The sequence below is a fragment of the Saccostrea cucullata genome, unplaced genomic scaffold (assembly GCF_032062105.1).
Source record: "Saccostrea cucullata isolate Sc308-1 unplaced genomic scaffold, CSIRO_AGI_Scuc_v1 ctg4661, whole genome shotgun sequence".
Classification (NCBI taxonomy): Eukaryota; Metazoa; Mollusca; class Bivalvia; order Ostreida; family Ostreidae; genus Saccostrea; species Saccostrea cuccullata.
The window spans coordinates 367-72,455 of record NW_026936597.1 but is presented as its reverse complement, the minus strand read 5'-3'; the positions used below and the strand labels follow the sequence as shown (position 1 = coordinate 72,455).

The window sequence follows — 72,089 nt, the reverse complement described above, 5'->3', positions numbered from 1 at the left end:
TGTTATTTCAGGCAGAGTGAAGACATTCTCCTTTTTTGGTCAACTCTTTTGTGTGAAAAAAGTGTAAGGTTCCCTTTTGTGTTCAGAACAATTCCAATGCTGAAGCAGCCTGTATGTCATTCCTATAAACGAAAACTCATAAATCGCCACTAAGTTGGTCATTTTTTCACACCTGAATCACCTGTCCTTAAAAACTCAACATCGTACAAGTCAATTATAAATAATTAAATTTTTATTGATTTATTTAAAGGTATGCATACGTTGTCATCTTTTTTGATAAATCCATGTACCTATAAATCTTTCTATGATATTTTTACCATATGTACAACTTGAAAAATTAGATGAAAGGCCTATATATTGTAAAAGCCTGTTTACAATGATCAGCAAGTTAGCAAAACACTTCTGGGCCGTCGTAACGAAGGAGTGGTTGCTTGAAATCGCATCCCTTTTCAAAAAAGAGGGAAACTGAACATGCAAACGTATCATTTTTTAATCAAAAAAGTGGCGTTAAAATTTTTAAGTCACATAAATCTTTAAATAAATGCTAGAATCTTGCTGGGCATTATTTATATAGCTTGATGTGGAAAGAGACTTCAGAAATGTATGATCATGCAGTAGATTCCTCGTTTAATAATTTCTTAACGGTCGAAAATGAGATTTTTACACGATATAAAAATCAGCATTGTCAATTTGATAATAATGATAAAAAACTTCAAGCTTTAATGGAAAAGATATACTTGAATTATGATTAACAAGATTTATTGAAGTTTTTAAATTTTTATTATATAATTCTTTTATACCCCGGTTTGAAAAGCGGGAGGTTATATAGTAATCGTTATGTCCGTCCGTCCGTCTGTTCTGTTACGCTTTGGGGTACAATCTCTTATCCTCAACTCCTTTATACCCCTGAATGAAATTTGATGAAACTTTCACTGAATCTGATTACATATTGCCATTGTGCATCTCCTATTTTACCTTTTGATCTGACACATATTTGGGTTTCCCATATCAAAATATGGACACTCCCATTATATCCATATGGGAGGCATGGGTATCATTTAGTGAGCTCATTACTCACAGTAGCTCTAGTTTAATGCATTAAAATTAACGACCTGTCTTTCCATTTGGAAAAACAGGGACATTTTGTTGTAAATGAGAAATAAGACAGAAATGAGAGGTTTTTTTTTATTTCCAAGGGATATATTTGATTTATTTTATTTTCAGTCGTTCTGGTTTTGAACCATGTGATTTAGATTAAAAAAAACGTTCCTGATACACATGTGCATGTTACCAAGATCGCACATTTTATCAGCGACTGCGACAGTTATTTGTTTCGAAACATATCATCTTGTGGGAATTTCTTTGTATTGGAATAACACGCTTTCTACGACCCCTAATAATCCGGGGACAGGATTACTAACAATGATCCTACTGAGGATCTAGGAACTTGACATATAGAACTACACGTTATTCACAAATCTTTCTCGTGAACGTATGACCTGAATTTCAATACTATATAGATTATCATACCCCCCTCCCCCCCCCAAAAAAAAATAAATAAAAACTATCTACGTTATTGCCTCATAGTAAGCATTTCCAAAGTATCATATCACTTTTTTTTTATTCTGGTGTCTTTTACTTTTTTCCCACAAATATCTAGTTCATTGTCCGTTTTTGGAACTACCATTGCATCTTTAATATCCACAATAACATTTCTCCTACTGTGTCTCAATTGAAAACTAAGTGTATTGCTATTTAGTCTGGGTAACGTTCAGGTGTACTTTTAGAGAGATCTTAATTTTGAAAAAAAATCGCATAAATTAAAAGGCTTTGCATATATTTGGCATCACTGCTACATTTAACATAGTGTCATAAACGCTACATACTCAGTATCATAATGTACATGGCCACCGTTGTGAAGATGATTAATATCTGAAAAAGACACTTTTAGTTTCCCTGTAAGAGTCTATACTTCATAATATTTATAAGTCTCATGAATATACATTTATGCTACAGACAGAGAAAACTATACTGAAAAAAAATCATCAAACCGCGTAACTGCATGGACAACAAAGACATTATGAGTGAATAATATGGAATAGAATATATTTTCTACATAATTTCTATGTTCATATAACAAGGTTTTATCTGTCTTTCTATTGCTCTGTCACTAGAGTCAAAAGTTGTTTCTGATAATGTAATACTGTCATGAGACCAGTAATATAATACAAGTAGAGCTTTTCTAAAAAGCTAACCGTCTTTAGCAACAACCTTAAACATTAAACTGATCTACACCTATCAGGCCGTATAATTCTTTTCAATTTTGTATTTCTACATTAGCTTTTTACTGGCATTAGTCCTACCACGGTTGTCGTTCGGTCATCTCCGTAAACTTTGAGCTTTCGGCAAACCTCGGCTGATTCCATTCCCTTCTTCAAACAAGAAAGGGGAAAAGAATAATAACAAATTGTAAAGCCTGCAAGCTATAAAAATCAAATTTTATTTATAATGAAATTAAAGAGACATATTCATTTATTGCTATAAAAAGTACCATGTTATTAAGAATTAATTACTGCTGATTTTGCTGTTCGTTTTGTCATTTTTTTTAAGATTGGAAATCTTGCAAAATTGTTAAGTCGTACGAAAATTAGATTATCAGAAAGTTATCTCCCTTGCCTTGAACAGCATTTCAACCAATGAAATAATTGAAAATTTTCTCATCATGCAATTTCTACCAATCACAAAAGAGAGGAAGTGCATAGTCCGAAGACTGTAAAACACTTCAACTATACAATACCGTCTTCCAAGGAAGACGGTAATAATGGCCAAGAGGTTACAATATTTATTGACCCACAAACCTGGTTACAATTAACAAACAAAAGCCGGAGAGGAGTCTGGCACAATGTGTGTCTTGTAAAGGATCTAGGTTTAGCATCTGAAGATTTTAAAATGAAAGCGTTGATGCTTTACAGTGTTGTCTTTGTGTTTTCAATATAAATATTATTTTTTCTCATTCATTCCAAGCACTCTGACGATGATCAAATTTGATCACGTCAAGTATATAACAGCATAAAGACTTGTATAACTATTTATAAATTCTGAACTGCATCATGTGCATATCGTCTTGATGTTTCTAAAAATAAAAAAAAATTGTTAGCCATGGCTAATGCAGTGTACGACTTGATGTTTTTAAAAAAGGAAAATAAACTAGAACTCTTGTTTATAATTCTGATGTTCTGTAATACAGTTATTGGTAAGACGTAACAGTGCCTTGAATAAGGATCTACTTTATATTAAAACATATTAGAGATATTTTTCAAAAATCAATACAAAACATGATAAAACAAATGTAGCCTTTTAATTTATTAAATTCCGTAAATTACTTCACCAATATAACGGTAAAGCAATTACATTAATTACACAGGCCAAACCAATTTTGATCTATAGTCTCTAAGTGTTAAAATAAACAAGAGAAATACTTATGGATTTAAATTTGTTTCCATATCTCCGTAAAAGATAATTTAACAAATGAAGCCCTTTAATTCGGCAATTCCATAGATATATCGACTTCAAAGAAAAGCATATCAACCTCGAAATGAAATGAATTCATTTTTTCCCTAAAATTTTGCACTTTCATTTTAGTTTCTTTTCAAATCTGATGGACTAGCATATTCTCTGTTACAATAATGATTCCGCAGATTTGACCATTGGTTTGAAAAATATGTTTAAAAAAATTTGTTTCATTTTGCAATATTTTTTAGTGAAAATTTCTGTTTATTTGATTTTTCCTTACATATTTTATTAGAATTCATACAATGCATTTATTAACAGGAAAATTTAAATGTAAAGTATATTATATGCAAATAAATCATTTTTTTCAGTTTCTAAAAAAAAAAAAATAATAATAATTACAAAATAATTAATCGTTTTTCATTTTTAGAGTTCTGTGTTTGCTCTGCTCCTGTTCTGTATTATTTTATGGACTTTTGATCTTGAATATTGTACGTGATCTTGAAATGTTTCATGCTATCGAAGTAATTTCATGTTATTTAAAGTGGTTTATTAAACATTAAAACCATTTAGAATGATGAGAAAAGCTGTTTTAAATATAATGACACTATTTTAAATAGATCAATAGAGAAAATATATTGGATATTTGAATAAAGTAAAATAAAAGCAGCCATTCCTAAATTGTTTCATCAAATAATGAAAAGAAACAAATCAGTATCTAATAACGAAACGAAACTCCCTTATAAATAATTAATAATTTGCTCATTAAAAGAAGTACTAATATAGTGGTAAATAATGATGATATTAATTTAAATAACATTGAGAAAATATTAAACAAGAAAACAGTTCCAAATTAAAATGTCAAGAAAAATGGGGAAAAATGTATCAAAATAAAATACAGTGGAACTTAATTTGGGACTGTATTTCAAAAGTGGAAGTAAAAAATATAAAATTCAAAAAATCCAATGGAAATGCGTGCATAATGTATTGTATACTGAAGATAAATTTTGTAAAATTTATCTATTTAATGGTTTATGCAACTTATCTAAAAACAATGATATAGAAAATCAACAACAACTCTTTTTCCACTGCACAAAAATGAAAGCAACACCCAGGTTATTAGAAGACATAATTGAAAATGTGCTACAACTAAATGACATTTCACAAACTGACCAACAGACAATGACATTAGGATACTGAAGGAACCGCAAATCCAAAGATATTTTGTGAACACTTAAATATGTAACTATTTATAAATGGGTCATATGAAACAAGAAATAAAATGAAATATGAGAATTTAAAATATCTGACTCCAGTATTAAAACTATATAAAAAAAATGAAACGAAATCTAAATTACTAATACAATCACATGATTTGACAAATTTCAAGGAGCATATAATTGATATGTTTCAAAATCCTTTGTGATCTTAAAGTTATTCTAGTTATAGTGTAATTGTCAATATCTGCCGCTGTGAAAAACTATATATTCACATTTTTTATCCACTATGAGACACACTCAGTCTGGTTATTGTGTAAACTCACTCTAGTTTGCTATGTTATTTTTCAAGTAACTGGAAACTTTATGTTTAAAATATTTTTAAGATGAATGTTGAAGTAAAAAGATTATCGAATGAACATGTAATTCTAGATACAAACTATGTATGTGAGAAAAATATTCATGTACAGTGATTTTTTTCATTCTGTTCTGTTTTTACTTTCATCTTTTATTCTCAAAATACTCCAAATATTGATCTTTTAGGTTGAAAGCTCTAAAACATAAGAAGACCTGTATTGGAGGGTGACCTGGCCCTCGATATTATTTGCAGTGGGATTGATGGGTACTTTTCTTTCTTTTTTACATAATTCCCACTGCAAAAAGAGTTATGCTTCTTTTTGTGTAAAACTAATACTTTGAAAGTATAAGAATTGCGCAAAATTGTTTTTTCAATGATATATTTATGTATATGGATAAAAATGAAATGTCTCAACAATGATATATAATATGTATTTTCCCCCTTCTTTTTCTATAATATATATACTGTGATTAAATTTTGAAAAAATAATACTGATTCAGGGAGCTCCTGACACCCCAAGTGAGGTATCAGCTGAGGCCTTCTGCAGAAGTTTTACCTCGATAATTTGTTGTACGTTATTGAATAAATATTGAGAAAAAAGTATAGTCGAAAATATTGTGTTTTACTTCTTTGAATTCGTTTGGTTCTAGTAATATTTTTTGATAAAATTTTGATGTTTTCATTTTTTCCAATATATGTAGTTGATCGAGATTGGTTGTTTGTTACGCATGCATGGACGAGTGTTCAAATACAGGGTAAATTTTGAATGCTTTCGTTGAATTAAAGATGAGTTACTATAAATCACATATATTAGTGGGATCACATTTTCAAGATTTGAGGAAACAATTTTTGTGGTGATTTGATTTTGTGGTTGGAAAATGTTTAAAAGTAATGCATATCCATTTCGTGGGTCTCTCCATACATCAAAAACAACAAAAATTAAATTCCATTAAAAATCGAGAGTTTTTAAGTTTCAACAAGCGCTATTTGATCATTAATGTCATTTTATATAAAGTTTGCCTGCACCTGACTAAATGTCAATGAACATTCCTCGTATGTATATTTTCCCTTTGTATACAAAAACAACCAATAGATTATAAAACAAAGAAGCAAACAAGATATTCTTGTACCAGATATTCGTAAAATAATAGTTTTTTTCTCTGTTTTGTTTTCTGTAGATTTAAAATTCGTCTCAATGTGGCTACCACATTTGTTCAATTCTGTAGGATATGAAAATTCTGAAGCAAGTACCGGTAGATTAATATGTACCACATGATATGTAAAATCGTTATACTGAAAATTAATGTTTAATCATCTCACTAAATTCACCTTTATCAAACAAAAAAATTCGCTATTACTTTTTGTGTACATTATTATTAACGTCCTATTTCTTTCATTAACCATAGAAAAAAAACTTATTTCTTTTTGTTGTACGATGCAGTTGCTGTAAATACTCTACAAAATACAGAGTTCTATGATGAATAATTTTATATACATCTTTTTCCAAAAGCATACAATTCTGATTAGGAATAAATGAAATACCTGTTGTATTTGGGCATCCAGATATATGATAACCACCGCAATTTACTTGAGAACAATTGCAGGTTTGTCGAAGAAAATGAACAACTGTTTTCACACATACGTCCAAAATACCTACAATGTAGGAGGACATGTTTAAAATCAAGAAGGATGTACAGTGTACATGTATTAATCAGTACTATTTTAACGGTATAAATAATTGTTTTTTAAATCGATCATACATGTAATATGTCTAAAATGATTTTTTTTACCTTGTCATCTTTTGTTAAATTTGTGATACAAATAACAGCATTCGGTGATACATGCCTTTTGTACCATTCCCTAGGCTATTAAACTGAAACATAAAGTTTTAGATAAATGAAAAAAATGTAGGAGAATTTATTTTTGAGAATGTCAGGATTAAAAGAAAATTGAAAGCATCGTACCCTTTTAGGCAGACATTAGTCCCTGAAAAATAACATTATTTTCTTTTTTCTGAGATAAAAAATAATGATCAAAGTAAAAAATACTTGATTTCTATATAAAGCTACCGGATCATCGATGCATGTTTATTTTATTTTTATGAAAATCATTTGAAGGGTGGGAAAGAGGCAGACAAAATGGGGGTTGCTGTACGTGTGCTTTTGCAGAATCAATAGCATGAACGAGAGTCGAACCCGAGACAGAAAGATTAATTACTTTCTCGGCAACTCTGGAGCAGAGGCTCTTGCCACTGCGCCACACGGGCCATGTATTTATGTAACTAACTGCGGATATTTAGCTTTTAATTTTTTATTAAAGTTTCTATGCTTAATTCGCAAGAATCTACTTCTGCTGGTATTTCATCTGTTATTTCTATTCCAGTTATCAAAGTTACTTTTTGCCACAATCTTAGCTGATTTTAAATCAGGCAACAATAAAAGAAATAATTGAATGTTATTTCAAAACGTCTCAATTGATACTTTGAAAAGGTTAAAGTAATTCTCCAAACACACGGTTGAATACTAATCATATATGAATTACTGAATGATAGAAATTTACTCTTTTTGATAAACCGTGGTGAAATTATTAGTGGCACACCGGTAAAAAGATAATCATGAATTTGAAAGCTGTGAACATATAGAAACTCATTGGTATATTATACATTATCAAACTGAAAAATAGAATAAGGTATAATATTATAATTTACGTAGAAAATAAGAAAGTACTTCATAAGGTTTTGCTTGCCTGAAATGAACGCCAAATGCACCAAATGTTAACAAACAACTTCACAAATTAATTTAAAATTTGTGTTGTATTTCAGTCGCCCGCGTGGCGCAGTGGTAATAGCGTCTGCTCTAGAGTCGTGGTGTACAGAGTTGATCCTTAGGTCGCGGGCTCGAATCCCACAGTGGCACGAGGAGTCCGTTCTTTCGGATGAGACACTATAAACCGAGGTCCATCCAAGGCACAGTTAGTGCTGGCACGAAAAAAAAAACCTTAAATCTCAATGGCCCTGAGCCCACACATGTAGGCCCTATATTGCATCTAGTATAATTTCTTATTTTCTTAATATCAAACCTTTAATTATATTATATTAAATTTATGATGATAAAAATATCTGGTAAAGCTGGGTATTAAACCAAGTACTATTTATATCATAAGTGTCTCAATGATCAGCTTTATCTCCATTCACACGACACTATTTGCATACCTCAGTATATTTCACACATATGTAAATTTACAAATATGTGCAATTTTTGTCGTATCAACTGATTTGCTCACATGCAAATTCTGCATACTGTTAAACAATATACAATCAATCAATCTTAATATACAGTGTACCTTACTACCTTACTGGACATTCAAAGAACGGAGCAAGCTTAGATTAACATACAACCCTGCGAACTGCTATTTATACGAACAAATCACGTGACCCTAATTTCGAACACGCGACAACAACGGCCGCACATAAGTATAAATAAGTAAGCAATGAATGACAATGAAGCTAAATTTTCAACATGATATTGTATGTTGTAAACCCCAAAACGCTGGTCTCAGCATTCCATAATGAAATATGAACACCTTACTAATCATTTTTTCTTTACAGGGGCTTTAATTCCATGGACCCGAGAGACACGAGACCTTAAATTATACGGTCTCACCTGATGGCCTGGACTCCAAGGCCAAAATTTGGATTCAAACCTACGATGTAAGAATCCTTTCAATCACATGCATTTTAAAATTAGGAGTACCATTCATGCAGCTATAGTTCAGGGGTCTTTCTAAAAGGAAAATTAAATCAATTATGTGTTCAAAAACTGTAAATCAGACAAAATTGTTTTACTATATCCAATGCAGAATGTTATCATTATTTGCAATATTTTAAGATTGTTATGGAATATTAGATCTTATATTCTCGTATTTTTAGATTGTTTTGGATTATTGGATTATTGGATCTTGTATTCTCAATATTTAATATATACATGTATAGGGTTATATACATGTGCCAGCAAACATGATTGTTTTCTGAGAGAGATAATATCATCTTTCGATCTCATTTCCTGAAAGAAACAAATGAGGAAGAAAAGAAACCGGAAAGGAACCTAGCTTGGCAAGAGTTATTTATTTAATCTCTGTGTTGAAATTATGGGTATAATAATTAGAAGATCTGACTTGCTCATTAGCCAGGGTACTTTTATTTCTTATGATAAATTAAAAGATTATTTTAATGTAAAAATGCCCTTTACCATACATGAAGGTCTTAAGCATGCTATTTTATGTGCAATGCCAGAAGTAAAAAATCTGGATCCTTCTTTACTAACAAGAACAGTCCAGCTTGACTTTATAACAATTTTGTGTAAAGATAAAAAAAGGTTCTAGAAGAATATATGATTTGTTTATGTCCCAAGGACAACATAAACCTTTGTGTGAAAAGAAATGGACAAATGATTTATCACTACAAGATGACTTTAATTGGAATCAAGTTTATATTAATCTTAAAAATCTAACAAAAGATACAACACTGTTTTGGTTTCAATATAGAATTTTACATAGAATACTTGGTGTGAATAGATATTTGTTTTTTTCAAAAATTATTGATAATCAAAAGTGTGCACTGTGCTCACAGGAACCTGAGACATTAAAACACTTATTTTTTGAATGTGATTTTGTCAAGATAATTTGGTCATCCTTAGAAGATTTGATTTGTTTAAAATCTGGCAGAACATTGCAATTTAATATACAAAATGTAATCCTCTGTACTGCAGACATTGATGTGGGTTTGAATATTATTATTGTATTAGTAAAAAAATATATCTTTCAAACATCAAGAAAAAAGTGTACCATTTTATTTAATGATTTATTATTGTACTTGAATAATTATTTTGTTATAGAAAAAAAAGTATATGATGTTGAACAATTTGAAAAAAGATGGTCTAATTGGAAATGTCTTTTTCAAAGTAATGACTAAGCATTGGAGTTTTATACTATTGTTATATTGACTGATATTTATTTAATGACTAAGCATTGGAGTTTTATACTATTGTTATATTGACTGATATTTATTTCACCCCCCCCCCCACATGTAATATTGTAGGTGTGAGTCTCACGCTGTATGTAAGTGTGTGTATGTCTGTATGTGAGTGTGTCATTAACTATACATGTATTTAAATGTTTGCTTCTGAACATATATGTAATGTGTTGTTTCTGTAAATAAATAAAAAAAAAGAGTTGGCCAACATGTAAAGGAAGAGGGTCGAGGGTAGGGTGATTGCGTTCTTTTCCTAGACAATAGAAAAAAAAATAAATACAAAAAATTGAAATGTGATTTATGTTAAAGGAAACAGTTAGATATTTGAAGCAATTTTCAAATATATTCTGAATACATGTTAGCGAACACCTAAAGGTATTACGCACTATAACCATAGCATACATTTCGAAACATTTAAATATTCAGCAGTGGACTTTATCACAATTGAAGAATATCATTTAATACTAATAACTTTAATTACAAGTCCTATACTTTAGTAGATTTAAACTCCAAAGTGTAATACCACTATGTAAACGAGGAGAAAACCTTTAAGCTACAAACTTCCTCTTACACCGTAAAGCACATAAAAGCGAAACACCATCAGGAGTTTGAACTCTATTGAATTCATGACAGTTACTTTACTTCTTAGCACAAACTATCATTTCATATTTCATGGAATTGCTTAATGCAAATTACTAAATGGTTTTAAACAATAAATGAAAACAGAAAACTATAGTTCTGTAAATGGATATTGAAAAGAAATGATTTTCTTCATATTCTATTCGTGCTTTTTGAAAGGAGGTAAGTTAATTATATATGTAAGGTTCAAAACATATACGGTTAATGAAAATTGGTCAAAAAATTTACTTTTACACTATCTTCTCTTTGTCACAGTGTATGTAATGGCAGAGGAAGCATGCTGGAGAAAGGAAGATGTTCGTTTAGGCACATACGAGTTCATTCAGTGCCTTGGAAGAATGGAAATTATTCTGCTTCAAGAAGTGAAAGTGAATAAAGGGACAGAATATGACGTGGGCCATTATTTTCATTTGAGAAATTTTGTTTTAGAAACATCCCTATCTACATGCGATGGGAAACACATATGTAATGTCGCAATTGCCGACCTTTTCCAGTCCTTAGATCCTGGAAAATTGTGCATCATATTTTCCTGTGTCCCAGGTAACTTACATTTTATATTTGAATATTTACATTCAGTGTAATTTTCCTTATGAAATCCATTAGAAATCTACGACGTTCAAATTTCTATAACACACGCGAAACCTTGTCATCCCGCGTTAGAATACACAGTAGGAACTATATGCATTTTTAATACTCTAGGAACACCAAAATGTAAAATGTTTTATTTCAATTTAATGAAAAACTACAACCCTGAAAAATTAACGTTAACATTAACATAATGTGCGTTAAGAATTAATTTGTCACTTTTTTCATCGCAATGTTTGTTTGCGTTATTTAACTTTGCAACGTCATTTAACGTCATTTGACGTCACAAACGGCTCTTACATTTATTAACCACGGCAGTTTTGAAGGGCGCTAAATTCACATTTAAGATTAACGAAATAAGCAATTATGAAGAAGGAAAATTAGAGAATGTAAATATAAGCATTGAATTCATATTTTTGGATGTCTTCGGTCCTATAACACACCTGGCCGTGCCGAAAAATTATCATAACGCGCAGTATTCAATTTGTCGGCACGGCCAGGTGTGTTATAGGACCGAAGATATCCAAAAATATGAATTCAATGCTTAAATATAGAAAAGTAAAAGAAAAATCACTTTTAAGCCTAAGAAAGGGTTCCTTCAAAAGTTCCGTTCTTCTGTCTATTTTGATAACGTTTCGATTTTCAGTGTCGTACAACGAGTTCTTGGCAATAAGAGTTCAGTACGTTTTCGCATTGTAGATGAAATAAAACGTTATGTATTAGATAGATAAAAAAAACTTGAATATGATTTTCCAAAGATAACGCCAGAGAGACATTTGTGTGTCGATGAACGTTACCTTCATAGGTATTTATCTTTTTAAGTATATATACATCTATAAATTAAAGAGTATTTAATCAAGGTCACTCGTATTGTTTAATTATATTTTATTCATTGAATTGGATTGAACAGCAGGCATAAATGCTTATGATAGTTCTCTCCATAGGTCACTGGTATAAAAATGTTAAATTCCTGTCTGGTCTAGATTTTTTAAATGTAGAAATAAATAAACTGTTCCCGATTCACCAGATTTTTTTATGACAAAAGAATGTGTCACTTTTTTACCATCAAACTACCATAGCAGTTCAAGATCGCATTAAAAAATTAAGTGGATGACTAGAAAATGCATTTTGGGAGGATTATTTGTATGATAAGTGGACTCACTTATATTACTTTTAGTGAACTACATGTACTTTCAGAGCACGAGAGGAGCTACTTATCAATCACTGATACCCTGAAGAAAGACAGGGGCAACATGTTCCAAGCAGCGTCTTTCTCTGGATTTTTGCGGTGTAATATGTATTGTGGTATATCACAAATAACGATATTTTACTCAAAGGCTTCAGAAATATTGATCAGAGATAAAAAAGGATCAGATATTATTGAAATTAAAACCAGAGATAAAGGTAACAAGGGTAAGAAATTGAAAATGTAAAAATAAGCCTGTTTCAAATGATATAAATCCTCTACATTTATGATATATAATGATTGTTGTATAACCTCCCTCATGAGAATGTTTCACTCATACGGAGACGCCACCACTTGCCGGTGGAGAGCAGCAAAATTTTTGTCCTATGCTCTGCACTGAGGACCATTGAGCAGTGAGGGATCTTTTTCGTGCCAGCACCTACTGAGACACGGGACCTCGATTTATACGGTCTCGTCCGAAGGACCGGTCTCCACGTCCCAAAGTGGGATTCGAATCGGCAACGTAAAGATCAGCTCCTTACTTCGCAACTCTAGAGCAGACGCTCCAACCACTGCACCACGTAGGCAACTCTAAGGATCGAGAATTCGCACATTGTAAAATATCTAAAACGTCAATGGCAAAAAAAAAATCGTCTGAATTTATCAAAGTGATTTTGTCTGAAAAAGGCTTTTTCACTATGACTTATTTCTCTCTCATTGTAAAGGTTACAAGAAATATATAAAAAATATTATCTTTAGCTGGACCTACTTCAAAATATAATATTTTCAGATCTTGACTGACAATTTTATTCATTTGAAGTAACATGCTATTTTTAGTATGAGCCAAATACAATTTAAATTTAGCGTACACTGTATTTATGCCCCCCCCCCCCCATTTTCTCCCAGAATTGCAGTGTCTTCATGTCATCAAAGATGACAAATCAACTTTATTCAATTTTACGAGGGCTGTTCAGTAAATTATGTTCTTGGTGCGCGGAAAGAAGCAAAGCACACTTTTCAACGATTTAGTCATTTTCTGATTGTTTTTAGAAATCATTTTTGGGTATGGTCTTTAGTATACTGGAAAACGGCAGATACTTTGATTTCCTGGACTCGTTTCTTCCTCCTGAAAGGTATTTTTTGAAGTTTGGAAAATGAGACAAGCCAAACGATGACAGATCTGGCGAAAATTGTTAATGTTTTTTAAAAAAAATAACTTTCTGTTTATCCAAAAAACTCCTTTACTCTTCAGGGCGTGCGGGTTTGGACGCTGTCATGAAGAAATTAAATGTAGTGGATTCCTGATATCTTGTTCCTTCCTCTCATTCAGCTTTCGATTTTTTTGCAAAAAAAATTGTTTTTTAGACTCCTCCAGTATTTAAACTGCCTCCCCAAATACGAATTTGAACAAGAAGACCATTCATATTTCAGAATATTGCATAAAAATGATAATATTGCATAATAAGATTGTACTTGACAAAAACAGCAAAGGTCCGTGAAGAGCAAATACGAATGTGAACAACAAGACCACTTATATTTCAGAATATTGAAAAAAAATCTGTCTTTCTTTGCTCTTCACGGACCTTTGCTGATTTTTTATCAAGTACAATCTTATTATAAATTTTGTTTTGAGAGTTTTAAGCAATATATTTGTTTGAATTTCAAACAAACATAGATATCTACAATTACTGATAATTTAAAATAATTGTTCAGATATTCTAACACGCTGTTGTTTCCTCTCATTTTTCAAAACATGAGTCACCTTTGAGTACTAAGCTTTTTTACTGTCAATTGTCTGCTTATCATAATTATAAACTTAGCATGCTTACTCTATTTACTTAATACTAAGAGGAAGATCAGAGTAACAAAGAGAAAATGCACTTTATAACTAGTAGTGCACCCCACCCCAAAGTAAGAACTGACCCTGGAGCCACATATTTCAAAATCTTGTATCATAGATTTTATTTCATCATAAATGGTTGATTAATGCCAAAGAGCAGATTTCAAAGCATTAATTTATTTTCAGACTGTCCCCCCTCTGATACCCCTGATCCAGGGGGCATCGAATTAACTATTTTGCTAGATGCACCTTTCTTCCTCATAGATGTATATACTTTGATCATAAGCATTATACCCAGTAGCAAAGGACAATACTTCCAAAGAATTAATGTATTTTTTCACTACATAATCAAAATAGCCCCTCCCCTCCTCCATACACCGATTGGCAAAACCCCTGACACAGGGGCAATGAAATTCACAATTTGGTTGAGGCATTATAACGTTATACTAAATTACTAGTAGTTTATTTAATACCCAGGAGCAGAGAAGAAGATTTTCAAAGATATAATGCATTTTCATTATATAATCAATAGAGCCCTGCCCTAACACCAGAACCCCTGACCCTGGGGCCATGAAATTCACAACTGTGAAAGAGTCACTCGTACTCATCATAACTATTACTTACTTAGTGTATTTAATACCCAGAAGAGGAGAGGAAGATTTTCAAAGATATAATGCATTTTCATTATATAATCAAAAGAGCCTCGCCCTAACACTTGAAACCCTGACCCTGGGGCCATAAAATTCATAATTGTGAAAGAGTCACTGTTACTCATCATAAATAGGTACTTAATTACTTAGTTTATTTATTACCCAGGAGCAGAGAACAAGATTTTCAAAGAAATAATGCATTTTAACTACATAATCAATAGAGCCCTGCCCTAACACCAGAACCCCTGACCCTGTGGTCATAAAATTTACAATTTTAGAAGATTCTCGCTTACTCATTATAACTATGTACCTACTTAGTTTATTTAATACCAAGTAGCAGAGAAGAAGATTTTCAAAGAAACAATGCATTTTCACTATATAATCAATAGAGCCCTGCCCTAACACCAGAACCCCTGACCCTGGGGCTATAAAATTCATAATTTTGTTAGGGGCACTCTTACTCATCATAACTATGTACTTAGTTTATTTTTAAAATACCCAGGAGCAGAGAAGAAGATTTTAAAAGAAATAATGCATTGTTTTACTATATAATCAATAGAGCCCCGCCCTAGCACTAGAACCCCTGACCCTGGGGCCATGAATTTCACAATTTTGGTAGATGACTCAATGGTTATTACATTCATGCTAACAGTTTAACTGCTTGATGTCCAGAATTAAAGAAGAAGTTTTTTTTAAAGATTGCATTAATTTTATTGGTTTTGACTCCACCCCTTAGGCCCCAGGGGGACAGGGACCATAAAATTCACAATTTTTGTTTCCCTTCACCAATAGATGCTATATGCCAAATTTTGTTGAAATTGGTTGTGTGGTTGCAGAAAAGAAGCTGAAAATGTTCAAATGTTAACACACGACGCACTTCGAACGACGAACGACGCACGACAAAGGATGAAAACAGATAGCAATAGGTCACCTGAGTTTACTCAGGTGACCTAAAAACAAACATTGGTTGCCGTAAAATTAACAAATTTCACTGAATATTTCTTTGGGATTCTTAACCAGTTTTAAAGCAGCTTGAATGCAGCGTTTAATTTCACTCTAAGTTTACTGATTCTTTACCATTCATTTATAATGCACTGTCTCGAATAGCCCTCGTTTTCCAGCTTCTCACAATAAATATATGTGATAAAAAGTGGTCACATAAATTGTTATAAATTCATTAAAGATTCAATAATGCGAAAAAGTCATGCTTAATGTCATATGATATCTGTATTGTATGTCATACAGTTCAGGACATTTTTTATTGAACATCCCTCGTAAATCAATGATTTTGTTTATAGGATTGAACAAAGAATAAAATTTTCAATTCTTAAATAAGTTTTATAAATTTCCAGATTGGTTCCATCTCACAGGTGATTTACATATATGTGGTAAAAATTTGGACTCCTTTAAATGCACGAAGAATTTCAGCATCACTGGAGAAGTGGAAGTTAATCTGTACATGGAAAGCAATGATGACATAATTTTGATGATAAAAGGTCTGTCCCTCTCTTTTTTGTTCAAACTTTAACGCCTCCTCCCATTTATAAACGTCAATAAAATTTAAGCATAAGTATTACATATAAAGATACATACATTTGTGAATATATCAGTGTGTAATGTCCAGTTTGAGTATTGTAAATTTACTAAAACATAATCGTAAAATTATTTTGAGATACAGCGGTTGATATTTTCGACACAATACATAATTATGGTTCAAGAAGAAGCATTTACCTGGCAAAATGCCATTTTCACTGTAGTTGTCAAATTTGTGTTTTTATCTAAAATGAATCTTAAAATAAAAATATTTTTTAGATTGCCCCATTTGAAATTACGGTTCATTTTATTCAATATATATTCTCCATGATGCCCCTTCAGCTTCAGGAAGTTTTTTTGTTCATGAGCAATTGTATAAATGTCGATTGATTTATGGATCGTGTATTGTTTAACGTCCCTCTCGAGAATTTTTCAATCATATAGAGACGCCAACACTTGCTGGTGGAGAGCTACAATTGTCGTTCTATGCTCGGCACTCGATCAGGGCCAGTAAACGAGGGATCTTTTTTATGCTTGAACCGTCTGCGACACGGGACCTCGGTGAATACCATCTCATCCGAAGGACCGGTCTTCATGTCCCACAGTTGGATACGAACCCGCAAAAAAAAGGATTAACCCCTTGCTACGCGACTCTAGAGCAGACGCTCTAACCACTATATATGTCGATAAAAGTCTTGATAAAACAACTAAGGCAACATATTTATCACATATAAATTAATTTTTTAAAATTTATTTTCATTCACAGGTGTTACCTTGTTTCAATGTGGAATCCCAAACGCTATTGTGGAGCAAGTCCTGCAGTACACTTCTGGAAAAGGTAACAAAGGAATCCGTGTCTGCCATACATGCATATCTCCTAAGTGTCTCGGTACGCAAAAACGCGCTCTACGTTAGAACAATCTATAAAACGAGACAGGCTATTGAAAACCAAGTTCAGGAAACAAAAATATAAAAAGTCATAATTTCTCTCAGTGTCCTGTAAAGTTCTCACTTTGCAGTGTCTGTGGTAAATACAATGGAAATGCAGTAAATGCAATCTTTAATTAAGTTCAATGCTGACTTACATTCTTCATACTAAGTCTTATTGTTAATCCATTAAGAAATTCCGTCCGACGTACAAATTTAAGCCATTTTTTCCAAATGAATATTTCTTTAGAAAATGAGCTTTTATATAGTGGTCTCACTTACTGAGGAAACAGATCGCACCTATGGCGCTTTAGTGGTCCGTTTTTGCCCTCCTCCCGATTTGTACATGTATTGTTTAATTAAATGTTTCTTTATCTCCTTATTTCATGATTCAGAAATTGAAAAATGTCGATGGAAAGATCTAGGTTTTCCACTGATCAGCACGATCGTATCTACCATTGCCTCAGTAGTTATGACTATCGGCGGAATTGCATTTTGGATAATGGAGGAAAATTCACAGCAAGACAACAGGTATATGTGTATATAAAGAATAGCTGAAAATTATTGAATGATGAAAAATACATGTGCATGTTTTTAAAAATATGTTCAATACTGGAGTTTTTAATTCATTCCCGTGTATACTGTGATTCTTATTTCTCTTTCAGGGGAAATGCACGAAGGAAAGAGGTAAGATGTTTTCGTGATTTTTTTTAATAATAAAAATTCACGTGTTTTATAATTTCACAGAAACAAAAAATACACGTCATTTAAATAATTTTCTAGTCTTTTAAAAAATCACAGACAATAAAGTTGATTTTATTTTACAGTACTGATCAATGGTCTAATCCTAAGAGGAAACGAAATTATACCAACCTTCGTATGAACACGTTAACCCGTAACTATGAAATGCCAGAAACGTACATGGAAGTTGAGTTGTAGGTTACGTATACCACGTGTTATCTTTTTCTCTTATCTGTGCAGTTTTCAGTCAAAATACTAGCTTGTAATACATATGAAGATGGATATGAAAAATTTAAAATGCAATAAATTAGAAATAAAATACAATAATTAAAAATTCAAATTACAGATATTACTTGTGGAATATGTATTAGAATTTAATAAAAATTCATTTAAACACCTTAGTTACATGTATTTGTTTGTTTATTATTCCTTTTGGAGAAAATTTTACTGAAATCTTTGAAAGATATTTTAAAAGAATAAGAATATTAAAGCTGATCTGATGATAGTGGGACACAGATTGTAACCATGGGAATTCTATCAAATTGGTGTGTTTTCGTCACACTCGTTCTCCAATCAACTGAATGAGTCTCAAAGCATAGCCCTCTACTACGTGTTTACGATTCAATAGCGACGCATAGTTGTCGTTCTTTTCCTAGACAACGGAAAAAATAGATATGTAAAGTTAGCTACTAGTAACTGGCTACTAGTAGCTGGCTACGACAAGTGGGTAAAGTTGGCTACTAGCAGCTGGCTACGAGAAGTAAGTAAAGTTAGCTACTAGTAACTGGCTACTAGTAAATGACTTGAACCTTCTAGTACCTTTTGTTTAAAATTAGGCTATTTTGGAAGACAAATCTTGATATTCTTGAAGTAGCTGGATTTTTACACCGCTGATATCTACTGATATTGCTGATAAAAAAAATCTCTGAGCTTTTCTACATGATCTGGCACGGAACGTACCAAGATATCGATAGTAATAAACTCAGCTACTGGTACCTTTTGTTAAAATAGGCTATTTTGGAAGACCAATCTTGATATTCTTGAAGTAGCTGGATTTCAACACCGCTGATATCCACTGATATTGTTGATAATAACAATTTCTGAGGTTTTCCACATGATCTGACACTGAAGTTACTGAGATATATGTAGTAATGAACTCAGCTACTAGTACCTTTTGTTTAAATTTATGCTATTTTTTTTTTTAGACAAATCTTAATATTCTTGAAGTAGCTGGATTTTTACACCGCTGATATCAACTGATATTGTTGATAAAACATTCTCTGAGCTTTTCCACATGATCTGGTGCTGATGTCATCAAGATATCGTTAGTAATAAACTCAGCTACAAGTACCTTTTGTTTAAAATTGTGCAAATTTGGGAGACAAACCTTAATATTCTTGAAGTAGCTGGATTTATACATCACTGATATTAACTGATATTGCTGTTAAAAACAATCTCTTAGTCATTCCAGATTATCTGGCCCTAAAGTTACCAAAATATCGTTAGTAATTAACTCAGCTACTTGTACCTTTTGTTTAAAATTAGGCTACAGTAAATCTCGGTTATAGCGAATTCCTTGGGACTGTGAATTTAATTCGCTTTATCCGTAATTCGTTATATCCGTATAAAACCGTATAACGAATTCGTATAACATTATAGCGAATTCACAAAATGCATGATTTCCTTCAGGTATTACTACCAAATATTTTAGGGAAGCAAATATTACGAAACATATCTTCGATAACTAAGGTTTTATTATGAAATGAATTTTATATACAAATGCTAAACGGAAATAAAGTCAGTTCAATTAATCAAACTTTTTATAATCTTTAAAAGTTCGTTATAAAAGATGTAAATTTCATTATATATTTAACCCAACGGGACTCAAAATCAGTTCGCTATATCAGTAAACTCGTTATACCAGGGATCGTTATAACCGTAAAATGTTACGAAGATTTGTTAAGAATTTTGCCGGGGACCCAGAAAAACTTCGCTATATCCGTGAATTCGCTATATCCGTGTTCGCACTAAACGAGTTTTACTGTATTTTGGAGACAAACCTTAATATTCTTGAAGTAGCTGGATTTTTACATAACTGATATCCACTGATATTGCTGTTAGAAACAATCTCTTAGTCATTCCAGATTATCTGGCACTAAAGTTACCAAGATATCGTTAGTAATAAACTCAGCTACTGGTACCTTTTGTTTAAAATTATGCTAGTTTGGAATAAAAATGTTGATATTATTGAAGTAGCTGGATTTTTACACCGCTGATATCCACTGATATTGTTGATAATAACAAATTCTGAGGTTTTCCACATGATCTGACAATGAAGTTACCGAGATATATGTAGTAATGAACTCAGCTACTATTACCTTTTGTTTAAATTTATGATATTTTGGGAGACAAATCTTAATATTCTTGAAGTAGCTGGATTTTTGCACCGCTGATATCAACTGATACTGATGATAAAAACAATCTCTGAGCTTTTCCACATGATCTGGTGCTGATGTCAACAAGATATCGTTAGTAATAAACTCAGCTACTAATACCTTTTGTTTAAATTTGTGCAATTTTGGGAGACAAACCTTAATATTCTTGAAGTAGCTGGGTTTTTACATCACTGATATCAACTGATATTGCTGATAAAAACAATCTCTGAGCTTTTCCAGATGATTTTGCATTGAAGTTACCGAGATATCTGTAGTAATAAACTCAGCTACTAGTACCTTTTGTTTAAAATTGTGCAATTTTGGGAGACAAATCTTGATATTTTTGAAATAGCTGGATTTATACATCACTGATATCAACTGATATTGCCGATGAATAAAATCTCTGAGCTTTTCTACATGATCTGGCACTGAACGTACCAAGATATCGATAGTAATAAACTCAGTTACTGGTACCTTTTGTTTAAAATTAGGCTATTTTGGAAGACCAAACAATCTCTTCATCATTCCAGATTATCTGGCACTATAGTTACCAAGATAACGTCAGTAATAAACTCAGCTACTAGTACCTTTTGTTTAAAATTATGCTAGTTTGGGATAAAAATGTTGATATTATTGAAGTAGCTGGATTTTTACACCGCTGATATCCACTGATGTTGTTGATAATATCAATTTCTGAGCTTTCACACATGATCTGGCACTGAAATTACCAAGATATCTGTAGTAATAAACTCAGCTACTAGTACCTATCTTGGTAACTTTAGTGCCAGATCATGTGAAAAAGTTCAGAGATTGTTTTTATCAACAATATCTGGATATCAGAGGTGTCAAAATGCAGCTACTTGTATAGTATCAACATTTGTCTCCCAAAATTGCATAATTTTAAACAAAAGGTACTAGTAGCTGAGTTTAGTACTAACGATATCTTGGTAATTTTAGTGCCAGATCATGTAGAAAAGCTCAGAAATTGTTTTTTATAAACAATATCAGTGGATATCAGCGATGTCAAAATGCAGCTACCTCTATAATATCAAAATTTGTCTCCCAAAATTGCATAATTTTAAACAAAAGGTACTAGTAGCTGAGTTTATTAATAACGATATCTTGGTAACTTTAGTGCCAGATCATGTGAAAAAGTTCAGAGATTGTTTTTATCAACAATATCTGTGGATATCAGAGGTGTCAAAATGCAGCTACTTCTATAATATCAACATTTGTCTCCCAAAATTGCATTATTTTAAGCAAAAGGTACCAGTAGCTGAGTTTATTTCTAACGATATCTTGGTAACTTTACTGACAGATCATGTGGAAAATCTTAGAGATTATTTTTATCAACAATATCAGTTGATATCTGCGATTTAAATATCCAGCTACTTCCGGAATATCAAGATTTGTCTAAAAAAATTGCATAATTTTAAACAAAAGGTACTAGAAGCTGAGTTTTTACTAACGATATCTTGGTCACTTTAGTGCCAGATCAAATGGAAAAGCTCAGAAATTGTTTTTATCAACAATATCAGTTGATATCAGCGGTGTCAAAATGCAGCTAGCTCTATAATATCAACATTTGTCTTCCAAAATTGCATAATTTTAAACAAAAGGTACTAGTAGCTGTGTTTATTAATAACGATATCTTGGTAACTTTAGTGCCAAATCATGTGGAAAAGCTCAGAGATTGTTTTTATCAATGATATCAGTGGATATCAGCGGTGTAAAAATGCAGCTACCTCTATAATATCAACATTTGTCTCACAAAATTGCATAATTTTAAACAAAAGGTACTAGTAGCTGAGTTTATTAATAACGATATCTTGGTATCTTTAGTGCCAGATCATGTGAAAAAGCTCAGAGATAGTTCTTATCAACAATATCAGTGGATATCAGCGGTGTCAAAATGCAGCTACCTCTATAATATCAACATTGTCTCCCAAAATTGCATTATTTTAAACAAAAGGTACTAGTAGCTGAGTTTATTTTTTACGATAACTTAGTAACTTTACTGACAGATCATGTGGAAAATCTTAGAATTATTTTTATCAACAATATCAGTTGATATCTGCGGTTTAAATATCCAGCTTCTTCCGGAATATCAAGATTTGTCTCCAAAAATTGCATAATTTTAAACAAAAGGTACTAGTAGCTGTTTTTACTAACGATATCTTGGTCACTTTAGTGCCAGATCATGTGGAAAATCTCAGTAAGATTGATTTAATCAACAATATCAATATCAGCGGTGTCAAAATGCAGCTACCTCTATAATATCAACATTTTCTCCCAAAATTGCATAATTTTAAACAAAAGGTACTAGTAGTGAGTTTATTAAAACGATATCTTGGTCACTTTAGTGCCAGATCTGTGGAAAAGCTTTGATTTAATCAACAATTCAGTGGATATCAGCGGTGTCAAAATGCAGCTACCTCTATAATATCAACATTTGTCTCCCAAAATTGCATAATTTTAAACAAAAGGTACCAGTATGAGTTTATTAATAACGATATCTTGGTTTTTTAGATCATGCAAAAGGTCAGAGATTGTTTTTATCAACAATATCAGTTGATATCAGCGGTGTAAATATCCAGCTACTTCTGGAATATCAACTTTTGTCTCACAAAATTGCATAATTTTAAACAAAAGGTACCAGTAGCTGAGTTTATTACTAACGATATCTTGTTAATTTTAGTGCCAGATCATGTGGAAAAGCTCAAAGATTGTATTTATCAACAATATCAGTGGATATAAGCGATGAAAAATCCAGCTAGTTCAAAAATATCAACATTTGTCACCAAGAATTGCATAATTTTAAACAAAAGGTACCAGTAGCTGAGTTTATTTTTTAAAAATTTACTGACGATATCTTATCCAGGTTATTTAAAAATGCATAGATTTTAAACAAAAGGTGTTGAAAAGGTCAGAGATTGTTTTTATCAACACTATCAGTTGATATCAGCGGTGTAGCTGAAATTAATAACGATATTTTGTTTTTATCAACACTATCAGTTGATATCAGCGGTGTAAATATCCAGCTGGAATATCAACTTTTGTCTCACAAAATTGCATAATTTTAAACAAAAGGTACCAGTAGCTGAGTTTATTACTAACGATATCTTGTTAATTTTAGTGCCAGATCATGTGGAAAAGCTCAGAGATTGTTTTAATCAACAATATCTGTGGATATCAGCGGTGTAAAAATCCAGTTACTTGTATAATAACAACATTTATCTCCCAAAATTGCACACTTTTAACGGTACTAGTAGCTGAGTTTATTAATAACGATATCTTGGTAACTTTAGTGCCAGATAATTTCTCCCAAATTAGCATAATTTAATACAAAAGGTACTAGAATGTTCAAGTCAGTTACTGGTAGCCAGTTACTAATAGCCAACTTTACTTACTTCTCGTAACCAGCTACTAGTAGCTAACTTTACCATTTGTCGTAGCCAGCTACTAGTAGCCAGGTACTAGTAGCCAACTTTACTTACTTCTCGTAGCCAGCTACTAGTAGCTAACTTTACCACTTGTCGTAGCCAGCTACTAGTAGCCAGTTACTAGAAGCTAACTTTACATATCTGGAAAAAATGAATACATGATATTGAAATGTATTTAATGTTATGTTAAAAGGCACAGTTAGATATTTGAAGCAATTTTGAAATAAATTCTGAATACATTTTTTTAAAACCTAAAGGTATTACGCACTGTAACCTTAATATACATTTTCGAAACATTTATGTTAAACGATGAACTTTATCACAATTGAAGAATACAATGTAAATTGATGTAATACTATAATAACTTCAATTACAAGTCCTACATTTTAGTAGATCTATATTCCAAAGTGTATCAGTCACTATATAAACGAGGAAAAATCTTATTACCACAACTTCCTCTTACACCGTAAAACACCTAAAGATTAAGTGAAAATTTAACCATCAGGAGTTTGAACTTTATTGAATTCATAACAGTTACATTACTTCTTAGCACAAACCATTTCATTTCATGGAATTGCTTAATGAAAAAAAAATGGTTTTAAACAATGAATGAAGGAAAGAAAACTATAGTACTGTAAAATTGTATGACAAGTTACCATTCTGTGATTAACGGTAGCTTTAAGTTCTTAATTCCCCCCCCCCCCCCCACTATCTTCGCTTTATTTTCACAGTGTATGTAACTGCCAAGGAAGCATGCTGGAGAAAAGTAGATGTTCTTTTAGGTACATATGATCAGTAATCCATTCAATACCTCGTCGGAAGAATGGAATTTATCCTGCTTCAAGACGTGAACCTGTTCAGAGGGTCAGAATATGAAATAGGCCATCATTTTCAATTGAGAAATTATAAGTTTAGAAAAATCCATATCTGCATGCAATGGAAAACGCATATGTAATAAATGTCGCAATCGCCGACCTTTTCCACTCTTTAAATCTTGAAAGATTGTGCATTACATTGTAACGGTTAAATGTATTTTTATGTAAAATATTATCGCCGACTTTCTATTAAACGTTCCATTAAAGGAGAATTTGCAATAAACCTGGATTTACCCTCACATTCATTTTTTTAAATTATTTATGTTTCCCTCCAAAAAAAATTATGAAGGCAGAATTTACGTCACTGACTAAGTTTAATTTTTTCCCGCGTACTAAACTTTGAAAAAATGGTAGAGTGAAACATGTAATGTTTGTCTTGTACAGTATTTTCTTCCTCAAACTTCTCTTTCATTTTAACATTGGTCCAGTCATCTTTTGGAATTTGACTGGTGGTGTTATGTGCTAGGTTTTTCATCCATGGGAACAAGGAACATAAGTTTTTTTTTCCTCATTTTAAAGGTTACTCCATCCTCGTATAATGTCATAGGTTTTAAACAATAAACAAAATTTTTAAAGACTATTCCTATATATTTCTATGTAAAACTTAGATCTGCCATTGTGGCCCGCCCTACCCCTGGGGGTTATGATTTGAACAAATTTGAATCTACACTACCTGAGGATGCTTCCCGAAAAGTTTCAAGTTTCCTGGCACAGTGGTTCTTGAGAAGAAGATTTTAAAAACATATTTACAAAATTTTCACTTTTTCTGAATTACCTCCCCTTCATTTGAACAAACTTGAATCCCCTTCACCTAAGGATACTTTGTGGCAAGTTGGGTTGAAATTGGCCCAATGGTTCTTGAAAAGAAGATGCTAATGTAAAAAGTTTACAACGACGACAGACGACGGACAAATTTTGATCAGAAAAGCTAAAAAAGTTATTAATTAGAATTTATACCCAATAGAACAATATCTTTTGGAAGAATGATTTTCAATAGGTGTGATGATAAATATTGTTAAGTAAAGCAAAGACTATCCTACAACAAATAAAAGGAGAACGAAGACTGGGATGTCAACAGAAGAGGTGGGAAGACAACATTCCGGAGTGGATTAGACTGAGCCATGCAGAAACCCAGAGAGCGACAGAAAACAGAAATTTATGAGAATTATGGATGACAGTGGTGGATTAGTCTTCCGAGGTGCTCCGTACGACATCCACGGACGTCAAGGGATAGGTGAGTTGAGGAAATATCAGATTCTGTTTTAAATAGCGATTTATATTTTAAAAAGTATTGATGGTTTTGATAGACACTGAAGTCAGGACAAGTTTATTGTGTATTTGATAAGTGTCTGAAGATTGGTGTCTGGTATTCAGTTATACTTAGAATTAATTAAGTTCCTGGCACCCTTTTAAAAACATAAATTTACTTAAAATAATAACATTAACATCCCAAAGGTAGAAATAAAAAAATCAGATTAAAAAGAAAGATTTATCACTGTAGCGCTGAATACCATCTTCCTTAAACCCCAGTCACATTTCCAAAAACGACCAACGGCCGACGGGTTTTGAAGCAAAAATGGGATTCTGCGGGTGACAGTCGTCAGTTCATCGGCCGTTGTCATGGCCGATTTTGACCTATTTTTTTGTCGGCCGACCAATTTTGTGTCCATCGGTCCAAGTTATAATTTTTCATGCGTCGGTGGCCGATTTCTTCAAGTGCAGTTATTCGTCGACCAACCTTCGATCATCGTCCGACCATCGGCTGTCAGTTTATTAAGTCGGTCGTCCGTCGTTAGACAATAAGGGTGTTGAAAATTTCGGCCGACGGTTAAAATCAAACTGTAGCTCAGAGCTCGATGAACGGGCGACAATTGGCCGACTTGTGAATATTTAACCATAGTAAGGATACATAACACAAACAAAATTTTGATGCATGGATTGATTTAAATTTTTTGAACGGAGATAACTTAAATAATTAATCTGTAAGATATAAAGAAATCTTAAGTATTCTTTGCTGCTTAGATATGCACCATTTGTCGCTTTTATGCAATTCAATACAAATTTTACACACATTTTCAACATTGAGTCACAATCTTATAAGATTCTGCCACTTTGCCTTGCAATTGCGAACTTTACTCACGTCACCTATCTGAATATAGATCTATGAAAAAATATTGCTGATTTCTAGAGAAAAAAGATTTTTTGTGTTATTTATCCAAGTCATCGGTGTCCCTAGGAAATAATGTGACTGCTCGGTGTCGCCCGATACTGTGTCGGCCGATCCTGTTCTTTCAGCCGACAAGACCAGAAAAATTTAGTCGCCAGACCATCGGCTTAAATGTGACCTAGGCATTAGGCAAGGATTTCCAGTTCGAAATCTAGAATGGTGTAGAGGGCCTCTTCACAAAACAGTTCATGTAGAAAAATAATATGATTTTGTTTTCAATATTTAAACTTTAGGTCACTAAAATATACTAATAAGAAAATGATCTAAGAGATATTTAAGAGATCTAAGAAATATTACTCTGCGATCGAAGATCCAGTTAATACGTTCCTTTGCTATGTCTGTCTTCCTATATGCCTGTGAGATCTCTGCACTCTCACTGCAGAGCTAGAGAAGAGGACTATGAGCACCGATATGAAATGCTTTAGGAAAATACTAGGCATCCATTACACTGATCATGTGACTAATGCAGAGGTCCACAGGACAGTCACAGAAGCTACGGTATATGACATCACGATGACCTCCTCACTGTCGGAAGCGGAAACTAAGGTGATATGGCCACAATTCAAGCTCAAGTGGTCTTGAAAAGACTATCCTACACGGGATAGTGAAAGGAGGACGAAGACAGGGAAGGCAACAGAAGAGGTGGGAAGACAACATTCCTGAGTGGACTGGACTGAAGCATGCAGAATCCCAGAGAGCGAGAACAGAGAATTATGGATGACAGTGGTGGATTAGTCTTCCGAGGTGCTCCGTACGACATCCACGGACGTCAAAGGATAGGTGAGTTGAGGAAATATCAGATTCTGTTTAAATAGCGATTTATATTTTAAAAAGTATTGATGGTTTTGATAGACACTGAAGTCAGGACAAGTTTATTGTGTATTTGATGAGAGTCTAAAGATTGGTGTCTGGTATTCAGTTATACTTAGCATTAATTAAGTTCCAGGCTCCCTTTTAAAAACATAAATTTACTTAAAATAATAACATTAACATCCCAAAGGTAGAAATTGAAAGAATTCTGATTTTAAAAAAGTTTTAACACTGTAGCACTGAATACCATCTTCCTTAGGCAAGGATTTCCAGTACGAAATCTAGAATGGTGAAGAGGGTCTCTCCACAAAACAGTCCATAAAGAAAAAATAATATGATTTCGTTTTCAATATTCAGAACTTAAGGCCACTAAGCTATACTGATAAGAAAATGATCTAAGAGATCATAGATATAATACATTTGTACGTAGTTGGTTCTTCATTACGCAATGTGGATTTTGGTATTATCGCTAATTTAGTTCACCACAGTGCGTAAGTGTTCTTTTTGTTTTAGTGGCCACGGTGTTTTTGGCTAGGATCAAATTTACGCAGAGATTACAATTTCAATCTCTTGACATTATTCAAGTTCTCACCGATTACAAAACTGAAGAGCATATAGTTTTATTTGTTGGAGATTATGCTTCAATATCTGCTACGTAGGGCCTTAAATCGAAATATTTATCATGATATTGTAATCTGTTCATTTTCAGTCTTGAACCATTACATTTTCAGTCTTCAGCTATTAAGATAACGCCAAATAATGAATGTATGACCTGAAATAGCCAAAGCAACATGGCATTTGTGTAAACTATTGAATTAAGTTGGTACACAAACAGTACAATTCTCTGTTATCCTTGGAATTTCAGGATGGCGTGGTATTCTCGAAGTTACATCAGTCGCATCTGAAATTTACACAGCTTTCATTCACCGTTGAAATATACATGGGATAAAAATTGGGCGAAAGGCAACGAGTTTAGCAAGAAACGAGTGTTTCACACAGCAAAGGGTGGGGCTTAAGCCATCTCATCGCCGTCAATAGCAATTTTAAAGTTGATTGATGTTATTAATTTCTTAACCAATAAAAAGACGCTAATTATGCACCTTCGAGAATGGCACTACTCACTGAAAGCTCAATGATGACAGAGAGTTGTATTATTTGATAAGACTTTTCCTTAGACGTTTGTATAGTAAGTTCTCTACAGTTTATATTCCTGCTCTCAAAAGAGCAGACTTACAGATGATCATAGAAAGGTGCAATTATATCTACGGGGATACTTTTAAATATTGTTAAAAAATAAAAATATATAAACATTTGTCCCAAAAGGTGTTGAAAAACAGGGAACCATTGTAGTTTTTCAATAGATGTATCAGATTAACAGCGCTAGCAAAGTTTGTGTAACTACATGTATAAGCGATAGACAATCATATTAATTTTATCAGATAATTTCCCCTTTGACGAAGAATCAATTATTGAAAACAAAATCAAACCAACATAAAAATGTTGCGTTTTTGTTTGAAGATGGGGGCGATGAGCTACAGTTTTGCCCTCCAAATCTCCAGCGATCTACATTTCTGAAGACATATAATGGACATTGTTACGAGTTCAAGATCCATCGGCATGTGGAATGGACCGTTGCAGAAAATGACTGCAGTTCCAGAGGAGGAACTCTGACTGTCGTCAATAATATAAAAGAACAATTCTTCATCATGTCTGCATTGAGATCCTTTCCTTTCCATGGTCAGGGAGTTTGGATTGGATTAACTGATGCTCAACAGGAAGGGAAATTCACTTGGATTAATGGTAGATATATTGTTTTTAACATTTTATTTAACTAACATTACTAATATGTTTTCAGACTGAAATATAATGAATAATTTATGAAATTCTCAAATAGTTCCTGGAAATGAAAGTATTCATTTGCCTCTACATTAATATAAAGTCTGAGCATATTATATCTATTTTGACAAATTTAATCATTTCATATGACAGAGAAAAGCTTTAAAGGGACATGGACACATTTTCAGCTAAAATTTTCAAATTTATTTTTCCACCTCATCAAATATTTAACCTGTAAGGTCCTTCTAATCATCAAAAGTTTGAACATCAGTTATCGAGATACGAGACAGTTCTAGAGCTCCAAACCTTTGTTATGTGTACGAGTCCGTTTCATGGTTTTGTTTACATAGGCTGATATAATAATATATGTTCGTTCAAAGCAGGTAATTTCAATAAAGAATAAATAATTCTAAATACAATTTCTGCAGTTTCTAGTGATTTGCCGAATTTTATTTTGTTATAAATATGATATTTTCTAAATGTAAACAATAACAAGGCACGAGCCTTGTTTACAGTATGAAGAACTTTAAGTTCTGTAATTCGATCATTTGTTAATCAACAACTGATGTTCAATTTTTTGCTGATCATTAGATGATACCTTGGTTAGGAATTGTAAACAATTAAAATTGAATTTTAAAAAAATCAGTTGAAACGGTGTCCATGTTCCTTTAAAGTCAACATCAACTTTCAGGAGAGGCGTCGTCTTTCACATACTGGGCACCGGGACAGCCCGGAGAGGTGGAGTTACCCGGTGTCGGTAAAAAACGTTTTCTTTTGGACACCCCGACGGGAGGAGGCCCTTATCAGATAGATGAAGACTGCGTCCTCCTGAAATACTCGGACTCAGGTCACTGGCACGACTATCCCTGTGTTAAGCTGGATCCACTAGGCCTTGTACATGAGAACTATCCATACGTTTGCGAATACAGTAAGTGAAATTTTGTTCCAATCTTCAAAAGAAAGCAGTGACGAATTCACGAATCTTGTTAATTAAATTAATTTGGAGTTTACTAAAATAATTTTGATTTTACATAAAAATGTAGTATATACATTTCATTGGTAAATGTTCTTTCTAAATACTTGAACATTCCTAGACCGAACTCCCGTTCTAACACTCATCACATTAGGAACATCCATGAGGCCGTCAACGCCGATACCCACAAGCACCACCACATTAGGTGGGTCCATTTCTGTCACCACCGCACTACAGATAATTACCCTTTTGACGAAGAATCCATTAGTGAAAACAAAATCAAAATAACATAAAAATTTTGCGTTTATTTAATATTTTTGTTTGAAGATGGGGGCGATGAGCTACAGTTTTGCCCTCCAAATCTCCAGCGATCTACATTTCTGAAGACATATAATGGACATTGTTACGAGTTCAAGATCCATCGGCATGTGGAATGGACCGCGGCAGAAAATGACTGCAGTTCCAGAGGAGGAACTCTGACTGTCGTCAATAATATAAAAGAACAATTCTTCATCATGTCTGCATTGAGATCCTTTCCTTTCCATGGTCAGGGAGTTTGGATTGGATTAACTGAAAGTTTGGATTAATGGTAGATATATTGTTTTAAACATGAATTACTAATATTTTCTTTTTCCTTTCCAACAGGAAGGGAAATTCACTTGGATTAATGGTAGATATATTGTTTTAAACATCTTATTTAACTAATATTACTAATACGTTTTCAGACTGAATCATAAAGAATAATTTATGAAAATCTCAAATAGTTCCTAGATATGAAAGTATTCATTTGCCTCTACATTAATATAAAGTCTGAGCACATGATATCTATTTTGACAAATTTAATCATTTCATATGACAGAGAAAAGCTTTAAAGGGACATGGACACATTTTCAGCTAAAATTTTCAAATTTATTTTTCCACCTCATCAAATATTTAACCTGTAAGGTCTTTCCAATCATCAAAAGTTTGAGTATCAGTTATCGAGATACGAGACAGATCAAGAAGAGGACTTTCTAAGTATTAAGTACTTGTGTCCAATCCTTTTGTTGCAACATCTTAACAATAAAATATGTTCAAACCAGACAGATATAGAGCTCCAAACTTTTGTTATGTATACGAGTCCGTTTCATGGTTTTGTTTACATAGGCTAATATAATAATATATGTTCGTTCAAAGCAGGTAATTTCAATAAAGAATAAATAATTCTAAATACAATTTCTGCAGTTTCTAGTGATTTGCCGAATATTATTTTGTTATAGATATGATATTTTCTAAATGTAAACAATAACAAGGCACGAGCCTTGTCTACATTATGAAGAACTTTAAGTTCTGTATCTCGTTTGTTAATCAACAAATGATGTTCATTTTTTTGCTGATCATTAGATGATACCTTGGTTAGAAATTGTAATTAAACAATTAAAATTGAATTTAAAAAATTCAATATAAACTATGTTCATGTCCCTTTAAAGTCAGCATCAACTTTCAGGAGAGGCATCGTCTTTCACATACTGGGCACCGGGACAGCCCGGAGTGGTGGAGTTACCCGGTGTCGGTAGAAAACGTTTTCTTTTGGACACCTTGACGGGAGGAGGCCTTCATCTGGTAGAGGAAGATTGCGTCCTGCTGAAGTATTCGGACTCCGGTCACTGGCACGACTATCCCTGTGTTAAGTTGGATCCACTAGGCCTTGTGCATGAAAACTATCCATACGTTTGCGAATACAGTAAGTGAATTTTTATCCCGATATTCATAAGAAAGCAGTGGCGGATTCAGGAATCTTGAAACGGAGAAGGGTCAGTCCAGTTGCACGGCGTAATTCGTCTGCAACTTTAGAAGCAGCCTTGAAACGGTTACGTCTCGACGTTGTAACATGCAGTAAAACGATTTTGTCAAACCGTCGTTTTTCGTGAACGCTGACAATTACTAACATGTCAAATGGTACTGTATGGGTTTAAAAGTCAACATATGTTGAACGGATGCACAAGAAAGTTTTCAGCAACATTTCTTTGTGAGCAGCCGGCGTTAGTATCTCTATAGTCGTTCGACATTTATTTTTGAAAAGTCCTGGACGTTTCCCAATGTGACGTTTTTGCAATTTTTCACCGGTTTTCATTTACAAGCGTGCTCTAAATGCTATTCAAGTAAAAAATTCTTCCAGGACTATGTCCGTTCGTGGGTACTCTTTTGTTTTGTTGAATTGTCATAACGTTGGACGACGCGGTTTCTGCGCGTCAAGTTAAATAATGAAGTGTGTCTTTTGTTACCTTTTTCTATATTGATTTTATGTAGAAACAAAATAAAACAATTTCGAAAAATATTTTTTAAAATTATACCTAAGGAAAAACAATTGCTAAACTTATTTTGCTCAGTATATATACATTTCATTGGTAAATGTTCTTTCTAAATACTTTATTCATTTGTTAGACCAAACGCCCGCTCCAACGGTCACCACGTTAGGAGCACCCATAAGGCCATCAACGCCGATATTCACTAGCACCACCACCACCTTAGGTGGACCCATTTCTGTCACCACCGCACCACCCACGACTCCAGAACCAGACATATAAGCCGGTACCACATCAGCAGGCGCCATCGCTGGTTCCATGGGAGAGCTCGTAGTATGGGCAGAAAAGATGTTAAATTGTGATAAGCATGTTTTAAATAAAATCATGGACTTCTATGTTTGAATTACTTTTATTATGAGGGATTGTGTAAAATTTAGTACTTTACAAGAGAAATTGATACACATATGTAAAGCAAGCTTCAGTTTCTCTGAAAAGAGACGGAGACACATGTAATCATAAGGGGATGAAAATCCTGAACGATTTTTCAGAAATTTGTACACATTCAATATCAGAATGGATTTTAATACCCCTGCTTGAAAAAAAGGAGGGTATATGTATTGATCGGGATGTCCGTCCGTCCGTCTGTCTGTTACGCTTTGGGGTACCCTTCTCTTATCCGCAACTCCTCCTATACCACATGTAACTTGATGAGGCATTCACTCTCATGCACTGCAATTATGGTTAATATTTTTGCTGCTGTCATATGAATGAAGTTTGTGTAAACAATTTTTAAAAAAAATAATTTTGAATATCTAACATGTTCGCTCTCCCCTTCCCCCTCATCCCGGTTCTTTTCATATAGATAAATTCTTCCTCCTGACTTAGAAAAGAATGCTTATTCAAGTGTTTTATGATTTATAAATTTTAGCTATATAACATGTATAATGTTACATATCTTAAGATAGCGCCCATACTTTTTTTTTAAGTCACTGAGTAAACTGTTTGCATGATTGTAATCAGGATTGAGTCCTCTACCAAAATTGTGAAATTCATGGCCCCAGGGTCAAGGGTTCTAGCTAGTGCTAGGTCGGGGCTAAATAGATTATATAGTGAAAATGCATTATTTCTTTGAAAATCTCTGCAACTGGGCATGAAACAAACGAACCAAGTACATAGTTATGTTGAATAAGGCTGCTTCTTCCAAAATTGGGAAATATACATGTTTATAGTGTAAATGCATGATTTCTTTGAAAATCTTCTTCTCGTCTCCTGGGTAACTAGTTAATGCATAGTTATAATGAGCAAGAATGTCTCTTCCAAAATTGTGAATTTAATGGCCCCTGGGTTGGGATTTCTAATGTTAGGGCGGGGCTCAATTGATTACATAGTGAAAATACATTCATACTTTAAAAATCTTTTCCTCTGCTCCTGGTATTACCTTAATAACCAATACATGATGAATAAGGCTGCCTCTTCCAAAACTATGAATTTCATGGCCCCAGGGTCAGGGGTTCTGATCTGAGGGTGGGGCTATATTGATTATATAGTGAAAATGCAAAAATTCGTTAAAAAATCTTCTTCTCTGCTCCTGGGTATAAGACAAACTAACTAGGTTCATGATTATAATGAGCAAGAATGCCCCTTCCAAAATTTTATGGCCCCTGGGTCGGGGGATCTGGTGTTAGGGCGGAGATCTATTTATTATAATTAGTGAAAATACATTAATTATAATTGGAATCCCCTGCCGATTGGTCACACCCACCGTGTGCTCAAAGTCATGATCGTCATATCAGTGTATAAATAATGGACTAGCAATAAGTACGATTAATACAAATCATTTGAATTTATTGTTAAAATATTTCTACCAAATTTGGATAACACGACATCAATTAAAAAAAAGAGATGTCCACGAGTTTTTCGAACAACCCTCGTATGAAAACGTCACTCATCATTTGACTCAATGATAAATTATATTAATTTGCAGATAAGGTAATTGTATCGACCATAAAAATTACGAAATGATAATTTTAAACGAGACTGTTGATATTCTTGTTTCATCAACGTGTTTGTCAATAATTTCCCTCGTTTGAGAAATTGTTCATACTTAGAGCATGCTCTTGCGTATCGAATCATCTGAGATTTTATAAACTCATCACGTTTATTATAGAGTTTGGTTACCATAAACATCTTTTTCAAGTAAAATATCCAAATATGAAACAATTTTATTTATAAGTCAGACTCTGTGGTATCTTTTATCTCAAGCTCACCAGGATATATCTTATCGACATAAGAATGGAAATTACCATTTTTAATTGACAATACGTCGTCGAAATATCTAAATGTCGAGTTGCCACAGCAAGTGGTTTTTTCTTTTCACGCATTAGATTTTTGCACATATTCTGCTTCATATGAATACAAATATAGGTCCGGTAATAACGGGTCGCAATTGGTTGTCATGGAAATATACATGTACCAATAAATTGTTGGGAGACATGGTCTCAAATAACAAGCATCTTTCTGATATCAACATTAAAGTGCTTGTGTGTACAATCAGAAGGTTTTTTAACAAAATAATTTTGCAAATGACAAATGATAAGGTAATAAATTTACAAGTTTCATATGTGGAGGAATGGTGTTAAGTAAGCTGTAGGTTGTAAAGCTGCTGTTTTTGGTATCCTGATTAACATAACTACATCTTAGGTGTGAATAGTAAAGCATAAAACTTAGCAACAAAAATTGAATTAGGTGTTTTCATTGTACATACCAAAATTTACCAGCTATGTTTTCAAATATTATTCCAAATTGGAAAAATTAACAAAATCAAATAATAATTGCAATGTCTTACTCAAGAATGCTTACTTGGAAGATACTGGGTTGGCCAGTGAAAATAAAAAAAATGTTGGCAAAGTTGTATAAAATCAATACAGATGTTAGATTTTAATTTTGACACTTTTAGTCCTAAGCTTAAAAATTTCTTTGAAAATATATTTTTTTCTGAACTCCAACACATTTACAATTACCAAACTCCAACACATTACCCAATGCGGTAAGCTGTCATGTTATAGTATATATGGAAAGGTGGAATGGATTTAACTACCATCCTTAAGAAGCCAGGACCAGACCAACCGGAAACCCTACCACCAGCATGTAACCAGAGGAAGACCTTAACATAAAGGTTGACAGTATTATCATAACAAAAATTGCATAAAAATAGATACCTAACAGAGATTAGTGTGTGAGAGAAACGACAGGATATTCACCTCCTAGTATCATAACAAGAAATGCTTTAAAATAGATATATGTAAATAACAGAAATAAGTGTGCGAGAGAAACGGTAGGACGCGAGGGGGTAGATAGTTCCTAGTATCAGATAAAAATAGTCAAAGATGCTGAGTGAACTTATCACCTGAGAAATGCAGTGAGAGTGTGTGCACGAGTGTGATGAACGTAACAGGCGAATGGTCAACCATCGGTATAAATTATCAACAAAATGATAACAAGTAAAGATTTTGCGTTTAATATGAATTTTAAATTGTATTTCAAAAGTCAAACGTATTAAGACGTACAGAAATATAAGTAAAAATTCAAGTTGCAAATTGATGTTTGTAGCTGAAAATTTTGATAAAATAACATATATATGGTCAGGGCGGAGCTCTTACATATAAGTAGTATAAATGCGACTGGAAGAGATTCCTCGTCAGAAATTCCGACGAGTTGTGTCTTCTCTGTTGTATTTCATTTATACAGGTAAGAGATTTTTACAAGCTTTCGTAAATACTTTTAATAAAAGCTAAGTTTCAGATTGTTAAGTTTCAGCTGGCTCATTTTCTTTACAGGAAAACATATTTTATATGTTTAATATTTCTTGTACTATTTATTGTGTTGAATGAAGTTGTTTAAAATATAAAATGGATAGTAAAATAAAGAGAAATTCCGACGAGTTGTGTCTTCTCTGTTGTATTTATACAGGCAAAACAGTTTCCAAGAGGGGTGAAATAAAAGCTTTCGTAAATAATTGGTCACTGGTCAACAGAGGAGTGAAAGAGTGGTTTAGTTGGTTAACCTCTCACTGCAGAATTTAATAGGATCCTGGTGGATATCAAACATATGCATGATCGGCCCAATGACTTTCGGGACTCTGCCTTCCTAAACCGTTGCTGGTTAGGATTTAACATCAATTAAGGCTGGAGTCCAGAAGGAGGTTGACCCGGTTATGAAAAGTGCTGAAGATTCCGAGAGAAAAAAGGAAACAAGAAAGCCTTAGAATCATTGAAGAATGATAAAGCAGCTTGACTGGATGACTGGATGGCATACCACCTGATGCAGGGGCGTAGCAACGGGGGGGGGGGGGGAGGGGGCAGGGGGGCCTGGCCCCTCCCCGCTTTTTTTCCCAACCTAACTTATACTATAGAAAATGTTAATTGAAAGCCTGGTTGCCACCCCACTTTTAGTGATGTATCGAAAATGTAGTATTAGAATTGGTATTGAAAGTAGTTGACACTGAACAGTTTACCCCCCTCCCCCCACGAAATAGGATTTTCAACTTTGGGCAACTTTCTCCTTTTTCTTTTCCTTTTTTTTTTGCTTGTCAACTTTTTCAGGTAAGTAAAAACAATTTTTTCGCTGGCTAGCCTCCCCCCTTTCAAAAACGATGCTATGCCACTGTGATGCGTTTAGTTATAGAGGAGAATATAAAAGTGAATTCTCGTTTAAAAGTTACATGTATTAATTAAATAAATGTTTTAATTGTCGTCCATTTTAGTCGTTTATGGCGCCTAGCTAAAAATGTTTGATGGGTGCCTTTTTTTTTCATTTGTTGCCAAATTTGCGACATTTTTAAATTGACTTGGTGATCGTCAAATTGTGGAACTTTTCAAATTTTATTTTTATTTTTCTAAAGAAGAGAATAGAAAATACTCAAAAATATTTAAAGAGTAGGACATTATTTAGCAGTGGACGTGTGTCTTTTCTTGGTCACCTTTTTGGATTTTTTTTAGTAAACACACATCTCTATATTGATTACTATCAACATTTAAAGTTGGCTCCTTAAAAAATGTCTGGCGACTAAAAATTTGCATTCGCAACTATTTTTGTCTCTCGATAAAGCACCAGCTGGCACCTAATTATAAAATTTAGAGGTCACTTAGAGGCCTACTGAGAAAAAAATCAACAAAACATAATAAAGGGCTACTTATTAAACTGCCCAAAAGGGAGACCTTAGCTGCTGTGAAAATTGAAGAGGGATTACCTTGCTGCCTGTAGCTAGCAAGATCCTATGTAAAGTAATACTGAACAGGATGAAAGATGCAATGGACAAAGTTTTACGGGATGAACAGGCATTCTTGCTTTGGATCCAACAGAAGCTGTACTGTCCAAATAGCAACTGTACAAATAGCAACTGTACAAATAATCGTGGAGCAATTTCCTCTTACTCTAAAAAAAGCTATTGTAAAATTACTAACACATAATCTTTAAAATTATTTTGAGATACAACGGGTTCTATTTTCCTGACACTATACATAATTATGGGTACATGGCGATGGATCACGAGGAAGCTTTTCCTGGGAAAACTTTGATCAAACTGCATATGCAAAGCATCATTTTCACTGTAGCTGTCGAAATTGTGTTTTTATCTGAAGTGATTCTTAAAATAAGATTTTTTTTTACATTGCCCATTGGAAATTGCGGATCATTTCATTCAATCTATATCTTCATTATGCCCCTTAAGCTGCAGAAAGCTGTTTGTTTTGTGAATATTATATATTGTCCCCCGCTTGAAAAGTGGGGGATATTAATTTGGGTGTGTCCGTCCGTCAGTCCGTCCGTCCGTCTTTCTGTATGTCTGTAACGCTTTCGTTTCCACACAATATCTCGAGAACCCTTTGAGCTTTTGCGATGAAATTTTGCATAGCAACTCCCTATGGACTAAAGAACCCTATTGATTTTGAGGTCAAAATGTCAAAGGTCAAGGTCATAAATAGCAAATTCTGTCTGTTATAACACTTTCGTTTCCGCGCGATATCTCGAGAACCCTTTGAGCTTTTGCAATGAAAATTTACATAACAACTCCCTATGGCTTAAGAAAGACTCCTATCAATTTTGAGGTCAAGAGGTCAAACTTCAAGGTCATAAATGTATACATTCTGTTTGTGTGTAATACTATCGTTTTGCGGGCGATATTTCAAGAGGATTTTGAGCTTTTGCAATGTAATTTTATACCAAAAGTCCCTGGGACCTCTCTCACCCCTCTCAAAGTGTCCTGCCCCGTTTGTTTTATTAGTATTGATAGTATTACATGTCGCTATTATTAGCACAGGGGCTATAAGGAGAGTTGTTACGTATAAAACAGGTTCTCGGCGGACTTTATATATATTCTTATTACATCTATTAGAACTGTTTATTAAAGGTTAAATTAGACACCATGCATTGTGTTAAATTTTGACAATATATCGAACGTGAATATAATACATGTATGTGACTTAATGTTTGTATATAACTTTCGCCATGTTAACGCGGCTCCGTGGTCTAGTGGTATGTCTCTCGCTTCACATGTGAGAGGGCCAGGGTTCGCATCCAGGAAAATCCACATTTTTTCCGAAATACTTTTTTTTTTTACTAAATGATAGTATTCAGCATGTGAAATGAAAAATTTATGAGGTCTAACTTGTACAAACTCATAAAATCATCATTACAGTGTGATAAATATTCCATATAAAAAGAATCTTCTACACACATAATAAAGAATAATCAATCAAACCTTTATATCCATATTGGCATATTTCATTTGCTTCAGTATACATACATTTAATAATTCTACAAATTCAGTCAGGGGGATCCGAACCCCCCTCCCCACGAACTGCCCATGGTTTACTTTTTCCCTAAGCGGGGGACACAAATTCTCTGAATCAGATTGTGTTGATAATAGTCTTGATGAATCATCTTTTGGCAAAAAATTCATCAAATATAAATTAAATTTTATTTATTTATTTTTTTTACATTTAATATTTTTTGTGTTATGTATATCCATACGCTTTTGGTTCTATTTTCATGGTTTCCATCTAATGTTTACATGTTTAACCCCCCCAATGAATGATTGTCGGTTTACACCTCTGACTTCTACAAACTTTCGCATGATCTACTTGAAAACAAAACAGCAAAATTTCCTTAAAACAACCAGGCAAATTGAAAATACTTTATATACAGTATTGAGGATGAAAAGCATAAAGTTGTTTTGTTTTTATACTCCCCAGTTTCTGTGGGTTCCTTTAAGTAAATTATTAAGATTTGAAATGAATAAAAAGTTTTTTTATTTTTAAAAGTTTAACTGTCAATATCACTTTACTCTGCGTTTTTGTGTCGAAGGACATGATTGTTAGGGTCTGGGTAGCTGCATCTTCGCTAGCCAAGGGCTTCTGATACGCTACTCTTCTCATACTAGGGTAGCCAAGGGTTTCTGGCACCTGATTCAACCTCTGACACTTTAGCCAAGGGTTTTGCTATACCTCCATATTGTATTGTTTCTGGACTTTTGGGCTTCTGATACACTGCTCTCCTTATGAACCCTTTTCATATGGTGCTGTGAAAAGAAGGGATTGTTTTCGTCACGTGATCTCAAATTTTGAACATGTACGCATCAGCAACTGAAATAAATACATGTAATGTATTTTTAATCATGAAAGTTTTTAAAGAAAAGTATAGAAGATATTGATTTTTCAATTGTTATTTAATGTGCAAATCAAATCTTCAGTATAGATTCTAATTATCAATTTTGCTCATATCTTAAGATTTTGGATGACACCATATCTATTTATAGAATAACGTGATTGTTGTTTACTTGCATTTGTCATTCCCAAAAGTAAAGAGTCAAAATATGTCCCGAATGCAGATATCATCATGTACAAAAAAACAATTGCAGATTGATTAAGCAGTGTTGATCGACTCCAATCACAACTTGAGAAAAAAATCACAGCTTTTTTTAACACCATATGCCAAGGGCTTACGAGAAATAAGAGTAGTGTATCAGAATCCCTAGGCTAGCAAAGATGGGGTAGCTGCAGAACTGTAGTGTTATGGTTTTATATATATTCAGTCTTTGACCACAAAGCTATGCATAATTCCGATTTCTCTTTCTTTACGGCCCAAGATTTTCAGCGCACTGTTGGGGAGAATTTCTCTACTTTCCAGCATTGGTTTAAAATTCTATCTTTCATCCCCTTTCTACGGAAACAAAAAAAATACAAGTCTTTTGAATAATTTAATTTAAAACCCCCTTCGAACAAAGTTGATTTTATTTTGCTGCTGTCCGTCGGTCTAATCGGGAGAAAACGAAGTTATACCGACCTTCGCATACATGCATTAACCCATAATTTTCTTCACAACACCAGATACTGAAATGAAATTTGGTATACAGGTTTATCAGTAAATATCTAGATCAAGTTCTGTTCCTCTGTGTATTCTTTGTCAAAATACTAGCTTGCAATACATATAACAATGGATATGTACAATTAAAAATACAATTTATTACAGTTTCCGTTCATTTATATCGCAGTAGTTGCACATATATAATGAAATTTAGTATACAAATATTTCAAAATATCTAGGTCAAGTTCTGTTTGTTAAATATTCCTTTTTGTTAGTATTTTACCCATTCTTTGAACGATATTTTAAAGCAAATTTTTCTTCATAAGAATATACATTTTCTATGCAGGGGTTGCACACATTGAAATGAAATTTGGTATACAGATTTATGAGCTAAATATCTAGGTCAAATTTTGTTTTGGATATGATTGCACCATTTTTGTTGGAGTAATGCCCCTTGGACTTATAAAAATTCCACTATTTGCAGTTTCTGTTCATTTTCTTTGCAGAGGTTGCACATATTGAAATGAAATTTAGTATACAGGTATTTCAGATAAATATCTAGGTCAAGTTTTATTTTAAGTACAATCGCTTCCTTTTTCTTAGAGTTATGCCCCTTGGACTTAGAAAATTCCACTTATTTGCAGTTTCTGTTCATTTTCTTTGCAGAGGTTGCACATATTGAAATGAAATTTAGTATACAGGTATTTCAGATAAATATCTAGGTCAAGTTTTTTTGAGTACAATTGCTTCCTTTTTGTTAGAGTTATGCCCCTTGGACTTAAATAATTCCCATTTATTTGCAGTTTCTGTTCATTTTCTTTGCAGAGGTTGCACATCTTGAAAAATGAAATTTAGTATACAGGTATTTCAGATAAATATCTTGTTTTGTCAAGTTTTATTTTAAGGCGATCGCTTCCTTTTTGTTAGAGTTATGCCCCTTGGACTTGGAAAATTCCACTTATTTGCAGTTTCTGTTCATTTTCTTTGCAGAGGTTGCAATAAAATGACTCAAATTAATAGTTGTGGACCAGGTTCGTTTGTTTCTGTTTTGTCTAGTCATTGTTTCATTTGGTGGCATTGAAGCATTTCTTGGATTGGAGCGACAAACATTGATAACAAAGGAAATTTAACTTGGAATCGCCATACCAGTGTAAGATTTTCAAACTGGTACAGGAATGAGCCTTACAACTAAGACAAAACACAAAACTTTGTCCAAATTAGCTGAGATTGGTTTAGAATGTCCATAGACATTTTTTAAGACATCAATACAGGTTGGGTTTGAATGATGAATGTTGCCTATCACATTTTCACTCAATGATGGGAGATTATTTAAAAGGAGAAGTACGATTAGGAAGTAACCTCTTTGCTCCTTATAATAAAATTTGCCAGAAATGAACCAAACGGCGTAAACATGTTGTACATTAATATTTTTAAAGTCGAAAAGCAACAGTTATGCATTCACTCATATTTCGGCTGAAGGTCACACTCTGTTTTTTTAATATAACGGAAATTTCTTCAAATCTTTTAATGACCAAAAAATCTGCCTAGATATCAAACAATTAAAGCATGATTAACATACATTTTCACAATTTTTTGAGGTTCCATTATGTAAAGCTAATCTACAAATAATCACTTTTGAAAAAAAAAGTTCTGATTCCAAACATATACTTTTTCAAGTTACGATTAAAAGGATGTTTGATTTGCTCAGAAGCAAAATCTATGTAGTCTTGGAAACAAGGCCTTCCGCCAATTCGATAGAATTTCCCTTTTTACAAATTTTGCCCCTTTTTGTCATAACTGTTTGTATATTCCTATGAAGCAAAATTTGTTTTAAAATATCGTTCAAAGATATGAGTAAAATACATGTATTCTCCAAAGGAATGTTTAACAAACAAACATAACTAAGATATTTTAATTAATTTTTATTAAAAACACCATTACATATTCCACTATTAAAATATGTAATTTGGTTTGTAACAATTGTATTTTTAATTGTACATATCCATTGTTATATGTATTACAAGCTAGTATTTTGACAAAGAATACACGGAGGAATGAAATGGATAACGCGTGGTTTACGAAACCTACAATGAAACTTCCATGTACGTTTCTGGTGTTTCATAGTTATGGGTTAATGCATGTTAATGGTCGGTATAACTTCGTTTTTTCCTCGGATTAGTCCGTTGATCAATGCTATAAAATAAAATCAACTTTGTTGTCTTTGTTTTAAATCAAATTATTCAAAAGACTTGTATTTTTTTTGTTTCCGACAAAATATTAAACACGTGAATTTTAAATGAATTCTAAAATCACGAAAACATCTTACCTCTTTCCTTCGTGCAACTCCCCTGAAAGAGAAATCGGAATTATGCACGGGATTGAATTAAATATTAAACATATTTTAAAATACATGTACTGCTCCACAATGTATATTTATTCTTCATCATTCAATAACGTGTTAGCTATTTTTTTCTCATACACATATAACTGTAATATTGCTCTGAATTTTCCTCCATGCTATGCAAAATGCAATTCCACCGATAGTCATGACTACTGATGCGATGATAGATACGATCTTACTGATCAGTGGAAAACTGTAATCTTTCCATCGACATTTTTCAATTTCTGAAATAAGAAGATAAGAAAAATCCATTTAAGGGGGCCGACTATAGTTTCCATTGCGCAATATTTCGCGCGTCATAATAAAAAGAAGAGTATTTACTGTTTCAATGCAACTTTTTTCGCTTAATTATTAAAATTAAACAAAATTTAGAAATTATAGGTATACAAATATAATTAGAATTTGATTTAACTGATTTTTTAGCAGAATTTTGATTAATAGGTAGGTTGACGTCGTTGCAGTGTGTTTTTGACGATATGATAATCTGTAGCTCTTAAAGAAAGGGGAAATAAAAATATTATAAAAGAAAAAGTAATAAACATACGCTCTTGAAATTCAAAACTCAGAAATTTGAGAATATCTCCAATATTTTTATTATGTTTACATGTGAATCCATTGTGTACGTCATATTTTGTAATACTCTATAAAAATAGTAAAATTTGCTAATTTTTTGCACTTTGTGATGCCCCCTCTGGTAACAAGACGGTAGAATTTTGTGTTTCTTAAATATATTGTGTAATATAGTATTACTCATCAAATATTATAGTTTGAACAAAATGTCTATTGTAGTATTTGTATAATTTGCTTTAAAGTGCTAAAATTTGGCATTTTCCTATATAATCCTATAGTAAATGTACCTGTATTTTGTGTTAAGAAACTCAACAAATGAAAAATGTCGATAACGATCGAACAATAATCAAGGTCAAAAGTCCATTGAAACAATACAATATGGAGGCATAGCAAAATAGACCTCTAAAGTATCAGAGGTTGAATCAGGTGCCACACGTTTCAATAGCCTGTCTTGTTTTAATTTATAGATTGTTTTCAGGTAGAGCATGCTCTTGTGTACCGAGTCACCTAGGAAAAATGCATTTTGGGTAGGTACGGATTCCTTTTTTACCTTTTCCAGAACTTGCTGCACAATAGCGTTTGGAATTCGACATTGAAACAAAGTTACGCCTGTGAATAAAATAAATAAACAAAATTTAATTTATATTGGATGAATTTTTTGCCAAAAGATGTTTCATCAAGTCTATTATCAACATATAAAATATTCACAAAACAAACAGCTTTCTGCAGCTTAAGGGGCATAATGAAGATATAGATTGAGTGAAATGATCCGCAATTTCTAATGGGCAATGTAAAAAAAATCATTTTAAGAATCACTTCAGATAAAAACACAATTTCGACAGCTACAGTGAAAATGATGCTTTGCATATGCGGTTTGATCAAAGTTTTCCCAGGAAAAACTTCCTCGTGATCCATCGCCATATACCCATAATTATGTGTAGTGTCACGAAAATAGAACCCGTCGTATCTCAAAATAATTTTAAAGATTATTGTGTTAGTAATTTTACAATACTTAAGATGGACATCAAACACTAACATATTCAAATATGTATGTATCTTTATACAATGTATATGATACATATGTTCAAATTTTATTGACGTATAAGATACAGATGGGAGGTGGCGTAGCAGTATGAAAAAATAGAAGAGTAGCAGACCTTCTATCATCAATATGATGTCTTTCTTGTTTTCCGAGTACAGATTAAGTTCTACCTCTCCAAAAATACTGATTTTCTTCGTGCATATAAAGGAGTCCCAGTACTTCTATCCATCACAGCCATAAAAGCTACCTGTGAGATGGAACCAATCTCGAAATGTGTATAATTTATTTTACAGTTGAACAATGTACACTTGATCAATCATATAAAACTAATTATTTAATTCAAATTGAACAAAATCTGGAGATCAAAAATCATAAATTATTTAAAAAGGTCTTGTCACAGGCAATACACAGGTTGAATATGAAAGCCCTATCTCTTCTCATTCAAAAGATGTGACCAACGTTATTGTTTTTGTGACGGACTGACAGAACAAGAACTACAGACTGACAGACGAATGGTATTTATAATTGAGTGCCGCTTCAATGACATGATGGCACTGACTGCTCACAGGAGGAAATGGAAAATATTTTTGTGGGGTCCCGTTTGAGTAAAATCTCTTGATTCGTGGATTATGACTTAATGTAGTTATGAATGTAACATTTTACATTTCGTGGTGGACATGAACTAGTAGATCTCTGAACAACCCCGAAAACTAACGAAAATTAAACACCACGAAAATCAGTAAGTACATGAATTTAGTGCTCAAATTGTATTGTGTTTGTTAAAACAGCATGTTACTTCAAATGTATGAAATAGACAATTAAAATCTGAATAACATTAATTTTTGAAGAAGGTCTATCTAAAATATTTGTTTCAAGTATTTCAACTTACGCACTTTGCGTTTAATCGTTAAAGATTGCGATTAATGCGTGCAATAATTTTGCATTAAAAAAAAATCTTCCTCCTTTAAAAATATTTTTGTGTTTCAAAATTCTTCCAAAGATTTGTTTTGAATTAAAATGAATTATGAGGATACTGTTGTTTGGAATCAGACATCGATCAGTTAGACAAAGGTTATATTAAATACTGTCATCCGAGCCTTTAAAAAGGAACCATTAAGGTTCAGTTTCTTTTTACAAAATTGTACAATTTTGAAAATTGTACCAAAACAATAGCATCATAACAACCAAAATGTATCAAACCCTTTAGAACCTAACCCTTTTAACGAAGCCCTTAATCAAATGCTTACAAATAACAAAACATTAAATATGTTTCGGTGGTATAAATATCACTTGTAAATTATTTAGTATTGTCATGTTGAAAATTTTGTATTAACCGGGTGGGCAGTAAATACAAAATTTACAACATGAAAATTTACAACATGACAGTAGGCCAACACAAATCGATGAATCTGTTTTCATTTGATTTGAATTTTGATCTCATATGATTCCATGTTACTTTGTTCTCGTGAAAAAGTTCCTTTAAGTCTACATGCTTATTTGTGTTGCTTGTAATTCCAACATTGCATCAGTCGTTTCCTGAACCGTAAACTTTGTGTCCGTAACGTGGGAAATTTTTAGAATAATTTGTTTTCCTCATTAGGCTAGTCTTTTATTTTAGAAAATTGTTTAAATTGCTTCAAATTTTTGAAGTAGACAAAAAAAAGAAAGAAAAAATGTCTTTTAAGCAACCTACTAAAACTTCATTAACAATACAGTGTATATATAGAGATCTATGAGCTTAAGACATATCACAAATTTTGTTCTCATGTTGCTTTTGTTTTTTACAACCCGAGATTTTTTTTTATATTTTTTTTAATTATTGATTTAAGGGTCTTTGATCCTCAACCAGGAAGGACTACTCTTTAATTTATAATTTAATTCAAAAGTATCCAAATGAAGCTTGAAAAGTAAATCTTTTCATGCAACATTTTTCATATCTCAATGTGTTTCAATGTTCTTTGAAGTTCTCAGAAAGGTTTAATTGAAAGTTAAAATTTGAACCCAGTAAAAGCATTTTAGAATGACATATATCAAGAAATAAATGTTCATTTTAAGGTCATACGCAGTGTAGTTTGAACTTTATTGGGTTCTTATTGGGTTCTTCCTGGAGTTGAAGAGTTCCGTGTCGAATACTTTTAATGTCTATATATGTATTTGTACAAATCTTCTAAAACAATTTTTGATGAAAAATAATCTGGAATTTATATTTTGTAATTTTTGTTTGGACGTTTGAATGACAGGGGATTCTTTTTACATTTGAATTGTAAAATGATAGAAGTAAATAAAAGAAATTAAATCACATTATATGTTTATAAAATTGTGGAATTTCTTTAAAAGCCTGGTTATCTATGATTTTTTATTTTTGAAATGTGTTAATTGATCAAAAAGATTGGTTCACTTTATGCATAAAATGGCCCTGTAGATACCAGTTGATTGATTGATTTTCCATTTGAAGCATTAAAATAAAAAAGAGGTTTTGTGCTTTCATTTCCTATTAATAATTTTCTCCTAAAAGTCCAAGTCGTGGAAAACTGGCTTCATGGAACTGAAATGTGCTTGAATTTTCAAGTAAACAGGTATAATTGCCTACTTTCAATGACGAAAAATAATATCAGCGCACTCTCTGATCTAAAAAATAAAACGTCTTTTAATTCCCAGAAATAGTTCTATCATTTAGTAGTTGTATATTTTAGATCAGAGGTTGCGCTCTGTATTTAATATCGAAAAATAACTGACTTTTTTAGAGTAAGAGGAAATTGCATAATGCATTGACTAGCAAGAAATTAAATTACGTCATTTTTGATAGATACGCAGTCACCAAAGATTTTAAGTGCCGTTCTTTGCATTGTTAAGTAAAACTATGCAAATTCAGTCTTCTGAAATTCACAAGGCCAAATAAGGCAAAAGGCAAAAGTGAACCTTGTTTTTTAAATTGGAAAATGCATAGCAGGTGTTTTTATTCGCAATTCCTGAAAATATATTTGAAATTTACTAATTTTATAAATTACTAATCTATATAATATGTTTAACTTGAATGATGAAGATTGAAGAATTATTATGGGTAAAACACGATACTTTGAAAATTCAGAGACAATTTTGTGAGCATTTTCAATTAGTCAATGCTTGATTTTCAGAGCCTGAGGATCGGAGTACCTTAAACCTACCTCAACGGGCTTCCATTATTAACGTTTTTAAAAATAAACGTTTTAATGTGCCCGGATCGATAGAATTGGTCGCATATTATTTTGTCCTGTCTTTCTTTTGCATCTCTGTTATTCTCTCTGTCTGTCTTCTGATTTCAACTTTAACATACGCCATAACTTTTAAACTGTGAGAGGTAGAGACTTCATATTTGGAATGCATTCTCTACTTATTAAGTTCTTTCAAATGACACCAAGGTCAATAACCTTTTGACCTTGACTGTGACCTATATGCTGACCTATGTGCTTACAAAAAATGTTTGTAAAACAATTATGCATCATTCCCCAAGTCCGATGGGCATAACTCTGTCAAAAATGGCGCGATCATACCCAAAATAGAACTTAACCTAGATTTCACCTGATAAATCTGTTTACCAAATTTAATTTTTAATATGTGCAACCTCTGCAAAGAAAATGAACAAAAACTGCAAATAATTGGAATTAATCAAAGTCCAAGGGGAATAAATCTGACAAAAATGGTTCGATTGTAGTCAAAATAAAACATGGCCTAAATATTAATTAGGCTGATGAATCAGTAAATCAATTAAGTATGTGCAACGTCTGCGAAGAAAATGTAGAGAAACTGCAAATGATTGGAATTTTTTAAGTCGAAGGGGCATAACTCTAACAAAAATGGTGAGCTTGTTCTCAAAACAGAGCTTACCTAGATATTTATCTGAAAAATATGTATACCAAATTTTATTTCAGTATGTGCAACGGTTGTGAAGAAAATGAACGGAAACTAAATGGACTGACAGATCGACAGACAGCAGCAAAGCAATATAATATTCCCTCCCTTCTTGGAAGGGGGAGGGGCGGGCATAAAAAATAACTTTGTTGCATCCGGCAAAGTGTTTCACAAACAGAAGTTTTTTTTTAAATGATTCCATTACTTACCTTTATATATGTTTTTAATTCCAATAATATCTGATCCGTTTTTATCCCTAATTTATATTTCCGAAGTCTTTGATTTAAAAATAGTTATCTGTGATATGCCACCATACATATCACACCGCAAATATCCAGAGAAAGATGCTGCTTGAAAAACGTTACCCCTGGCTATTTTTCGGGCATCAGTGATTGATAAGTAGCTCATCTGTTGCTCTGAAAATAGTTAACTAGAAGTAGTATGTTTACTCAATATGATACACATAAAAAAGATCCCAAGTGACGCACTAAAGTTCACCCATTCTTTTGCATAAAAATACCCGTAACATTTACATTTTGTTAAAAAAAATTTTAGTTATAATCAACATTTCAAAAAGATTGATCGATAGGAAATTAACGTCAATCGAAGAACAACTGTCTTTCTGGTGTTTTTTTTTTCATAAATCAAATTCATCTTAATTAGCATGTCTATCTATTAGTACTACATAACGTTTTATTATGCGCCCGCATTGAAACATCCGAGGCGTATATCGTTTTGTCCTGTCTGTCTGTTTGTCTGCAAACTTCAACCTTCGCCATAACTTTTGAACCATGAATGATAGAGACTTCATATTTGATTTGCCTACTCCACTAACAAAGCTCTTTCAAATGACATGAAGGTCAATGACCTTGTGAGTTTGACTGTGACCTATATGCTAAAAATGGAGGATTTTTTCATTAACCTTTGCCAAACTTTTTTAACCATAAAAGATAGAGACTTCATATTTGGTATACATACAACGCTTATTAAGCTTTTTTAAAAGACACCATGGTCAATGACCTTGTGACATTGACTATAGCCTATACGGTAAATATAGTTTTATGATGGCAAACTTTAACCTTTGCCATAACGTTTGAACGAAGAAAGATAGAGGTGTATTATTTGGCATGCATACCCCATTCACATGACACCAAGTTCAATGACCTTGTGACCTTTACTTGTCCTTTACTGTGCCTTATATGCTAAAAATAGCTTATTTGAACCTTCGCCATAACTTTTGAACCATGAAAGATAGAGACTTGATGTTTGGTATGCATACTTCACAACAAGATTTTTCAAATGACACCAAGATCAATGAACTTGTGACCTTCACTGTGACCTTTATGCTAAAAGTATGGATTTTTTTAATTTGTTGCTGCCGGGCGCATAGTGTTTCACAAACACATCTTGTTTTATCTGAAATTTGAAATTGTAACGAATTCTTTTTGTAATGTCCTTGTGCGGTAAATACGATTGAAATTGAAACGTTGGCATAAAAAACATACCCTCTCTTTGACCTTATTCATTAACTTTTATAATGAGCAATAAAGGTTATTTTCTTTTACTTTTGAATCTAACTGTTTTTATTTTTGAATTCAAAGTCCGTCGGATGGGACGTTTATGGGTGCCCCGTGTCAAGGATAGCAACCCTCTCGGCACATGAAAGATCATTTCTCTGGAGTTCAAAAAAGAGCAGGTTCACTGCCCCCCCCCCCCCCCCCCCCCCCAGAGAGACCCAACTTTCAAAATCGTTCATACAATTTTTTTAATTTCTCCGCCGAAATATGGCTGAAATATTGCCGTCTCGGCGTTAAAAAAACATTTATCAACCATCGATCAGTATTCAAGACAAACATAAAATGTAAGTTACCTTGGACACATGAAAATAGAATGCACAATCTTCCAGGATATAGGGAATGAAAAAGTTCAGTAATGGTGGCATTACATCTGTGTTTTCCATTACATGTAGATAGTACAGTTTCTAAGGAGTTTTGAAAATCCATGTACTTGTAACTCAGATAGTACACTTCATATCCTGTCCCGTTATACAGTTTCACGTCTTTAAGCAGTATAATGTCCATTTTTCTAGAGCACTGAATGAACTCATAGGTACCCTTTCTCCAACATTTTTCCTCGGTCATTGCAGACACTGTGAAAAAAGAGAAAATACTGGTAGAAATTTTGAATAACTTAGAGATACCGTTAATCAAAGAAGGGTACATGTAGTTGTGAAGTTAACTTTGTTAATTAGGCGTACAAAAAAAGAATTAAAGGCACTTCCTTTTGATCAATTTTCATTAACTGTATATGTACTTACATGTAATTAACTTACCTCCATTCAGAAAGCACAAGTAGAATATAAATAAAGTCATCTCTTTTCTTTCCACCTACAATACTCCTATTTTTTTCATTCATTTATTATTTAAAAATTCGCAGTAATCAATTCCATGAAATAAGATCGTTTGTGCCAAAAAGTAAAGTTATGATCAACAGAGTTCAAATTCCTGATTGTTTTTGACGAAGTTAATTTTTTTTCCTTTATTTAAGGAATCATTGCCTAGTTAGTATAGTACACCAGGTCATCACCGATAGTGGGAAACATGGGATAATTTGCATAACGTGCGAAACCCTTTATGCCTAAATTATCCCATGTTTCTTCGCCTGTTAGTGTTATGCAAATTATTCCATATTTCCCATAATCGTTGATGCCTTGGCATACTATACTAACTAGACAGTGATTCCTTATATTTCCATCTCACTGTGAAATAAAATTGTAGATTTATTTTTTTTTTAATTTCGATACAGATTTAAATAACACGAGGACTCCCATGCTTATATCAACAGTCCTCGCCAACTGATGCCAAATACAAAGGCAGCCGCTTGAGATTGACATGCATATCTGGGCTTCATAGCGTCAGACAGAGACAGATGCACATGAGATTTGCATGCATTTTTGGTGTCTTTACCACCTGACTTAGCAACCTGCTTAATTTACATTCAGGTAGAATTATCAAGAAATCAAGTCCGCTAACTTTCAAAGAGTAATCACATAGAGAGAAAATTAGAAATGGAGATGTTAGTATTTCAAATGATATTGTTCAATGATGATAGAGTTCAGTGCTTAAATACATAAAAAATAGTACTTTCCTGTAAATTACAAAATTTATATCAACAGCATTTCGTAGATATTAATGAGTTAAACAATACAGTAAAACTTGGTTATAGCAAAGTCCTCCGTATAACGAATTCGTATAACCATTACAGCGAATTCACAATATGAATGCTTTCCTTTAAGTATTACTACCAAAATATGTTAGGGAAGCAAATATTACAAAACATATCTTCGATAAAAAAGCTTTTATTATGAATTGAATTTTATATTCAAATGCTTAAAGGAAATAAGGTCATATCATTTTATCATTTTTTTTAAAATCATCTTTGTGAGTTCATTATAAAAGATGTAAATTTCATTATATTTTACCTCAACGGGAATCAAAATCACTATATCCGTATATTCGTTATATCAGAGTTCGTTATAACCGTAACAATTTACAAAGATTTGTTAATAATTTTGCCGGGAGACCCAGAAAATCTTCACTATATGCATGAATTCGCTATATCCGTGTTCGTACTAAACGAGTTTTACTGTAACCACTTTATTTCCCACTCGGAAATAAATAGCAATCACAGTTTAAAGTCAATTTAATTATAGAAACTTGGGGATATTTTAGTTCAAATTCGGTGAAAATTTAAATTTGAACTTAAATAACAAATATCATGTAAATCAGCAATTTCGTATTTTTATTTTAAGCTCAGATATGCCAGATATAGCTTTAAGGACAGACGAGACGTTCCTTAATAATAGATGAAATTTTTTAAAGATTTTGTCATTGAAGTATTGCTACGTAAACATGTTTACTCACAAAAATTTGAGGTACATTACCAGGCATTTCTGCAAGATACCAGGGGTAGTTTTTCTTATATAATCCTTTTGGGAGGAAAAATAATTTTCCAATTTCAAATGTTAAAGTGTTTGGATTTTTTAAAGATGTTTAGAAACTGGTTTAGAAATCAGAATGTAATTAAAATTTTGAATATTTTCCCATGCATTACCAAGATATACAAAACAGATTTTGAGAAACGTCTCGTCTGACCTTAACAAAGAAAAGATTGCTAGTTTTTTACTACACATTCAAATAACAAACTTTTTCATAGTCAGCTTTATTTCTAATATGTGTATATATATATATATATATATATATATATATATATATATATATATATATATATATATATATATATATATATATATATATGTCAATGGGTAACCTGAGTAATGTTTACCAGAATGGGGATTGATTTTACAATAAGGTTAAAAGTTGTTCAAAATTTTGTGCAAAAATACATGTATTATCTTTTTTAAATGGTTACAGAGAACATGAGGTAGAAGTACTCAGTATAATTCATATGGCTGGTGATTCCTGCTTTCAAATTGACAAAACAAAAATTAATTTCACGTGACTTAGGATCGTTCCGGTACGACTAACATGTCAATGCAACTTTTCTCGAGACGAGTGGAATATTTTTTGAAGACTTTTTGCTCTATAAATAAACACGGTGCAATTTAGAAATTGACCCGGAATGAAAACCGACCGGTAAGATGTTCAACTTCATATTTAAATAAGGAATGATAAGATCAGCCTTATTTGGTTTAGATCCTATATCCTGTTAAAATTCAGCTGCAAAATGATCTTTTCCTTACATACTTATTAAGTCTTCCTTGGGTGGACCATATGGCTACTACAGTCGCTCTACGCTTTACTTTATTATGGACTGTTCTTCATGCCACAGTCCTGGTCTTACAAATGTTTTCTAGTTCTTTCAATCCAGCTGTGTAATGATTGTCCATGTTAGCTCACATGAGCTGAAAGCTCAAGTCAGCTTTTCTGATCAAAATTTGCCCGTTATCTATCTGTCTGTTTGTCTGTAAACTCATAACATTTTCGACTTCTTCTCCAGAACAGCTGGGCCAATAACAACCAACTTGCTACAAAGCATACTTGAGTGAAGGGGGTCAAGTTTGTTCAAACGAAGGGCCACACCCTCTTTCAAGGAGAGATTATTTAGAAATAATGAAATTTTGGTGGCATGTTTTAAAACAGGCGCGTTGCATCGTTTTTACTTACCTGAAAAAGTTGACAAGCAAAAAAAAGGGGGGAAGTTGCCCAAAGTCGAAAATCTTATTTCGTGGGGGGGGGGGTGATTCTCAAGAATCGCTTGGTCTTGAAAGAAGAAACTATTGTGGAAGCATCCCCAGGTGGTGTAGATTCAAGTTTATTCAAATCATGACCCCCGGTGATAGGGCAGGGCTACAATGGACGATCAGACTTTTACATAGGAGTATACAGATTAAATCTTTAAAAATCTTGTACTCAAGAACAACAAAGTCATAATTATCATATTTGTATTGAAACATCCTCAGACAGTGTGGATTCAAGTTTGTCCATCATAACCCCCGGGTAGGGTGGGCCCACAATAGAAGGTGAAAATGAATTAAAGGTATATAAGAAAATTCTTTAAAAACATTCTTCCTTAAAAGAAAAAAGTCATGATTAGTTTTATTTGTAACGAAATATCTTCAGGTACTGAAGATTCAATTTTATTCAAATCATGACCCCTGGAAATAGAAGGAGGCTAAAATGAATTTTTAAACTTATAGGGAAAAAGCCATAGTAAGTCAAAGAAATATGTAAGCATTCTTTGTTAGTGTAGTTTCAAATTAATCGAAATTATACCCACCCCACTCCCTCCCATCCACGTTTTTAGGGGTAGGTTGAGACCACTTATGCATTAAAGCTTTTCAATATTGGATTGATTTTTGTTGTTATCCTAGTGTTGCTGTGCTCAGGTGAGCGATGTGGCCCTTGGGCCTTTTGTTTTCATTTACCTTGTGGATTCCTGTACAATGTCGCTCTAATGATGCTGTTTTTGTTTTTCTCCATGCGTCACAAATCCACTGCTATGCTCATTTCTTGATCTGGAGGGAATTTGATTCTTGGCCGGCACGCTCAACTAGATGTTTGATACCCTTATTGGTCACTTTACAGATGTTTGGTAGGCAGCTGTTGGTAAAAACCTTGATTTTTTTGTTGTCCTGGTTTTAGTCTCCAGGTTTTACATCCGTAAAAAAGCACTGATTTAACATTGGTAGTAAATATTCGGATCTTTGTGTTTTCACTCAATGTACTTGAACTCCAGGCAGGTTTGAGTATTGCGAAGGCTTGTCGGGGTTTACTAAATCTGGCTTTAAATGTCTTCGTCTAAACCACCTGTATAACTTATGTTGGACCCAAAGTTAGTACGCAAATTGTTCCACCTCTTCCAGTTCTTCCCCACCACTATGATTGGTTTACCTTTTCTAGCCTTGAATTTCATAACTTTTTGAGCCCTATCTAGGCTTTCCAATTTCGTTTCGCTTGTTAGTCTTTTATCTGACGTCTTTTATTTTGGACAGTTGGGCAAGGCCATAGGTTTTCCAAAATCCTGACGATTGTCCATTGTATTCCCCTTGACTTGTCGAATGGCTGCTTTTATCCACTCTTTCACTATTAAGAACACAGAGTGGGCGAAAGTAAGCAGCCTTGTTTGTCCAATTTTTACAAGAAATCAATGATAAATGTTTCATGCATTTCTTGATAACATTAACTATCTTAAAAGCTATTCCATTGTGTCTCGGCAGTTGTCACATTCCATCTCTGTTGACACTGTCAGATGCCTTTTCAAAGTCGATAAAATTTATATACAGAGACGATTGCCATTCAACAGGTTGCTCCACGATTATTTGTACAGTTGCTATTTGTACAGTTGCTATTTGGACAGTACAGCTTCTGTTGGATCCAAAGCAAGAATGCCTGTTCATCCCGTAAAACTTTGTCCATTGCATCTTTCATCCTGTTCAGTATTACTTTACATAGGATCTTGCTAGCTACAGGCAGCAAGGTAATCCCTCTTCAATTTTCACAGCAGCTAAGGTCTCCCTTTTGGGCAGTTTAATAAGTAGCCCTTTATTATGTTTTGTTGATTTTTTTCTCAGTAGGCCTCTAAGTGACCTCTAAATTTTATAATTAGGTGCCAGCTGGTGCTTTATCGAGAGACAAAAATAGTTGCGAATGCAAATTTTTAGTCGCCAGACATTTTTTAAGGAGCCAACTTTAAATGTTGATAGTAATCAATATAGAGATGTGTGTTTACTAAAAAAAATCCAAAAAGGTGACCAAGAAAAGACACACGTCCACTGCTAAATAATGTCCTACTCTTTAAATATTTTTGAGTATTTTCTATTCTCTTCTTTAGAAAAATAAAAATAAAATTTGAAAAGTTCCACAATTTGACGATCACCAAGTCAATTTAAAAATGTCGCAAATTTGGCAACAAATGAAAAAAAAAAGGCACCCATCAAACATTTTTAGCTAGGCGCCATAAACGACTAAAATGGACGACAATTAAAACATTTATTTAATTAATACATGTAACTTTTAAACGAGAATTCACTTTTATATTCTCCTCTATAACTAAACGCATCACAGTGGCATAGCATCGTTTTTGAAAGGGGGGAGGCTAGCCAGCGAAAAAATTGTTTTTACTTACCTGAAAAAGTTGACAAGCAAAAAAAAAAAGGAAAAGAAAAAGGAGAAAGTTGCCCAAAGTTGAAAATCCTATTTCGTGGGGGGAGGGGGGTAAACTGTTCAGTGTCAACTACTTTCAATACCAATTCTAATACTACATTTTCGATACATCACTAAAAGTGGGGTGGCAACCAGGCTTTCAATTAACATTTTCTATAGTATAAGTTAGGTTGGGAAAAAAAGCGGGGAGGGGCCAGGCCCCCCTGCCCCCTCCCCCCCCCCCCGTTGCTACGCCCCTGCATCAGGTGGTATGCCATCCAATCAAGCCGCTTTACCATTCTTCAATGATTTTAAGGCTTTCTTGTTTCCTTTTTTCTCTCGGAATCTTCAGCACTTTTCATAACCGGGTCAACCTCCTTCTGGACTCCAGCCTTAATTGATGTTAAATCCTAACCAGCAACGGTTTAGGAAGGCAGAGTCCCGAAAGTCATTGGGCCGATCATGCATATGTTTGATATCCACCAGGATCCTATTAAATTCTGCAGTGAGAGGTTAACCAACTAAACCACTCTTTCACTCCTCTGTTGACCAGTGACCAATTATTTACGAAAGCTTTTATTTCACCCCTCTTGGAAACTGTTTTGCCTGTATAAATACAACAGAGAAGACACAACTCGTCGGAATTTCTCTTTATTTTACTATCCATTTTATATTTTAAACAACTTCATTCAACACAATAAATAGTACAAGAAATATTAAACATATAAAATATGTTTTCCTGTAAAGAAAATGAGCCAGCTGAAACTTAACAATCTGAAACTTAGCTTTTATTAAAAGTATTTACGAAAGCTTGTAAAAATCTCTTACCTGTATAAATACAACAGAGAAGACACAACTCGTCGGAATTTCTGACGAGGAATCTCTTCCAGTCGCATTTATACTACTTATATGTAAGAGCTCCGCCCTGACCATATATATGTTATTTTATCAAAATTTTCAGCTACAAACATCAATTTGCAACTTGAATTTTTACTTATATTTCTGTACGTCTTAATACGATTGACTTTTGAAATACAATTTAAAATTCATATTAAACGCAAAATCTTTACTTGTTATCATTTTGTTGATAATTTATACCGATGGTTGACCATTCGCCTGTTACGTTCATCACACTCGTGCACACACTCTCACTGCATTTCTCAGGTGATAAGTTCACTCAGCATCTTTGACTATTTTTATCTGATACTAGGAACTATCTACCCCCTCGCGTCCTACCGTTTCTCTCGCACACTTATTTCTGTTATTTACATATATCTATTTTAAAGCATTTCTTGTTATGATACTAGGAGGTGAATATCCTGTCGTTTCTCTCACACACTAATCTCTGTTAGGTATCTATTTTTATGCAATTTTTGTTATGATAATACTGTCAACCTTTATGTTAAGGTCTTCCTCTGGTTACATGCTGGTGGTAGGGTTTCCGGTTGGTCTGGTCCTGGCTTCTTAAGGATGGTAGTTAAATCCATTCCACCTTTCCATATATACTATAACATGACAGCTTACCGCATTGGGTAATGTGTTGGAGTTTGGTAATTGTAAATGTGTTGGAGTTCAGAAAAAAATATATTTTCAAAGAAATTTTTAAGCTTAGGACTAAAAGTGTCAAAATTAAAATCTAACATCTGTATTGATTTTATACAACTTTGCCAACATTTTTTTTATTTTCACTGGCCAACCCAGTATCTTCCAAGTAAGCATTCTTGAGTAAGACATTGCAATTATTATTTGATTTTGTTAATTTTTCCAATTTGGAATAATATTTGAAAACAAGCTGGTAAATTTTGGTATGTACAATGAAAACACCTAATTCAATTTTTGTTGCTAAGTTTTATGCTTTACTATTCACACCTAAGATGTAGTTATGTTAATCAGGATACCAAAAACAGCAGCTTTACAACCTACAGCTTACTTAACACCATTCCTCCACATATGAAACTTGTAAATTTACTTACCTTGTCATTTGTCATTTGCAAAATTATTTTGTTAAAAAATATTTTGATTGTACACACAAGCACTCTAAAGTTGATATCAGAAAGATGCTTGTTATTTGAGACCATGTCTCCCAACAATTTATTGGTACATGTATATTTCCATGACAACCAATTGCGACCCGTTATTACCGGACCTATATTTGTATTCATATGAAGCAGAATATGTGCAAAAATCTAATGCGTGAAAAGAAGAAAACACTTGTTGTGGCCCTCAACTTGATATTTAGATATTTCGACGACGTATTGTCATTATCAATGGTAAGAATCCATTATTATGTCGATAAGATATATCCTGGTGAGCCTGAGATAAAAGATACCACAGAGTCTGACTTATAAATAAAATTGTTTCATATTTGGATATTTTACTTGAAAAAGATGTTTATGGTAACCAAACTCTATAATAAACGTGATGAGTTTATAAAATCTCAGTTGATTCGATACGCAAGAGCATGCTCTAAGTATGAAAAATTTCTAAAACGAAAAAAAGTATGGATAAACACGTTGATGAAACAAGAATATCAGCAGTCTCATTTAAAGTCATCATTTCGTAATTTCTATGGTCGATACAATTACCTTATCTGCAAATTAATATAATTTATCATTGAGTCAAATGATGAGTGACGTTTTCATACGAGGGTTGTTCGAAAAACTCGTGGACATCTCTTTTTTTTAATTGATGTCGTGTTATCCAAATTTGGTAGAAATATTTTAACAATAAATTCAAATGATTTGTATTAATCGTACTTATTGCTAGTCCATTATTTATACACTGATATGACGATCATGACTTTGAGCACACGGTGGGTGTGACCAATCGGCAGGGGATTCCCCCTCCTCCATGGCACCTGATTCCACCTCCGATGTTTTGAAGGTCCGTGTTTGCTCTGCACCTATTTTTATTGTTTAATGGAATTTTGACCTTGAAGACAGTCTGCTATCTTAATGCGTCTCATTACAATTATTGATCATGCATGTATAATTTTTAATTTTTAAGGAATTATAATTAATGTATTTTCACTAATTATAATAAATAGAGCTCCGCCCTAACACCAGATCCCCCGACCCAGGGGCCATAAAAGGCATTCTTGTTCATTATAACTATGTAACTTGTTAGTTTGTTTTACACCCAGGAGCAGATAAGAAGATTTTGAAAGAATGTTTGCATTTTCACTATATAATCAGTATAGCCCAACCCTAAAATCAGAACCCTTGACCCTGGGGCAATGAAATTCACAATTTTGGAAGAGGCAGCCTTATTCATCATGCATTGGTTAAATGTGATACTAGGAGCAGAGAAGAAGACTTTTAAGGCATTAATGTATTTTCACTATATAATCAATAGAGCAACGTCCTAATATTTATTTAGTTATCCCAACCCAGGGGCCATTAAATTCACAATTTTTGGAAAAGACATTTTTGCTTATTATAACTACACTGCTGTACATGTATATATTAACTAGTTAGTATGTTTAATGCCCAGGAGCACAGAAGTGGATTTTCAAAGAAATAATGCATTTTCACTATACACAATTCATGTAGTATTTCACAATTTTGAAAGAGGCAGAGTATTCAAGAGCATTCAACATAACTATGTACTTGGTTCGTTTTTTCATACCCAGTGGCAGAGAAGATTTTCAAAGAAATAATGCATTTTTACAATGTAATCTATTTAGCCCCGCCCTAGCACTAGAACCCTTGACCTGGGGATATGAATTTCACAATAATGGTAGAGTACTCAATCCTGATTAAAATCATGCCAACAGTTTACTAAGTGACAAACAAATTGTCGACTTAAATTTAAAGATATGTTACAAAGTTGCCTATGTCGCGCATAGGCGCTATCTTAAAGATATGTAACATTATTTAGCAAAAATTTATTAATCATAAAACACTTGAATAAGCATTCTATTCTAATTCTGGAGGAAGAATTAATTTATATGAAAGGAATCGGGGTTAGGGTGGGGAGGGGAGAGCGAACATGTTAGATATTCAAAATTATTTCACAAAAAATGTTTAAAAACTTCATTCATATGACAGCAGCAAAAAAATATACCATAATTTCAGTGTATGAAAGTGAATCTCTCATCAAGTTACATTCAGTGATATGAGAGGAGTAGCGGATAAGAGATGGGTACCCCAAAGCGTAACAGATGGACGAACGGACTTCCTGATCACTATTTACCCTCCTTTTTTCAAGCAGGCGTATCAAAATCCATTCTGACATTGATCATGAATGTGTACAGATTTCAGAAAAACCGTCCAGGATTTTCATCCCTTATATTTACATGCGTCTCCGTCTCTTCTAAGAGAAGCTGAAGCTTGCTTTATATATGTGTATAAATTTCTCTTTTAAAGTACTTAATTTTACATATTCCTCATGATAAAAGTATTTCAAACATAGTTCATGATTTTATTTAAAATACGATTATCACAATTTAGCATCTTTTTTGCCTACAATACGAGCTCTCCCATGCAACCAATGATAGCGCCTGCTGTTGTGGTACCGGCTTATATGTCTAGTTCTGGAGTCGTGGGTGGTGCGGTGGTGACAGAAATAGATGCACCTAATGTGGTGGTGCCACCTATGGGTGTTCCTATGTGGTGGTGCTTGTGTATTTAAAAGGTATCTAGCAAAATTAGTTGACGGCCTCATGGCGGGCTTATAGAGTCCTAATTAAAGTATATATAAGATTTTGATGAGGTACTAAAGTAGTACTGCTCTGAACGATAGTATTGTTCTCCCGTTGGAACGGGCGTTTGGTCTAATAATGGTCAAGTATTTTGAAAGAACATTTAGCAATGAAATGTTTATACTACATTTGTATGTAAAATCAAAATCATTTTAGTAAACTCCAACTTAATTGATTGCAAAAAATAAAAAAACGATAAAAATGCCCCCCCCAAAGCCCCCCCCCGTGTCCAAAATATTTTATATTTTGATTTATTTATTTGCCTTAAATTAAGGAACTTTAATCATACTAGTAGTTTGACTGTTTTTTCAAGAGCTGGAATTATGGATAATTTACTGTTAAGCGCTGGTATTAGGCGATTTATCAATTACTATTGAACTGTACTTTGTATTAAACAAAGATTTTATGGCCAAATTCCAATATGGTAAATTATTTTTCCAAAATTCCTGAAGTTAGCCGCCACTGCTTTCTTTTGAAGATCGGAACAAAATTTCACTTACTGTATTCACAAACGTATGGATAGTTCTCATGTACAAGGCCTAGTGGATCCAGCTTAACACAGGGATAGTCGTGCCAGTGACCTGAGTCCGAGTATTTCAGGAGGACGCAGTCTTCATCTATCTGATAAGGGCCTCCTCCCGTCGGGGTGTCCAAAAGAAAACGTTTTTTACCGACACCGGGTAACTCCACCTCTCCGGGCTGTCCCGGTGCCCAGTATGTGAAAGACGACGCCTCTCCTGAAAGTTGATGTTGACTTTAAAGGAACATGGACACCGTTTCAACTGATTTTTTTAAAATTCAATTTTAATTGTTTACAATTCCTAACCAAGGTATCATCTAATGATCAGCAAAAAATTGAACATCAGTTGTTGATTAACAAATGATCGAATTACAGAACTTAAAGTTCTTCATACTGTAAACAAGGCTCGTGCCTTGTTATTGTTTACATTTAGAAAATATCATATTTATAACAAAATAAAATTCGGCAAATCACTAGAAACTGCAGAAATTGTATTTAGAATTATTTATTCTTTATTGAAATTACCTGCTTTGAACGAACATATATTATTATATCAGCCTATGTAAACAAAACCATGAAACGGACTCGTACACATAACAAAGGTTTGGAGCTCTAGAACTGTCTCGTATCTCGATAACTGATGCTCAAACTTTTGATGATTAGAAGGACCTTACAGGTTAAATATTTGATGAGGTGGAAAAATAAATTTGAAAATTTTAGCTGAAAATGTGTCCATGTCCCTTTAAAGCTTTTCTCTGTCATATGAAATGATTAAATTTGTCAAAATAGATATAATATGCTCAGACTTTATATTAATGTAGAGGCAAATGAATACTTTCATTTCCAGGAACTATTTGAGAATTTCATAAATTATTCATTATATTTCAGTCTGAAAACATATTAGTAATGTTAGTTAAATAAAATGTTAAAAACAATATATCTACCATTAATCCAAGTGAATTTCCCTTCCTGTTGAGCATCAGTTAATCCAATCCAAACTCCCTGACCATGGAAAGGAAAGGATCTCAATGCAGACATGATGAAGAATTGTTCTTTTATATTATTGACGACAGTCAGAGTTCCTCCTCTGGAACTGCAGTCATTTTCTGCAACGGTCCATTCCACATGCCGATGGATCTTGAACTCGTAACAATGTCCATTATATGTCTTCAGAAATGTAGATCGCTGGAGATTTGGAGGGCAAAACTGTAGCTCATCGCCCCCATCTTCAAACAAAAACGCAACATTTTTATGTTGGTTTGATTTTGTTTTCAATAATTGATTCTTCGTCAAAGGGGAAATTATCTGATAAAATTAATATGATTGTCTATCGCTTATACATGTAGTTACACAAACTTTGCTAGCGCTGTTAATCTGATACATCTATTGAAAAACTACAATGGTTCCCTGTTTTTCAACACCTTTTGGGACAAATGTTTATATATTTTTATTTTTTAACAATATTTAAAAGTATCCCCGTAGATATAATTGCACCTTTCTATGATCATCTGTAAGTCTGCTCTTTTGAGAGCAGGAATATAAACTGTAGAGAACTTACTATACAAACGTCTAAGGAAAAGTCTTATCAAATAATACAACTCTCTGTCATCATTGAGCTTTCAGTGAGTAGTGCCATTCTCGAAGGTGCATAATTAGCGTCTTTTTATTGGTTAAGAAATTAATAACATCAATCAACTTTAAAATTGCTATTGACGGCGATGAGATGGCTTAAGCCCCACCCTTTGCTGTGTGAAACACTCGTTTCTTGCTAAACTCGTTGCCTTTCGCCCAATTTTTATCCCATGTATATTTCAACGGTGAATGAAAGCTGTGTAAATTTCAGATGCGACTGATGTAACTTCGAGAATACCACGCCATCCTGAAATTCCAAGGATAACAGAGAATTGTACTGTTTGTGTACCAACTTAATTCAATAGTTTACACAAATGCCATGTTGCTTTGGCTATTTCAGGTCATACATTCATTATTTGGCGTTATCTTAATAGCTGAAGACTGAAAATGTAATGGTTCAAGACTGAAAATGAACAGATTACAATATCATGATAAATATTTCGATTTAAGGCCCTACGTAGCAGATATTGAAGCATAATCTCCAACAAATAAAACTATATGCTCTTCAGTTTTGTAATCGGTGAGAACTTGAATAATGTCAAGAGATTGAAATTGTAATCTCTGCGTAAATTTGATCCTAGCCAAAAACACCGTGGCCACTAAAACAAAAAGAACACTTACGCACTGTGGTGAACTAAATTAGCGATAATACCAAAATCCACATTGCGTAATGAAGAACCAACTACGTACAAATGTATTATATCTATGATCTCTTAGATCATTTTCTTATCAGTATAGCTTAGTGGCCTTAAGTTCTGAATATTGAAAACGAAATCATATTATTTTTTCTTTATGGACTGTTTTGTGGAGAGACCCTCTTCACCATTCTAGATTTCGTACTGGAAATCCTTGCCTAAGGAAGATGGTATTCAGTGCTACAGTGTTAAAACTTTTTTAAAATCAGAATTCTTTCAATTTCTACCTTTGGGATGTTAATGTTATTATTTTAAGTAAATTTATGTTTTTAAAAGGGAGCCTGGAACTTAATTAATGCTAAGTATAACTGAATACCAGACACCAATCTTTAGACTCTCATCAAATACACAATAAACTTGTCCTGACTTCAGTGTCTATCAAAACCATCAATACTTTTTAAAATATAAATCGCTATTTAAACAGAATCTGATATTTCCTCAACTCACCTATCCTTTGACGTCCGTGGATGTCGTACGGAGCACCTCGGAAGACTAATCCACCACTGTCATCCATAATTCTCTGTTCTCGCTCTCTGGGATTCTGCATGCTTCAGTCCAGTCCACTCAGGAATGTTGTCTTCCCACCTCTTCTGTTGCCTTCCCTGTCTTCGTCCTCCTTTCACTATCCCGTGTAGGATAGTCTTTTCAAGACCACTTGAGCTTGAATTGTGGCCATATCACCTTAGTTTCCGCTTCCGACAGTGAGGAGGTCATCGTGATGTCATATACCGTAGCTTCTGTGACTGTCCTGTGGACCTCTGCATTAGTCACATGATCACTGTAATGGATGCCTAGTATTTTCCTAAAGCATTTCATATCGGTGCTCATAGTCCTCTTCTCTAGCTCTGCAGTGAGAGTGCAGAGATCTCACAGGCATATAGGAAGACAGACATAGCAAAGGAACGTATTAACTGGATCTTCGATCGCAGAGTAATATTTCTTAGATCTCTTAAATATCTCTTAGATCATTTTCTTATTAGTATATTTTAGTGACCTAAAGTTTAAATATTGAAAACAAAATCATATTATTTTTCTACATGAACTGTTTTGTGAAGAGGCCCTCTACACCATTCTAGATTTCGAACTGGAAATCCTTGCCTAATGCCTAGGTCACATTTAAGCCGATGGTCTGGCGACTAAATTTTTCTGGTCTTGTCGGCTGAAAGAACAGGATCGGCCGACACAGTATCGGGCGACACCGAGCAGTCACATTATTTCCTAGGGACACCGATGACTTGGATAAATAACACAAAAAATCTTTTTTCTCTAGAAATCAGCAATATTTTTTCATAGATCTATATTCAGATAGGTGACGTGAGTAAAGTTCGCAATTGCAAGGCAAAGTGGCAGAATCTTATAAGATTGTGACTCAATGTTGAAAATGTGTGTAAAATTTGTATTGAATTGCATAAAAGCGACAAATGGTGCATATCTAAGCAGCAAAGAATACTTAAGATTTCTTTATATCTTACAGATTAATTATTTAAGTTATCTCCGTTCAAAAAATTTAAATCAATCCATGCATCAAAATTTTGTTTGTGTTATGTATCCTTACTATGGTTAAATATTCACAAGTCGGCCAATTGTCGCCCGTTCATCGAGCTCTGAGCTACAGTTTGATTTTAACCGTCGGCCGAAATTTTCAACACCCTTATTGTCTAACGACGGACGACCGACTTAATAAACTGACAGCCGATGGTCGGACGATGATCGAAGGTTGGTCGACGAATAACTGCACTTGAAGAAATCGGCCACCGACGCATGAAAAATTATAACTTGGACCGATGGACACAAAATTGGTCGGCCGACAAAAAAATAGGTCAAAATCGGCCATGACAACGGCCGATGAACTGACGACTGTCACCCGCAGAATCCCATTTTTGCTTCAAAACCAGACGGCCGTTGGTCGTTTTTGGAAATGTGACTGGGGTTTAAGGAAGATGGTATTCAGCGCTACAGTGATAAATCTTTCTTTTTAATCTGATTTTTTTATTTCTACCTTTGGGATGTTAATGTTATTATTTTAAGTAAATTTATGTTTTTAAAAGGGTGCCAGGAACTTAATTAATTCTAAGTATAACTGAATACCAGACACCAATCTTCAGACACTTATCAAATACACAATAAACTTGTCCTGACTTCAGTGTCTATCAAAACCATCAATACTTTTTAAAATATAAATCGCTATTTAAAACAGAATCTGATATTTCCTCAACTCACCTATCCCTTGACGTCCGTGGATGTCGTACGGAGCACCTCGGAAGACTAATCCACCACTGTCATCCATAATTCTCATAAATTTCTGTTTTCTGTCGCTCTCTGGGTTTCTGCATGGCTCAGTCTAATCCACTCCGGAATGTTGTCTTCCCACCTCTTCTGTTGACATCCCAGTCTTCGTTCTCCTTTTATTTGTTGTAGGATAGTCTTTGCTTTACTTAACAATATTTATCATCACACCTATTGAAAATCATTCTTCCAAAAGATATTGTTCTATTGGGTATAAATTCTAATTAATAACTTTTTTAGCTTTTCTGATCAAAATTTGTCCGTCGTCTGTCGTCGTTGTAAACTTTTTACATTAGCATCTTCTTTTCAAGAACCATTGGGCCAATTTCAACCCAACTTGCCACAAAGTATCCTTAGGTGAAGGGGATTCAAGTTTGTTCAAATGAAGGGGAGGTAATTCAGAAAAAGTGAAAATTTTGTAAATATGTTTTTAAAATCTTCTTCTCAAGAACCACTGTGCCAGGAAACTTGAAACTTTTCGGGAAGCATCCTCAGGTAGTGTAGATTCAAATTTGTTCAAATCATAACCCCCAGGGGTAGGGCGGGCCACAATGGCAGATCTAAGTTTTACATAGAAATATATAGGAATAGTCTTTAAAAATTTTGTTTATTGTTTAAAACCTATGACATTATACGAGGATGGAGTAACCTTTAAAATGAGGAAAAAAAACTTATGTTCCTTGTTCCCATGGATGAAAAACCTAGCACATAACACCACCAGTCAAATTCCAAAAGATGACTGGACCAATGTTAAAATGAAAGAGAAGTTTGAGGAAGAAAATACTGTACAAGACAAACATTACATGTTTCACTCTACCATTTTTTCAAAGTTTAGTACGCGGGAAAAAATTAAACTTAGTCAGTGACGTAAATTCTGCCTTCATAATTTTTTTTGGAGGGAAACATAAATAATTTTAAAAAATGAATGTGAGGGTAAATCCAGGTTTATTGCAAATTCTCCTTTAATGGAACGTTTAATAGAAAGTCGGCGATAATATTTTACATAAAAATACATTTAACCGTTACAATGTAATGCACAATCTTTCAAGATTTAAAGAGTGGAAAAGGTCGGCGATTGCGACATTTATTATAATTTCTCAATTGAAAATGATGGCCTATTTCATATTCTGACCCTCTGAACAGGTTCACGTCTTGAAGCAGGATAAATTCCATTCTTCCGACGAGGTATTGAATGGATTACTGATCATATGTACCTAAAAGAACATCTACTTTTCTCCAGCATGCTTCCTTGGCAGTTACATACACTGTGAAAATAAAGCGAAGATAGTGGGGGGGGATTAAGAACTTAAAGCTACCGTTAATCACAGAATGGTAACTTGTCATACAATTTTACAGTACTATAGTTTTCTTTCCTTCATTCATTGTTTAAAACCATTTTTTTTTCATTAAGCAATTCCATGAAATGAAATGGTTTGTGCTAAGAAGTAATGTAACTGTTATGAATTCAATAAAGTTCAAACTCCTGATGGTTAAATTTTCACTTAATCTTTAGGTGTTTTACGGTGTAAGAGGAAGTTGTGGTAATAAGATTTTTCCTCGTTTATATAGTGACTGATACACTTTGGAATATAGATCTACTAAAATGTAGGACTTGTAATTGAAGTTATTATAGTATTACATCAATTTACATTGTATTCTTCAATTGTGATAAAGTTCATCGTTTAACATAAATGTTTCGAAAATGTATATTAAGGTTACAGTGCGTAATACCTTTAGGTTTTAAAAAAATGTATTCAGAATTTATTTCAAAATTGCTTCAAATATCTAACTGTGCCTTTTAACATAACATTAAATACATTTCAATATCATGTATTCATTTTTTCCAGATATGTAAAGTTAGCTACTAGTAACTGGCTACTAGTAGCTGGCTACGACAAGTGGTAAAGTTAGCTACTAGTAGCTGGCTACGAGAAGTAAGTAAAGTTGGCTACTAGTACCTGGCTACTAGTAGCTGGCTACGACAAATGGTAAAGTTAGCTACTAGTAGCTGGTTACGAGAAGTAAGTAAAGTTGGCTATTAGTAACTGGCTACCAGTAACTGACTTGAACATTCTAGTACCTTTTGTATTAAATTATGTTAATTTGGGAGAAATTATCTGGCACTAAAGTTACCAAGATATCGTTATTAATAAACTCAGCTACTAGTACCGTTAAAAGTGTGCAATTTTGGGAGATAAATGTTGTTATTATACAAGTAACTGGATTTTGACACCGCTGATATCCACAGATATTGTTGATTAAAACAATCTCTGAGCTTTTCCACATGATCTGGCACTAAAGTTACCAAGATATCGTTAGTAATAAACTCAGCTACTGGTACCTTTTGTTTAAAATTATGCAATTTTGTGAGACAAAAGTTGATATTCCAGAAGTAGCTGGATATTTACACCGCTGATATCAACTGATAGTGTTGATAAAAACAATCTCTGACCTTTTCAACATGATCTGGCACTAAAGTAACCAAGATATCGTTATTAATAAACTCAGCTACTAGTACCTTTTGTTTAAAATTATGCAATTTTGGGAGACAAATGTTGATATTATAGAGGTAGCTGCATTTTGACACCGCTGATATCCACTGATATTGTTGATTAAATCAATCTCTGAGCTTTTACACATGATCTGGCACTAAAGTGACCAAGATATCGTTAGTAATAAACTCAGCTACTAGTACCTTTTGTTTAAAATTATGCAATTTTTGGAGACAAATCTTGATATTCCGGAAGAAGCTGGATACTTAAACCGCAGATATCAACTGATATTGTTGATAAAAATAATCTCTAAGATTTTCCACATGATCTGTCAGTAAAGTTACTAAGTTATCGTAAAAAATAAACTCAGCTACTAGTACATTTTGTTTAAAATTATGCAATTTTGGGAGACAATGTTGATATTATAGAGGTAGCTGCATTTTGACACCGCTGATATCCACAGATATTGTTGATTAAAACAATCTCTGAGCTTTTCCACATGATCTGGCACTAAAATTAACAAGATATCGTTAGTAATAAACTCAGCTACTAGTACCTTTTGTTTAAAATTATGCAATTTTGTGAGACAGAAGTTGATATTCCAGAAGTAGCTGGATATTTACACCGCTGATATCAACTGATAGTGTTGATAAAAACAATCTCTGACCTTTTCAACATGATCTGGCACTAAAGTAACCAAGATATCGTTATTAATAAACTCAGCTACTGGTACCTTTTGTTTAAAATTATGCAATTTTGGGAGACAAATGTTGATATTATAGAGGTAGCTGCATTTTGACACCGCTGATATCCACTGATATTGTTGATTAAATCAATCTCTGAGCTTTTCCACATGATCTGGCACTAAAGTGACCAAGATATCGTTATTAATAAACTCAGCTACTAGTACCTTTTGTTTAAAATTATGCAATTTTGGGAGACAAATGTTGATATTATAGAGGTAGCTGCATTTTGACACCGCTGATATCCACTGATATTGTTGATTAAATCAATCTCTGAGATTTTCCACATGATCTGGCACTAAAGTGACCAAGATATCGTTAGTAAAAACTCAGCTACTAGTACCTTTTGTTTAAAATTATGCAATTTTTGGAGACAAATCTTGATATTCCGGAAGAAGCTGGATATTTAAACCGCAGATATCAACTGATATTGTTGATAAAAATAATCTCTAAGATTTTCCACATGATCTGTCAGTAAAGTTACTAAGTTATCGTAAAAAATAAACTCAGCTACTAGTACCTTTTGTTTAAAATAATGCAATTTTGGGAGACAATGTTGATATTATAGAGGTAGCTGCATTTTGACACCGCTGATATCCTCTGATATTGTTGATAAGAACTATCTCTGAGCTTTTTCACATGATCTGGCACTAAAGATACCAAGATATCGTTATTAATAAACTCAGCTACTAGTACCTTTTGTTTAAAATTATGCAATTTTGGGAGAAAAATGTTGATATTATAGAGGTAGCTGCATTTTAACACCGCTGATATCCACTGATATTGTTGATAAAAACAATCTCTGAGCTTTTCTACATGATCTGGCACTAAAGATCCCAAGATATCGTTATTAATAAACTCAGCTACTGGTACCTTTTGTTTAAAATTAAGCAATTTTGGGAGACAAATGTTGATATCATAGAAGTAGCTGCATTTCTACACCGCTGATATCAACTGATATTGTTGATAAAAACAATTTCTGAGCTTTTCCATTTGATCTGGCACTAAAGTGACCAAGATATCGTTAGTAAAAACTCAGCTACTGGTACCTTTTGTTTAAAATTATGCAATTTTTTGAGACAAATCTTGATATTCCGGAAGTAGCTGGATATTTAAATCGCAGATATCAACTGATATTGTTGATAAAAATAATCTCTAAGATTTTCCACATGATCTGTCAGTAAAGTTACCAAGATATCGTTAGAAATAAACGCAGCTACTGGTACCTTTTGTTTAAAATAATGCAATTTTGGGAGACAAATGTTGATATTATAGAAGTAGCTGCATTTTGACACCTCTGATATCAGCTGATATTGTTGACAAAAACAATCTCTGAACTTTTTCACATGATCTGGCACTAAAGTTACCAAGATATCGTTATTAATAAACTCAGCTACTAGTATCTTTTGTTAAAATTATGCAATTTTTGGAGACAAATTTTGATATTATAGAGGTAGCTGCATTTTGACACCGCTGATATCCACTGATATTGTTGATAAAAAACAATTTCTGAGCTTTTCTACATGATCTGGCACTAAAATTACCAAGATATCGTTAGTACTAAACTCAGCTACTAGTACCTTTTGTTTAAAATTATGCAATTTTGGGAGACAAATGTTGATACTATACAAGTAGCTGCATTTTGACACCTCTGATATCCAGATATTGTTGATAAAAACAATCTCTGAACTTTTTCACATGATCTGGCACTAAAGTTACCAAGATAGGTACTAGTAGCTGAGTTTATTACTACAGATATCTTGGTAATTTCAGTGCCAGATCATGTGTGAAAGCTCAGAAATTGATATTATCAACAACATCAGTGGATATCAGCGGTGTAAAAATCCAGCTACTTCAATAATATCAACATTTTTATCCCAAACTAGCATAATTTTAAACAAAAGGTACTAGTAGCTGAGTTTATTACTGACGTTATCTTGGTAACTATAGTGCCAGATAATCTGGAATGATGAAGAGATTGTTTGGTCTTCCAA

The 72,089-nt window shown here is 33.3% G+C and overlaps 1 protein-coding gene, 1 long non-coding RNA gene and 1 pseudogene across 2 annotated transcripts; 2 read left to right on the top strand and 1 right to left on the bottom strand.

The window, feature by feature from the left end:
- Positions 1–28,396: 28,396 nt before the first annotated feature.
- LOC134245904 (C-type mannose receptor 2-like) lies at positions 28,397–31,401 on the top strand. Its single transcript, XM_062728143.1, has 5 exons — positions 28,397–28,496; positions 29,524–29,805; positions 30,533–30,769; positions 30,936–31,019; positions 31,142–31,401. The coding sequence occupies exons 2-5, from the start codon at positions 29,712–29,714 to the stop codon at positions 31,399–31,401; spliced, it is 675 nt and encodes a 224-aa protein (XP_062584127.1). The 5' UTR covers positions 28,397–28,496; positions 29,524–29,711.
- A 51-nt stretch (positions 31,402–31,452) lies between these two features.
- Positions 31,453–33,504, top strand: LOC134245901 (uncharacterized). Its single transcript, XR_009987542.1, has 3 exons — positions 31,453–31,484; positions 32,301–32,537; positions 33,239–33,504. It is a non-coding gene; the product is annotated as an uncharacterized LOC134245901 (long non-coding RNA).
- A 28,041-nt stretch (positions 33,505–61,545) lies between these two features.
- Positions 61,546–64,543, bottom strand: LOC134245902 (lectin BRA-3-like; annotated as a pseudogene).
- Between the last annotated feature and the right edge of the window lie 7,546 nt (positions 64,544–72,089).

Coding starts and splice junctions, on each gene's coding strand:
- LOC134245904 (XM_062728143.1), top strand. CDS start 29,712: ATGTCTGCATTGAGATCCTTTCCTTTCCATGGTCAGGGAGTTTGGATT. Junction 29,806..30,532: donor GAAATTCACTTGGATTAATG/GTAGATATATTG, acceptor ATCAACTTTCAG/GAGAGGCGTCGTCTTTCACA. Junction 30,770..30,935: donor TCCATACGTTTGCGAATACA/GTAAGTGAAATT, acceptor GAACATTCCTAG/ACCGAACTCCCGTTCTAACA.